We start from the raw sequence: 72,089 nt of genomic DNA, 5'->3' as shown, positions 1-72,089 counted from the left end.
GCTAGTCGATAGAAATTACAATTTCTTTGGCTTTTTCCCAGAGCTTATAAGTTTGACAGTAACACAGATAAATACAATGAAACATTATAAGACTTCTACGTAAATGTACACATACAGTGAAGCAGTGTCCCTACTTATTAAAAGAAAGCATTTAAATTACAAATATTTACATACAGTTAAAAAAAAGTTATATATCTAGCAGGTGCCATGCATCCTGCATTTTCGGTGTTACAAGTGTCAGTGCCTGTAAACCGTTGCCTCACCGATACTGCTTCATGACCAGGTGTGTTGTCGTGCTGATACAAAAATCCTTTCCGAACGGTTCCCGTGCTGTACGCTGTATACAGTATTGTTAAATGTGTTCATCTCTTCCCGCATTCAGGGTTTTCGTAAGCGAAATAATGAGACCACACCGTAACCATGAAAAACAACCCCATACCGTGACACCATGTCCTCCATGCTTCACTATTAGCGCTGCACATTCGACAAATCGAAACACTTCCACCAGATTGCCAGAGGCTGCAGCGTCATTCACTCGTTTCCAGTGACGTCGCTCTCTTCACCGCTTCAAGCGTCGCTTAGCATTGAGTACATACATGTTTGGCTTACGAGGAGCTGCTCGACCTCTGTTCCACGATCTTTGTAGCGCGTAGTGAAATTGATCTCTGTCAGTCGATAGAATATAAGGGCGATGAAAGGGCGTTGTAGGTCCGTTCACGCAATTACCCTATTTTACACGTAAAACATAATTTGGCCTATGCTGGTCATTTGCTATTACGTGGCGATGGAGTGGCGTTGTTCGTTCACTCATGCGTTATTATTAGTAATAAGATAAAAAAATTAATCTTGACAATATTCTTCATTAGTGCGTGTCAGCAATGAGATCTATATCAACTGATAGAAACATCTACTCGACCATCTGTGTACAAGTTAACCGAGATTGTTGCATTATGGCGTTTACATACTACAGTTTCGCTGTTCTATGTCCTATGTCATCTTTCATTAATAACGATGGGTATGTTATGCAGAATTCGATGTGAAAGAGCCGATATATTCTAATAGTGTAAGTCGGGGTAGTGTGTTCGAACTTATGTAAATTCATTGCATAGTTTGTTACATTTTAGTCAACCTGGTGCAGAAGCTTTATGTTTAAGATTTTCAAACTTTCTATGAGTTATTTGTTTTAAGTTATAACTGCGTTGGTGTTTAACTTCGACATTCATGGTCTGAGTTAGACATGCGCAATGTTCCCCGACATGCTGATCTACAGCGCGTCACCTAGTCCTACTTAGTTTCACGTGAGCTCTCGAGGCCCACCACTTCACGGCATCCATGGAGACGAGGCGCATGCCAGAGCTTAAGTCAAGTCTTGGTGTTGACTTAGTACTAAAGTACCGCATTTTTGAAATGTGTCTACGTCTATTCAGGCTGTTTTAGTTTTACTTCTAGACCATACCCTTTTAGACAAATTACAGATACAGGTATATCTTCTGAAGAAGTCTCACTTATTTGGGCTGAAACCTAGGTAACGGTTGGTTTCGTTACCGCAATCGAGGCTGATAGTTTCTTATATATGAGATTATCACGATTGCTGACTGTGCTGCATTGTTGAAAGTACAAAAGCTTTAGAATGGTTGAAATATCCCTGACGGATTTGTTATTCTGGTGACATCCAATGACTACTCCACGCTAGAACTCACTGAGCTCTCCCGACTAGCTCACTGCGGTGTTACCGCTTCTGTACTGGCAACACAATAATCCATGTCGTCTTTTATGCTGGTGGGTCCGCCTCTCGTTATATCTAATGGTCAATTCCGCATTACGTAGGAGTGTCTGGATACTTTTGACCAGATCGTGCATGAGGCTAATTTCCAGTCTCGTGGTAGGTGACGTGCGAACATCTCTGCCTTGCAGGGAGCTAGTCGTGTAGGGCTCACAAATAACAAACATGCGAAATTGATTTGAGAATGAGAAAGCAGCTGCTGAATATTTCCTCATATGCAGAATGTAAGTACACTGCCGGAAAAAAATGGTACACCATTTTATGGATACCCATTGTTGCAACAATGCATATGGAGTGTAGGAAAGGATTAAATTTACAGATCAACAGCACAAGTGGTTCTGAGGTACCATGTATTGACCCTCGCTGCAACATACACTACTGACCATTAAAATTGCTACACCAAGAAGAAATGACGATGATACACGGGTATTCATTGGACAAATATGTTATACTAGAACTGGCATGTGATCACATTTTCACGCAATTTGGGAGCATACATCCTGCGAAATCAGTACCCAGAACAACCGCCTCTGGCCGTAATAACGGCCTTGATACGCCTGGGCACTGAGTCAAACAGAGCTTGGATGGCGTGTACAGGTACAGCTGCCCATGCAGCTTCAACAAGATACCACAGTTCATGAAGAGGAGTGGCTGGCGTATTGTGACGAGCAAAGTTGCTCGGCCACCATTGACCAGACGTTTTCAATTGGTGAGAGATCTGGAGAATGTGCTGGCCAGGGCAGCAGTCGAACATTTTCTGTATCCAGAAAGGCCCGTACAGGACCTGCAACATGCGGTCGTGCATTATCCTGCTCAAATGTAGGGTTTCGAAGGGATCGAATGAAGGGTAGAGCCATGAGTCGTAACACATCTGAAATGTAACATACACTGTTCAAAGTGCTGTCAATGCGAACAAGAGGTGACCGAGACGTGTAACCAATGGTACCCCGTACCATCACGCCGGGTGATACGCCAGTATGACAATGACGAATACAAGCTTCCAATGTGCGTTCACCGCGATGTCGCCGAACATGGATGCGACCATCATGATGCTGTAAACAGTACCTGGATTCATCCGAAAAAATGACGTTTTGCCATTCGTGCAGCCAGGTTCGTCGTTGGGTACACCATCGCTGGCGCTCCTGTCTGTGATGCAGCGTCAAGGGTAACCGCAGCCATGGTCTCCGAGTGATAGTCCATGCTGATGCAAAAGTCGTCGAACTGTTCGTGCAGATGGTTCTTCTCTTGCAAACGTCCCCATCTGTGGACTCAGGGATCGAGACGTTGCTGGACGATCCGTTACAGCCATGCGGATAAGATGCCTGTCATCTCGACTGCTAGTGATACGAGGCCGTTGGGATCCAGCGCAGCGTTCCGTATTACCCTCCTGAACCCACTCATTCCATATTCTGCTAACAGTAATTGGATCTCGACCAACGCGAGCAGTAATGTCGCGATACGATAATCCGCAATCGCGATAGGCTACAGTCCGACCTTTATCAAAGTCGGAAACGAGATGTACGCATTTCTCCTCCTTACACGTGGCATCACAACAACGTTTCACCAGGCAACGCCGGTCAACTGCTGTTTGTGTATGAGAAATCGCTTGCAAACTTTCCTCATGTCAGCACGTTGTAGGTGTCGCCACCGGCACCAACCTTGTGTGAATGCTCTGAAAAGCTAATCATTTGAATATCACAGCATCTTCTTCCTGTCAGTTAAATTTCGCGTCTGTAGCACGTCATCTTCGTGGTGTAGCAATTTTAATGGCCGGTAGTGTACATGTTAGGGCGTCGTGCAGCCCCCACAGGGGGCAATGCAAGAGCTGACTCTAGCCAATACTGTCCTGACTCTTCTTTAAGGCAGGTTAAACTGTATTTCAGGAACTTCAGCTGTGACTTATCGGCTATACAATAGTGAGTACAGTGGGCAGTCACTGTTAAACTGTGGAATACTTCAAAGCAGCAAAATGACAATAATAACTCTCAGTAAAATTTTCCATAAGCAGCTTAAACAGTACTTCGACAACGACAGTAGTGACTTATAATGAGTAGTTGTCGTTAAATTACCAAAGGTAGACTCAGCGCTAAAGTGGCAATAATATACTCATGTTGAGAAAAAAACAGAACTTATCGAACGACTAGTATAGGACGTTGGTATTCACAGGACATGTACATTATTATTATCTGCAGAAATGATTAGTATTTGAACCATGTCGGCTCGCGGATTCAAGGTCAACATCGATGTCGCGGCGCAAGACCACCTGCAGGTAAAATCTGCCTGTGGCTCCCGCTGTCGCTATAAACCGAAGGTAATGGATCAGTGTGACCGGAGCAAGCGTGCAGCATACCTCGCTGATGTATATGACAACAGTACCGTCAGATCGGTGAGTGTGAAAGAGGGCGCGTTATTGGTATGACAGAATTTGGGAAATCTACGCTTGCGTGGGACGAAGTACTTCGGCAGTGCAACGGGAGTGTCTACACTGGTTCACAGAAGGCCGTAGAACACGAGGGGGTGGGTCAGAGTGCGCCACCCACACCATCCCCCCGAGAAGATCGACACATCTGCGTCCTCCTCGGCTCTGGCACAACGGTGTAACACACTGTCGGGGGCGACTATTCGTCGCCTTCATTACGGTATGCGTTACGTGCGTGTCCGCCACTTCTCTGCCTACCTGTGACGAATGTCCTTTCTTTCAGGAGTGCTAGTTCTGCATGGTTCGCAGGAGAGCTTCTGTAAAGTTTGGAAGGTAGGAGACGAGGTACTGGCAGAAGTAAAGCTGTGAGTACCGGCCGTGAGTCGTGCTTCGGTAGCTCAGATGGCAGAGCACTTGCCCGAGAAAGGCAAAGGTCTCGAGTTCGAGTCTCGGTCGGGCACACAGTTTTAATCTGCCAGGAAGTTTCATATCAGCGCACACTCCGCTGCAGAGTGAAAATCTCATTCTTGAAACATCCCCCAGGCTGTGGCTAAGCCATGTCTCCGCAATATCCTTTCTTTCAGGAGTGCTAGTTCTGCATGGTTCGCAGGAGAGCTTCTGTAAAGTATGGAAGGTAGGAGACGAGGTACTGGCAGAAGTAAAGCTGTGAGTACCGGCCGTGAGTCGTGCTTCGGTAGCTCAGATGGTAGAGCAATTGCCCGCGAAAGGCAAAGGTCCCGAGTTCGTCTCGGCCGGGCACACAGCTTTAATCTGCCAGGAAGTTTCATATCAGCGCACACTCCGCTGCAGAGTGAAAATCTCATTCTTGAAACATCCCCCAGGCTGTGGCTAAGCCATGTCTCCGCAATATCCTTTCTTTCAGGAGTGCTAGTTCTGCATGGTTCGCAGGAGAGCTTCTGTAAAGTATGGAAGGTAGGAGACGAGGTACTGGCAGAAGTAAAGCTGTGAGTACCGGCCGTGAGTCGTGCTTCGGTAGCTCAGATGGTAGAGCACTTGCCCGAGAAAGGCAAAGGTCCCGAGTTCGAGTCTCGGTCGGGCACACAGTTTTAATCTGCCAGGAAGTTTCAATGTGCAGAAACATGCTTGACGGCAGTGGTGTATGGAAGGACATCGCTGGAGACAGGAATGGCATTATATAGTGTTTTCGGACAAATCCAGATTCTGTTTTTTGAAAATAATGGTCGCATTTTGGTTCGCTGCAGACAGGGGGTGCGGCATCACAATGACTGTATTCGCATGAGTCTGATAGCGTCAACTGGGGACCTTATGGCGTAGCGTAATATTGCGTACCACCATAAACCACAGTTGGTGTGTATCCAGAGCATTGTGACCAGCGTGACCTCCGTGAATGACATTCTGCGACCCGTAGCCATACACTTTCTGCACAACACCTCAGACGTCATTTTTCAGCAAGATAATGCACACGAAGAAATGTTGCTGCACGAACACGTGCCTTCTTGATTTCACAGGATGCCAGCCACTTGGCCTGGCCCGTCAGATCGCTACACTTGCCGCCAAACGGAGACGTGCGGTATGCGGTGAAACGACGGGTGCAGCACTGTGACCCAATGCTAACCACCACAGATGAACTTTGAGAACAAGGCGAACGTAACATGAATGGCTATTCCACAGGACGCCACTCGCGCCTTATATCTGTCGATGCCATCACGCATGGAACAAGTTTTCAGGGCCCATGTTGGACCCTGTGCCTACTAGACAACAGGACACATGCTGAACTGAGGTGACTGAAATGCTAATCATTTTTGCGGAAGACGCCAATGTACATGTCCTGTGAGTATGAACGTCATGTCTCTAGTCTTTCAAGGTCTTCTGTATTTTCTGAACATGAGTGTAACAATTTTTCAAAGAATATTTGTTCAAGAGAGTTTTCATTAGATAGGACTTCAGCTGATTACAGGAGTAATTTATCACATTGTGCAGGGTGGTCCATTGATCGTGACCGGGCCAAATATCTCACGAAATAAGCGTCAAACGAAAAAACTACAAAGAACGAAACTTGTCTAGCTCGAAGGGGGAAATCAGATGGCGCTAAGGTTGGCCCGCTGGATGGTGCTACCATAGGTCAAACGGATATCAGCTGCGTTTTTTTAAAAATAGCAACCCCCATTTTTATTATATATTCGTGTAGTATGTAAAGAAATATGAATGTTTTACTTCGACCACTTCATTCGCTTTGTGATAGATGGCGCTGTAATAGTCACAAACATATGGCTCACAATTTTAGACTAACAGTTGGTAACAGGTAGGTTTTTTAAATAAAATACAGAACGCAGGTACGTTTGAACATTTTATTTAGGTTGTTCCATGTGATACATGTACCTTTGTGAACTTATCATTTCTGAGAAGGCATGCTGTTACAGTGTGATTACCTGTAAATACCACATTAATGCAATAAATGCTCAATATGATGTCCGTCAACCTCAGTGCATTTGACAATACGTGTAACGACATTCCTCTCGACAGCGAGTAGTTCGCTTTCCGTAATGTTCGCACGTGCATTGACAATGCAGGCGTTGTCGGTGGATCACGATAGCAAATATCCTTCAACTTTCCCCACAGAAAGAAATCCGGGGACGTCAGATCCGGTGAACGTGCTTCGACGACCAATCCACCTGTCATGAAATATGCTATTCAATACCGCTTCAACCGTACGCGAGCTATGTGCCGGACATCCATCATGTTGGAAGTACATCGCCATTCTGTCATGCAGTGAAACATCTTGTAGTAACATCGGTAGAACATAACGTAGAAAATCAGCATACATTGCACCATTTAGATTGCCATCCATAAGATGGGGGCCGTTTATCCTTCGTCCCATAATGCCGCACCATACATTAACCCGCCAAGGTCGCTGATGTTGCACTTGTCGCAACCATCGTGGATTTTCCGTTGTCCAATAGTGCATATTATGCCGGTTTACGTTACTGTTGTTGGTGAATGACGCTTCGTCGCTAAATGAAACGCGAGCAAAAAATCTGTTCGTCCCGTAATTTCTCTTGTGCCCAGTGGCAGAACCGCACACGACGCTCAAAGTCGTCGCCATGCAATTCCTGGTGCATAGAAATATGGTACGGGTGCAATCGATGTTGACGTAGCATTCTCAACACTGAGGTTTTTGAGATTCCCGATTCTCGCGCAATTTGCCTGCTACTGATGTGCGGATTATCGGCGACAGCAGCTAAAACAGCTACTTGGGCATCATTATTTGTTGCAAGTCGTGGTTGACGTTTCACATGTGCCTGAACACTTCCTATTTCAAAAATGGTTCAAATGGCTCTGAGTACTATGGGACTTAACATCTGTGGTCATCAGTCCCCTAGAACTTAGAACTACTTAAACCTAACTAACCAAAGACATCACACACATCCATGCCCGAGGCAGGATTCGAACCTGCGACCGTAGCAGTCGTGCGGTTCCGGACTGAGCGCCTAGAACCGCTAGACCACCGCGGCCGGCTACTTCCTATTTCCTTAAATAACGTAACTATCCGGCGAACGGTCTGGACACTTGGACGACGTCATCCAGGGTACCGATCAGGATAGATAGCACAAGGCAGTTGGGCATTTTGATCACAGTAGCCATACATCAACACGATATGGAACTTTTCTGTAATTGGTAAACGGTCCATTTTAACACGGGTAATGTATCACGAACCAAATACCATCCGCACTGGCGGAATGTTACGTGATACCACGTACTTAAATGTTTGTGACTATTACAGCGCCATGTATCACAAAGCGAAAAAAATGGTCCAACGAAAACATTCATATTTCTTTACGTACTACACGAATATGTAATAAAAATGGGGGTTCCTATTTAAAAAAACGCAGTTGACATCCGTTTGACCTATGGCAGCGCCATCCAGCTGGCCAACCACAGCGCCATCTGGTTTCCCCCTTCAAGCTAGACGAGTTTCGTTCTTTGTACTGTCGTTTGATGCTTATTTCGTGAGATATTTGGCCCGGTCACTATCAATGGACCACCCTGTATACTGCTGAGCAACTACAGCTAAACTGCTCAGTATGACACGGTACGAAAATGCCAATAACAGATTTTATAATAATTTTTAAAATTTCATTAAGCACTGATGATGTAATCCGTAGAAATGGCGTAGTTACATGCGGCTAAATGTTGACTAGATAGTGCTATATCTATCTAGAAACAAAACTAAGATGAGCCACTACATAAATACCGGCCATCCGTCCCTCACGGCTTTACACACTCTCACTAAATCTGGCCGAGGATGACTTTCGTGGCGGCCAACAGCCCCTCGCAAAACAAGTGCAATCCGAAGTTCGTTCAACACTGACCGCTACATGTGAGGTTGCACGCAGATCCCGTGTGAGCAACGAAGGTCGGTCAGCATGGATTAGCTTACGATCCTTCTTCGCTGAAGTACAGATGCCTTGCGTTTCTACAGCATGTACTCAAACATTCCATGTGTACAGCCGCCACGCGGCCGCAGTTTTCTCTTTCACGTCGTACCACCAGCCGTGGCATGGTTGCCTGCTTGCTTCACACGTATGCACCACACCGATACTTCTGTCTGTGAGCATTCCCCGTTAAACGGTAGACACACGTGACGCTATGGTACAGGGTGTTTCAAAAATGACCGGTATATTTGAAACGGCAATAAAAACTAAACGAGCAGCGATAGAAATACACCGTTTGTTGCAATATGCTTGCGACAACAGTACATTTTCAGGCAGACAAACTCTCGAAATTACAGTAGTTACAATTTTCAACAACAGATGGCGCTGCGGTCTGGGAAACTCTATAGTACGATATTTTCCACATATCCACCATGCGTAGCAATAATATGGCGTAGTCTCTGAATGAAATTACCCGAAACCTTTGACAACGTGTCTGGCGGAATGGCTTCACATGCAGATGAGATGTACTGCTTCAGCTGTTCAATTGTTTCTGGATTCTGGCGGTACACCTGGTCTTTCAAGTGTCCCCACAGAAAGAAGTCACAGGGGTTCATGTCTGGCGAATAGGGAGGCCAATCCACGCCGCCTCCTGTATGTTTCGGATAGCCCAAAGCAATCACACGATCATCGAAATATTCATTCAGGAAATTAAAGACGTCGGCCGTGCGATGTGGCCGGGCACCATCTTGCATAAACCACGAGGTGTTCGCAGTGTCGTCTAAGGCAGTTTGTACCGCCACAAATTCACGAAGAATGTCCAGATAGCGTGATGCAGTAATCGTTTCGGATCTGAAAAATGGGCCAATGATTCCTTTGAAAGAAATGGCGGCCCAGACCAGTACTTTTTGAGGATGCAGGGACGATGGGACTGCAACATGGGGCTTTTCGGTTCTCCATATGCGCCATTTCTGTTTATTGACGAAGCCGTCCAGGTAAAAATAAGCTTCGTCAGTAAACCAAATGCTGCCCACATGCATATCGCCGTCATCAATCCTGTGCACTATATCGTTAGCGAATGTCTCTCGTGCAGCAATGGTAGCGGCGCTGAGGGGTTGCCGCGTTTGAATTTTGTATGGATAGAGGTGTAAACTCTGGCGCATGAGACGATACGTGGACGTTGGCGTCATTTGGACCGCAGCTGCAACACGGCGAACGGAAACCCGAGGCCGCTGTTGGATCACCTGCTGCACTAGCTGCGCGTTGCCCTCTGTGGTTGCCGTACGCGGTCGTCCTACCTTTCCAGCACGTTCATCCATCACGTTCCCAGTCCGTTGAAATTTTTCAAACAGATCCTTTATTGTATCGCTTTTCGGTCCTTTGGTTACATTAAACCTCCGTTGAAAACTTCGTCTTGTTGCAACAACACTGTGTTCTAGGCGGTGGAATTCCAACACCAGAAAAATCCTCTGTTCTAAGGAATAAACCATGTTGTCTACAGCACACTTGCACGTTGTGAACAGCACACGCTTACAGCAGAAAGACGACGTACAGAATGGCGCACCCACAGACTGCGTTGTCTTCTATATCTTTCACATCACTTGCAGCGCCATCTGTTGTTGAAAATTGTAACTACTGTAATTTCGAAAGTTTGTCCGCCTGAAAATGTACTGTTGTCCCAAGCATATTGCAACAAACGGTGTATTTCTATCGCTGCTCGTTTAGTTTTTATTGCCGTTTCAAATATACCAGTCATTTTTGAAACACCCTGTAGCTACGCCACTAAGCTATCTACTGGCGGACGATGTTGAAACCATTGTCAGTCTGTCTACCATCTCCTAGGTGGCATATTCCGTCATCGGATCAAAATCGACGTCGTCTTTCCAGGTGTAGTAATTTTTTTCCGGCAGTGTAGAAATACTTCTAGTTACTTGGTGCATTTGCGTCTGCAGCATTTTCGTGTCAGTTTATTTGTTGTCTACCGTCTTTGTAGTCTTACAATTGTAATGGCCATGAAATGTAGCTGGAAGCAGCAGGAATGAGTTAACAGAGTTTATGCCTAAAAGGAAATGTAGATAAGACACCAATTGTGAGGTATATAGATGGTGTGGATGAAAGAAGTTTTCATTAACAATGAAGGCAGGGATAGATATCTGGGTGAGGGTATTAGTGACAAAGTTTTGTCAGTCTTTAGGCAGTGGATATTGGAGAAGTGGATGTTATATTGATGTTGTAGGGCGGGAGTTCAAAGGATTAAACACAAGTAGATAACCGTTTAAAGATTAGATGAGCCTGCTTATAGGGTGTAGGCTGCTATGACACAGGTGGGAGCAGACTGGGCAACTATGGATGCTTAAAGAAGGCTGTGGTCGCAATAAATGTGGGGTGTGCTTCAGAGGACTATGCTTACGGCTTATCTGTTCTGCTTTAGGAGTGAAGGGAGCTCCTAGGATGAATAGGGTTACCAGTCACTAGGGTGGGAACAGTCAGTTGGGGTCTTGGGAGGAGGCATGGCCTTCCATTTGTGAGAGAATGTAGGATAGGACTCGTGCAGGTGTTGTATGTGGGAGAGAATTTGAGGTTCTACATCGACATCTACATACTTTGCAAGCCACCATAAGGTATATTTCGGGGGGTGCGATGCAATACTAGAAATTTCAATTCCACCTGCAAATGGAGCGAGGGAGAACGACTGTCGGTATGCGTCTGTAAGAGCCCTAATTTCTCTTGTCTTCGAGGTTATTACCGAAATTTACAGTGGTGGCAGTTGACTCATTCTACAGTCAGCTGCAGATGTTCTCTAAATTTTGTCAGCTGTCTTCAGGGAAAATAACGTCGTCTTTCCTCCAGGGATCCCCTGTTTCAGTTCACGAAGCACCTCCGTAATACTAACTTTTTGATATAACCTACTGGTAACAAATGTAGCAGCACCTCACTTGATTGTTTCAGTGTCTTTCTTTAATCAGTTTCGGGCAGTCTCTGTGAAGGCGATGGGACCTAATGTATGTACAAGTGGGGGTCGGAGTATTTAAGTTCGTTGGTGTGCTGGTGGTGGTGGTCGTTGTAATGGAGACGACTGTCATTAGACACCTTCGGATTGGTATCTAGATGGTTCCACTGTGTACTCTTTGAAGTAAATCAAGGCTCCATTACGCATAAGGTGGTCAATAATGGCTGGTGAGACGGATTATATAGATGTAGTCCTGATTATTTTTGAGGCAGACCACAGTATGGTTTCCTTTGGTGGGGATGAAACTGATTTCCAGTTCACTTTCCTCCAGCATGCTTCCTGGTTCAACCTCTTTCACCATGGCTGTTGGCATTTGAGTGAATGTGATTGTTTTGGATGTAAATGGTTTTATCAGCTTCAATAAGGGGCGCCAGCAACTGCAAAAGCAATGGAAATAATCAAAAGAAGACAACAAACACCTGCGGCTGGCTTATTGCTGGAAGAAAAGGATTCGAGCCAGCCACTCTGCAACACACTAGAAACTCCATCCTCAAAGATTAGGCCAGAGTCTAGAAGCATCTGAAAGTTTTAATAGCTTGACCACACTCGTCTCCTCGTCAGATAAAATAGAGGGCAGATCCCCACCTAAATTCGATTCTGTCGACTTACCTCGAAGTAAAATTCCCTTAGTTAAAATATGGCATACACTGACTTGCACGAAACAGGCGTAACAGAGGACGAGGTCCTCTCGCTGGAGTAAACAGCCATGTGAGAGGAGGCAGAGTCCAAAGCGGAAGTGCGCCGGGGCCACCTTATCGCACCGGAACAACAGGCACAAGGATCGCCATGGCCGGATACTTGGCTTCACCAAACGCTGTGTCACCCACTGCTTCTCCCATAACTGCTGGGATCAGTGACCCACCAGCGGAATGACAGCATGCAAGGGAATGGCGCATTCTGTGATGATATGTTTCCTGCAGGCCTTCTTGGCAGCTTTGTCGGCCTGTTCATTGCCTCTAAATCCTCACATGCCCTGTACCGAGCAAGATGACACCTTCATACCCGCCGTTGCGGAAAGTACAGTTGGTCGCACGTGAACTGGACCAATTCCTGCACTGGGTACTCGTACTGCATGATTGTAGAGCACAAAGGAAATCGGAGCAGATGAGAAAGTGTGCGTCCTGAAGACACTTCATTTGCTCCATTGCCTTCAGGACTGGATGGAACTCTACCTAAAATACAGTATGGCTATGGAGGAGGGAAATCCTGAAGACGCGATCGGGGAAGACGACTGAATGTCCAAGGGAGTCCCCTTGTTGAAAACGATATGTGTACGAGGTGCATTCAAGTTCTAAGGCCTCCGATTTTTTTTTCTCCGGACTGGAAAGAGATAGAAACATGCACATTGTTTTAAAATGAGGCCGCGTTCATTGTCAATACGTCCCAGAGATGGCAGCACTGTACGGCAGATCGAATTTTACCGCCAGCGGCGAGAATGAGAACTGTTTTAAATACCTAAAATGGCGACGTTTTCCTTACTTGAACAGCGTGCAATCATTCGTTTTCCGAATTTGCGTGGCGTGAAACTAATTGAAATTTATCGACAGTTGAAGGAGACATGTGGTGATGGAGTTATGGATGTGTCGAAAGTGCGTTCGTGGGTGCGACAGTTTAATGAAGGCAGAACATCGTGTGACAACAAACCGAAACAACCTCGGGCTCGCACAAGCCGGTCTGACGACATGATCGAGAAAGTGTAGATTATTGTTTTGAGGGATCGCCTCCAGAGTTGGCATTTCTGTGGGTTCTGTGCACACAATCCTGCATGACGACCTGAAAATGTGAAAAGTGTCATCCAGGTGGGAGCCACAAATGCTGACGGACGACGACACGACTGCCCGTGTGGCACGTTGCCGAGCAATGTTGACGCGCAACGACAGCACGAATGGGACTTTCTTTTCGTCGGTTGTGACAATGGATGAGACGTGGATGCCATTTTTCAATCCAGAAACAAAGCGCCAGTCAGCTCAATGGAAGCACACAGATTCACCGCCACCAAAAAAATTTCGGGTAACCGCCAGTGCTGAAAAAATGATGGTGTCCATGTTCTGGGACAGCGAGGGCGTAATCCTTACCCATTGCGTTTCAAAGGGCACTACGGTAACAGGTGCATTCTACGAAAATGTTTTGAAGAACAAATTCCTTCCTGCACTGCAACAAAAACGTCTGGGAAGGGCTGCGCGTGTGCTGTTTCACCAAGACAACGCACCCGCACATCGAGCTAACGTTACGCAACAGTTTCTTCGTGATAACAACTTTGAAGTGATTCCTCATGCTCCCTACTCACCTGACCTGGCTCCTAGTGACTTTTGGCTTTTTCCAACAATGAAAGACACTCTCTGTGGCCGCACATTCACCAGCCGTGCTGCTATTGCCTCAGTGATTTTCCAGTGGTCAAAACAGACTCCTAAAGAAGCCTTCGCCGCTGCCATGCAATCATGGCGTCAGCGTTGTGAAAAATGTGTACGTCTGCAGGGCGATTACGTCGAGAAGTAACGCCAGTTTCATCGATTTCGGGTGAGTAGTTAATTAGAAAAAAAATCGGAGGCCTTAGGACTTGAATGCACCTCGTACACCACAGTAAAACCGTGATGTCTGTCTAAAAAGTTAGAAAACTGTGATTAAAACTTAAAATTGGGGGGCGCAGTCTTTCTTGTGCGGTAAGTTCCCCAGAAGTTTCCCGCTAACGACTGTTCCGCCTCAACAGCTACGCGCCTCATCTGAGTGCAGCACGCCTTGGGGTAGAGGGTCTTTTACACAGGTTTTTACCATCCTCACGATCCAGGTGGCCAGGCCAAGATCCCCGTTCCCTGCCGCGCACAAGATTGCACAGCCGCACTGTACGAGTATAATGATGGCCGAGTCATGCTCAGAGCTTACGGTGGCAGAGGACTGACGGCGCTTACCAGTCCTCAGCTCCGGAATCCCGGGGTCGCCAAGCCCGTGCCCAGAAAACTAATGCTGAGCCCCTTGAAGGCACAAGGCGTTTCTGAAATGATAATTAAATGGACACCCTAGCTGCAAACAGGCGTTGATGTACTTCATTGGGGACATGCTGAAAATGTGTGCCCCGACCGGGACTCGAACCCGGGATCTCCTGCTTACATGGCAGACGCTCTATCCATCTGATGGGCAAACATCTATTAGGCGCACTACGAATGTGGTGGTGTGGACATGTTGGGAATGTGGATCTCACGGGGAGCGTGCAAGGGATAAGTCCCTGCAGACGCACTATTATCTATGCCGTCGGTGGCTCAGATGGATAGAGCGTCTGCCATGTAAGCAGGAGATCCCGGGTTCGAGTCCCGGTCGGGGCACACATTTTCAGCATGTCCCGAATGAAGAACATCAACGCCTGTTTGCAGCTAGGGTGTCCATTTAATTATCATTTCATTTCTAGCAAAGCTGCATAGTCATTCACGGTAACTGTTCTTTCAGGAACAGATACTACCGTCATATATAGTTAATACAAGGCGTTTCAGCAGCACGTTGTCACTCTCAGATGGATTAGAATTACATGTATATTAATGCCAAGTGTGATTGGATTAATGTGAAGTATGATTAGGACATGGAATTCCATATAACACGGATAAATTTTAATACTGCAGTATTTGATTAGGAACTACATCACTCTTTTACTGTGGCATCTAATCAGGCAGTGGAACTCTACAAAGATCGATGTTATGACAAGATTTTACATAACCGACGGATGTTTCTTTGTCTTGGTTAAATGGTTCAAATGGCTCTGTGCACTATGGGAGTTAACATCTGAGGTCATCAGTCCCCTAGAACTTAGAACTACTTAAACTTACCTAACCTAAGGACATCACACACATCCACGCCCGAGGCAGGATTCGAACCTGCGACCGTAGCGGTCGCGCGTTTCCAGACTGAAGCGCCTAGAACCGCTCGGCCACACCGGCCGGCTCTTGGCCTTGTCGTGAGGCTTTAGGAAACGGGAAGTCTCAACCCAAGGCAACGCAGTTGTCATACAACTCGCATAGACGAAGTCGCTGAAGTTACTATTCCCGCTTCTGCTGCAATGAATCGACGCGTGAGCACACGACAGCTTTAACATGAGACTGTCATTCCTAAAAATCTTCTCTTCGTTGGTGTACAGAGACGGTAGCATAGTTTTTTGTGGATGTTATTATCAGATGATTTTGTATGGAACAACTATTTTCTAGGGATTTTTTGGGAATGGCGATCGGTGGGTTTGTATCTGCAGATTTCTTCATAAAATATACTCGAGTTGTGGTAAGGGAAGCTGCGTAAAGATAAGAGTAGGTTGACTTGTGGAGTAGTATTTCGGAGATTTCTTAATAGGATAAGATATTATTTTATAGTGAGCAGCGACAGACAGACATACATGGTGTTACCAGAAACTGTGATGGCTACAGAATCCTGCTGATGGTTGCGTCTGCGTCTGGAGCTGACGATGCAGGTGGTAGCGACAGTGATGTTGTTGGTAGTGATGTAGATGATGTAACTGTCCTGACAGTTATTGGCGGTGATGCAAGCGATGGTGCAGGAGATGGTGCTGGTGATGACGATTGCGTTAGTATTGCTGTTCATGAGGATGAACCTAAAAGTTGCAGTGTTGTGAAAACTCGGAGAATGCTGTGCAAGATGGGGAATGATTGGAAAATTAGTAGGATGAGCGTGTGATGGTAGGTGCTGATGTGATGTGTGTCCACTCTGGTGCAGACCTAGGCGAACCATTGTGCATCTATGCCACCCGCGATGCAGTACAGGGACTGAGATTCCCTCGTCTGTTTGCTGCATGGCGACGACTCCTGTTCTTGGAAGGCGGAAGTAGCTTCCTCGATGATAGCTGCCTGAGTGACGCCCCATAGTGATTAAGGTGGGGGCGGTAAAGGTGATAGGGGTTGGCAGTGGGTATGGAGGCAAGGCAGCTGTAGTAAGACGAGGAAAGTACTGATTTTTTTCCAAGTCGCTAAGACAAGATCAGTCCAACAGAGCGCCATATGCAATGCTGTGAGTCGGCAACAAAGAGACCGCACCATACACTTATATAAAATTAAGCGTTTGAAGATTTATCGAACCATGGCCAGATTATGTAACACTCTGAAAAAATTAAATATTGTGACTCTCAATGTGGTTCACTGATTAGTTACTTCAAAAATTCACTTCTTGTAAAATTCTAAGAGGCACGCAATATTAACTCTAGAAAGATCTACTCTTGGAATTAGCCTTAGTTTATCATAAAAATATATGGTAGAAGTTTCCCGGAATCCACCTCTTTTACTTTTCGAATCATTCCATCCTTTTTTGAAATGTGAGTTACAGAGCTCAACTCCTGGGTTAGGCTCAGTTTATCACAGAAATATATGTTAGAAGTTTTTGAATTATTAAGATAAATTTTGCAAATTTAGTTATATTAATTAATCTTTGTTGTTAATCTGCAAAACCAAGACAACAGCACTACATTCATCCAAGTTTCAACAGTATATTGTAAATTTTAAAATGTACAGAATTAAAACAAAGACAGTTCACAAGCGACCAGCCTCCGTTAGTTCCATTTGGAAAATACTACAGTTCAAACTTTGAAAACCAACGGGCTAAGGATTTTATAGAACATTAATAAAGTACACATTTACATATACGAAGGTGAGTCAATTATTATACACAAAGTAGTTATAAAATTTTATTTTATTCAAATAGGAAACTTACAAGAACATCATTTTTCGATATAGTCTCCTTGCGTTTCAATGCACTTAGTCCATCGTTGTACAAGCCCTCATAAAAGAAGGCTCTCGGTTGTGCTGCGAGCCAGGAATGCACCGCTTCTTACATTGCTTCGTCCGAGGCAAATCGACGGACCCTTAATGCTCGTTGTCTTGCGATTGCGTTCTCGCTTCCCGAGCACATGGTCCCTGGTTCGATTCCCGGCGGCGTCAGGGATTTTCACCTGCCTCGAGATGACTGGGTGTTGTTGTGCCGTCTTCATCATCATCATTCATCCCCATTATGATCGGAGGAAGGCAATGGCAAACCACTAGGACCTCCGCCTAGTACGGCGGTTGGGATCTCCCGCATCGTTCCCTTTCGCTCTGTCAAGCAGCATGGGACTTCATTTCCATTTTCCATATACAGTCAGAGACAAATACGCTGTTACATACATTACATATGAAATATAGCTTCTGTAACAAAGCCTACAGATTCAGAGTTAGAAGTACAGTCAAGTTATCAACGCCGAAAATTTTGGATGGTGCTGAAAGTATTTAATCTGCACTTCTGGTTGCTTTTAGCGTTCACCGGCATGGTAGAATCGCATATGTATAGTTGCAACAAAAATGCGAGCTGCTTAATCAAGATATATGTCGAACAAATAATCTTAACATGTGACGCCAGAGAATCAGTCTGTTTTTCGCAGCCGGCCAGGGTGGCCGAGCGGTTCTAGGCGCTCCAGTCTGGAACCACGCGACCGCTACGGTCACAGGTTCGAATCCTGCCTCGGACATGGATGTGTGTGATGTCCTTAGGTTAGTTAGGTTTAAGTAGTTCTAAGCTCTAGGCGACTGATGACCTTAGAAGTTAAGTCCCATAGTGCTCAGGGCCATTTGATTTTTTGTCTTTCGCAATCATTAATGCACAGCACCCGAATATTTTAATGTAAATATACGTCTGCAAGAGTAGATGTATTTGTAAAGAAAGCAGATATATATCAGCCAATTGACTGGTATGTCTGCACTTTGGCCTATCCTACCAATTTTACCAATTTCTGTATTTGACATCCTACCAATCTGCCAACTGTATAGTCAGTACTACCAATATCCAACTAATTTAAAATGTGACACAGCTAACAGTTTCAAGATTCTGTTTCGGTAATTTCAAGTGCTAGAACTTTATAAACTGCAAGTGTGTGTGTGTGTGTGTGTGTGTGTGTGTGTGTGTGTGTGTGTGTTCAAAATGGTTCAAATTGCTCTAAGCACTATGGTACTTAACAATAATAACGAACTCCCTTAAGTATAACGACACACACACACACATAATAAAAAATGAGTATTTACTGACAGGTATTTCCAACGTAGCTGAAATGGGTTCAAATGGCTCTGAGCACTATGGGACTTAACAGCTGAGGTCATCAATCCCCTAGAACTCAGAACTAATTAAACCTAACTAATCTAAGGACATCACACACGTCCATGCCCGAGGCAGGATTCGAACCTGCGACCGTAGCGGTCGCGCGTTTCCAGACTGAAGCGCCTAGAACCGCTCGGCCACTCCGGCCGGCCAACGTAGTTCACAACTGCTTCTTGCGTGGTGAGGGACTGGAAACACATTTTAAATACGGTATACAGTTCCACCAAATGAAGCACGTTGTATTGCATCTTCACAACATTCTACTCCATTGTCATTATTTGTTGAACCATTTTCCTTCTGTTTGCAGTCATATACTCCTCCATCATCATGCTTTTCTGTTCTTGGTGTGCAAGGCTGTGAATACATTTCTCTGACAGATTTTCACAACGAATACACTTTTTAAAGTCCTTTTTGCTCACCGCAAGTGTCTCGAAAATTAAGCACATGAGCCCTATATGTATGTACAGACAATGATGGAGTCACACAATCGAAGTCGAAAACTTAATGCTCGAGGGATGGAGGCAGAGCTTGCACGCCATTGGCTGAAACGTCAATGTGTGGATCCCCAAAGCAATTGGCAGACAGCTTGGTGATTTCGGCACACATACGTAATTCTATTAGCCAGGACGGGAGGATGAACGTGGGGATGGAGGGGGGGGGGGAGGGAATTATTTAATAGCTGAAATTTTGAAGACAGCGTCCCAGCCCATGGATTCGAAAGGGGAAACAGTATGGCCACATATCTAGGGAAGCACAGCCATGTGTCCTGACACAGTGTCGCGAAAGACTGCCGCCCCCGGAGCTGGCTTCGAAAATAACATTCAGCTACCTCTACAGGCTGCTACTGCAGGTTCGAATCCTGCCTCGGGCATGGATGTGTGTGATTTCCTTAGGTTAGTTAGGTTTAAGTTCTAGGCGCTTCAGTCTGGAACTGCGCGACCGCTACGGTCGCAGGTTCGAATCCTGCCTCGGGCACGGATGTGTGTGATGTCCTTAGGTTAGTTAGGTTAAGTAGTTCTAAGTTCTAGGGGACTAATGATCTCAGATGTTAAGTCCCATAGTGCTCAGAACCAAAATGAACCCAACCCTTTTTTGTTTCATTCTTTTAACATATCCATAGAGAGACAGCCTTCCTTTCTTCATTGTGGTTGAGATCATTGCAGATCTTCCGATTACTTACTTGTTTGATCTCAAATGAAAAGCAAACTAAATTGCTGCTACTTTCGGTGGCCTCAAGATCTTCCTCAGAAACTTCCTTTCTTTTCTGTCTACGTATTTCTGAGAGGCCCTTTCTGGTAATTGCCTCGGATGCATATAAACATTTAGTTTTAAATATGCTACTGCAAGGCCTAAATTTGGCGTGTAAGACGGAGATTTTGAATTTAAGAATTCTGGCATAATCTGAATGTTGTGTACATCTTCTAGATCTTTTTTTGAATAAAAAATTGAGAGAGAAACCTTTTAAAACCTAGGCCGCAATTTTCAGCACTCAATTAAAGCACAATAACTAGTTGTGGTTGTTTTCTACAACCATCTTCAGATCTGTAAAGTACTGGAGAAAAGCTAGCCTAAGAAAATTTTGTATAATAAATTAGGATATAAAACAACATACAACAGCTGAACAAATTATCCAAGGATAGCCAACTTCAACAGCTAAAGTGGACACGTAACAAATCCACTTAAGACTGTTGTATAAATAATATGTTACTGCGCTTGAGATGAAATATCGTTCAAATCGTAAAAAAGCGACGAACAGACATTGGAAAACATCATTAGCTGTAGTCATACAATGACGTGCATTCCTTTTGTGAGCCAACAAGACTGACAGGCTATAATATCTCAGAAAAAAGCTTGGTGTCTGAACTGCATACTAAGTTTTTAATATTTTGGACCAAAACGTGGCTGTTAGGAACGGAATAATTATTTTCTAAAACGAAGGATTTTTTCAAAGTTTCGTGTAGAAATCGGGCCAAATCGTGATATGCGCTATTCATGCTATTGAAGATTGGACATATTGGATGATTAGGTTTATGAATTTTGAACTGGGACCGAAGTTTAGGGGGCTGAGGGTTCATATTGATGAGTAGTTTCTTTTGGAAAGGTTTTATAACAAATTTTGCATTGTTAATGGCTGATCTTACTTCTTTCTGTAATTTAGGAGTCGGATCATCATGCAGCTCCGATATGTTGTTTTCACTGAAGAAATTTTCAGTTTTAGAAATATACTCAGAAATATAAGCAATGACTAGACAACAACCTTTATTGGATTTAGTTATTAAAGCATTTTCTGTTTTAAGTTTATTATTAATGGAAGTTACTAAAATTCTGTCGTTATGCGTAGCATTAGACAAAGTAGCTGCATTTTTCTCTAGCATGCGGGTTACATCATACGCAATTCTGGCTTGAGAAGCATTTTCTGTCTTATTATTATCGAGACCGATTTTTAAATCAACAAGCATATTTTCTCTTACATTTCTGTCTGACAGGTTAGGCCTGACATTGTATTTTAGTCCTTTTCTTAACAGGACTTTTTCTTTCTCAGTAAAGACGATGTTGGTTTTATTTAAAATTCTTTCGTGAAAGACGTGACTGCTTTTTTGAAATGTATTCTGAGGACATTTTTCATTAGAAAGCAGACAAACAAATTGCTGAGCTTCTTCTCGTGTTTCTGCATTATACCTATTTTACAAATCTCTAGATGTTCGTTAATTTGCGTCCACATGTCGTCAATATTAAAATTATAGTTAACACGATAAGTGTTTGTGATATTTAAGTACAAATGGTATGCTTCTTCGTTAAGACGGTCTTTTTTAGCGTACAGCTCTTTTATCCTTTTACAAATAATATTCTTAATGATAGGTCTAAAGGACTTTGGGATTTTTCTTACATACAGAAAAATTGATGTAGGCTTTTGTATAAGTCGGGACAAGACCCCTTTTTTCACACTGCTTCTTAAAATAGATAGCCATACTTGTATTTAAAATTTTCTTTTTTAATTCTTTATATTTAGAAGCAGCCTTAGATACCTGGGCAGGTAAGAAACGTAAAGCTTTGAACATAGCTGCTACGGTTCAGTGACCGTGTCAGAATTATATTGGAACAAATAAGCCCTCGGTCACAAATATTAAGTCAAAATTGACCTGGTTTCGACGGTACTGTGAGCGTCGTCTCCAGAATTTGGCCTGATTTCTACACGAAACTTTGAAAAAATCCTTCGTTTTAGAAAATAATTATTCCGTTCCTAACAGCCATGTTTTGGTCCAAAATATTAAAAACTTAGTATGCAGTTGAGACACCAAGCTTTTTTCCTTAGATATTAAAAACCTTTATACCACTGTCCCGGTACATGAGACGCTCATCATTGTGGAAGAAAACTTACGTCAATTTAAAAAAGATCTATCAGATGAACAGATTACCGACTTTATGAATCTCATTAATGTCGTTGTCAAGTACAACTACGTTGAATTCAACGGACAACTGTACCAGCAGTCTGATGGGCTCCCTATGGGCAACCCTTTAGCCGCCATCCTTGCCGACATCTTTATCAATTCCTTGGAAAAAAAGCTGTTTAACCATGTCTCAGCCGCTTCACTAGGTATCCTTTCTTACACAAGATACGTTGATGGTATTCTAGTCATCTATAACAGACCAGCCGATAGAATTGATCATATATTTAAACTTTTTAACGACCTCCATGAAAACATTTCTTTCACTATTGAACTCGAAAACGAAAACCGCCAATTACGTTATTTAGACTTGGCGCTTACAATAGAAGACAATTACATCACTTTCAATATTTTTCGAAAAGAATCGTATACTGACCAAATCGTGCCTGCTTCCTCTTTTCATCCACAGTCTCAAAAAATGGCCTTTTTTCACTCTGCCGTCCACCGAGCCACCTCCATACCACTTTCAACAGAAAAGTTTAATGAGGAGATTGTTGTTGTTGTTGTGGTCTTCAATCCTGAGACTTGTTTGATGCAGCTCTCCATGCTACTCTATCCTGTGCAAGCTTCTTCATCTCCCAGTACCTACTGCAACCTACATCCTACTGAATCTTTTTAGTGTATTCATCTCTTGGTCTCCCTCTACGATTTTTACCCTCCACGCTGCCCTCCAATACTAAATTGGTGATCCCTTGATGCCTCAGAACATGTCCTACCAACCGATCCCTTCTTCTGGTCAAGTTGTGCCACAAACTTCTCTTCTCCCCAATCCTATTCAATACTTCCTCATTAGTTATGTGATCTACCCATCTAATCTTCAGCATTCTTCTGTAGCACCATATTTCGAAAGCTTCTATTCTCTTCTTGTCCAAACTATTTATCGTCCATATTTCACTTCCATACATGGCTACACTCCTTACAAATACTTTCAGAAATGACTTCCTGACACTTAAATCTATACTCGATGTTAACAAATTTCTCTTCTTCAGAAATGCTTTCCTTGCCATTGCCAGTCTACATTTTATATCCTCTCTACTTCGACCATCATCAGTTATTTTGCTCCCCAAATAGCAAAACTCCTTTACTACTTTAAGTGTCTCATTTCCTAATCTAATTCCCTCAGCATCACTCGACTTAATTCGACTACATTCCATTATCCTCGTTTTGCTTTTGTTGATGTTCATCTTATATCCTCCTTTCAAGACACTATCCATTCCGTTCAACTGCTCTTCCAAGTCCTTTGCTGTATCTGACAGAATTACAATGTCATCAGCGAACCTCAAAATTTTTATTTCTTCTCCATGGATTTTAATACCTACTCCGAATTTTTCTTTTGTTTCCTTTACTGCTTGCTCAATATACAGATTGAATAACATCGGGGAGAGACAACAACCCTGTCTCACTCTCTTCCCAACCACTCCCTTTCATGTCTTTCGACTCTTATAACTGCCATCTGGTTTCCGTACAAATTGTAAATAGCCATTCGCTCCCTGTTGTCTACTCCGGGGGCCTTGTTTCGACTCAGGTCTTTCAGTGCTCTGTCAAACTCTTCACGCAGTATCGTATCTCCAATTTCATCTTCATCTACATCCTCTTCCATTTCCATAATATTGTCCTCAAGTACATCGCCCTTGCATAGACCCTCTATATACTCCTTCCACCTTTGTGCTTTCCCTTCTTTGCTTAGAACTGGGTTTCCATCTGAGCTCTTCATGTTCATACAAGTGGTTCTCTTTTCTCCAAAGGTCCTTTTAATTTTCCTGTCGGCAGTATCTATCTTACCCCTAGTGAGATAAGCGTCTACATCCTTACATTTGTCCTCTAACCATCCCTGCTTAGCCATTTTGCACTTCCTGTCGATCTCATTTTTGAGACGTTTGTATTCCTTTTTGCCTGCTTCATTTACTGCATTTTTATATTTTCTCCTTTCAGCAATTAAATTCAATATTTCTTCTGTTACCCACGGATTTCTACTAGCCCTCGTATTTTTACCTACTTGTTCCTCTGCTGCCTTCACTACTTCATCCCTCAGAGCTACCCATTCTTCTTCTACTGTATTTCTTTCCCCCACTGCTGTTAATTTTTCCCTTATGCTCTCCCTGAAACTCTGTACAACCTCTGGTTCTTTCAGTTTATCCAGGTCCCATCTCCTTAAATTCCCACCTTTTTGTAGTTTCTTCAGTTTTAATCTACAGGCCATAACCAATAGATTGGGTCAGAGTCCACATCTGCCCCTGGAAATGTCTTACAATTTAAAACCTGGTTCCCAAATCTCTGTGTTACCATTATATAATCTATCTGAAACCTGTCAGTATCTCCAGGCTTCTTCCATGTATACAGCCTTATTTTATGATTCTTGAACCAAGTGTTAGCTATGATTAAGTTGTGCTCTGTGCAGAATTCTACCAGGCGGCTTCCTCTTTCGTTTCTTAGCCCCAATCCATATTCACCTACTACGTTTCCTTCTCTCCCTTTTCCTACTACCGAATTCCAGTCACCTATGACTATTAAATTTTCGTCACCCTTCACTACCTGAATAATTTCTTTTATTTCATCATACATTTCTTCAATTTCTTCGTCATCTACAGAGCTAGTTGGCATATAAACTTGTACTACTGCAGTAGGTGTGGGCTTCGTATCTATCTTGGCCACAATAATGCGTTCTCTATGCTGTTTGTAGTAGCTTACTCGCATTCCTATTTTCCTGTTCATTATTAAACCTACTCCTGCATTACCCCTATTTGATTTAGTGTTTACAACCCTGTAGTCACCTGACCAGAAGTCTTGTTCCTCCTGCCATCGAACTTCACTAATTCCCACTATATCAATCTTTAACCTATCCATTTCCCTTTTTAAATTTTCTAACGTACCTGCCCGATTAAGGGATCTGACATTCCACGCTCCGATCCATAGAACGCCAGTTTTCTTTCTCCTGATAACGACGTCCTCCTGAGTAGTCCCCACCCGGAGATCCGAATGGGGGACTATTTTACTTCCGGAATATTTTACCCCAGAGGACGCCATCATCATTAACCATACAGTAAAGCTGCATGCCCTCGGGAAAAATTACGGCTGTAGTTTCCCCTTGCTTTCAATCGTTCGCAGTACCAGCACAGCAAGGCTGTTTTGGTTAGTGTTACAAGGCTAGATCAGTCAATCATCCAGACTGTTGCCCCTGCAACTACTGAAAAGGCTGCTGCCCCTCTTCAGGAACCAAGCGTTTGTCTGGCCTCTCAACAGATACCCCTCCGTTGTGGTTGCACCCACGGTACGGCCATCTGTATCGCTGAGGCACGCAAGCCTCCCCATCAACGGCAAGGTCCATGGTTCATGGGGGGAGAATGAGGAGATTAATTTACTTAAAACCATAGCAGTCAATAATGAATATACGCCTAACATAGCGGACGATATCCTAAAAAAGAAAACTGCAAGAACTACCACGCTCCACACCTCGTGCACTGCAATTAACCCAAAAAAACGGTTTTCTATTCCTTCCATAGGACCTCATTTCCTATCAAATTCAGTGCATGTTTCACAACAGATACAACTGCAATGTTGCCTTCTCTACTAATAATAATCTAAAGAGAAACTTCATTCATAATTTGAAATCCATTCGCTCCCCTACAGAAAATTCTGGCGTTTATAAGATCATCTGCGATACCTGCTCCTCCTATTATATAGGGCAGACTGGACGTGCTTTCACCATCAGATATAAAGAACATCTTTTGAGAAAAAACGGCACCAGTCCCCTAAAATCATCTCTTAATTACTGGACACGTGCCTAAAGCCATAGGCGATAACAATATTCTGCATACCGAAAAGAAGGGGCGTAGGTTAGATGTCTTGGAGGAATTAGACATTTTCAAACATCTCACTCGTCATGATGGCCTCATTCTCAACGAACAGCTGCAGCTGCTAAATAAAAACTTTTTTGACTGTATAAAACCATTGCTTGATCTTTGATTCAGAGTTCCTCATGCAGTTTACCGAAAGGTTGTTTTCCTATCACATCTTTGCCGTTTTCTTGTATGTCATAACTAACGTTACAAAATGTATCTCTAAAGCAGATAAATATGTAACTTTATCCTGTTATTATTTATGCTTACGTTATGCCTTAATCAGCTGCATCACAGTTTCATGTGTCTAATTTTGAATTTACAGTAGCCTAGTTGTTTCTGCGGCTACTAGATGGCGCTCGTAGCATCACCATGTTTACTTGTCCACACTTTCTAAAGTGGGCACCTCAGTCTCGTTGCAACCCTTGTTCGCAGTACGAGCAGCCCTTAGCGGTTCGCCATCTCACAACTGTTCATGACGTCGCCTTTCCGGCTCAGATCTTTTTTTAATATGTGACTTGCAAGTACTGCATCTTTTCCTGTCAGTACAAACTTTAATTTTATTAATGTACTATATACCTAATATGTTTTAGAACAGTTAGTCTAATTCTGAAGACGACGCTCATAGTAGCGTCGAAACCTGGTCAATTTTGACTTAATATTTGTGACCGAGGGCTTATTTGTTCCAATATAATCCCTATATTATCTTACGTAGCAGCACTTCCTACCCTTACTTAACTAAACTTACGCTAAATACATTTATACATCTGCATTTCCATGATGCTGATAGACTGGCCAAAGGTTGTAAGTAAGAAAACATAAACGAATCGAACGTGGACCAGCAGTTTTTCTTAAAGTCCTCTAAATATTCTCCTTTTCATTTCGATGCACTATATTATTTAGGAGAAATTATGCAGCACATACAGTAAGCACTACACCTTTTGTTGTCTTCTGTGGTGCGCCCCTGGCCTGCACCAGTGCTGCAGCTCAGGCCTCAGGCGCAGTTTCTCAAGTTCTCCTGCCAGTTAGCTAACCCAATTCTAGCAGCAGCAAACAGAATTCAACCTATCAATTTTCTATCAGCAAAGGTGTCTAGGTACCAAGGACCGGTCGGATGTAAACCCACCCCCTCTGCTATCCAGTTTGTTTGCCCACAACACGAATACGTGTCATTGCACGACTGCAGCTAATGATGATGGTTTTCAATGCATGTCCACCGCTTTATTACGATTTGAACGATATGTCGTCTTAAACGCAGTAATATATTACTTATACAACACTGATAAGTGGATTTGTTTCAGTTTCACTTTTACTATTGGAGTTGGCTGTCCTTGTATAATTTATTTAGCTGTTATACATTGTTTTATATCGTACTTTATTTTACAAAATTTTCTTAAGCTATTTTTCCAGCATTTGTTTACAGACCTGAAGACGGCTGTAGAAAACAACTGAAACTAGTCATCGTGCTTTAATTGTATACTAAAAATCGCGATCTAGCCATTAAAACTTTCCTTATTAAAATTTTTTAATTAATAAATCAAATCAAGACGAGTGTCTCCTTCCTGACAATGTGATGCTTCACTTCTGGATCTTTCTTCGACTGCTGCGTTCTCACTGATATTGGGGGTTAAAATCTGATTTCAAACTGTTGAGAAACAATGTACGAGTTAGAAGACCATATTGAAAAAATGGCATGGGTGGTGCGTCTAAGGTAGGGGGGAGGGGGGAGGGGGGGAAAGTGGGCGGAAAAATGGACCACGATGATGGAATAAGATAGCAAAGAAAATATTGTATAAAATGATCATAAATAGGAAAAGAATATTGTCTGGAGAGTGTAAAAATCATTGAGAAAGATAGAATGAAGTAGGGAAGAGGAAGGAACTCAAAAGAGGAACCGGTTGCTGACCAAATGCCAAAAGCATGCCGAACAGTAAGTGTATGCGACAATGGGCTGTCGACCCACGAACCATCCAGTTCAGTTATTTTTAATTATTTTACGTGCTTAATGACAATACGGTTTTTATTGTGTCCGCCTTCATCCATTGATCTCGGTCATTCTGTATGATTATATGTAATTACTTCACTATTTTATATTATATGTAGGTCTAATTACTTCACAATCGTTTGTACAAGCAGTCTCTCACTAGTTTATCTACCCAATGACCACGTAGTCTGGTATAAGCATTGGTATTTTGCCTTATACTTTACATAAGTGGAGTAAGTTTAACACAGATCATTTTAATACCGTAAACATAAGACAGAAACCACGCAATTCAGTTACTTTAATTTTTTAAATGTTCGGTGACAATAGGTCATTTGTAACCACCTTATTCGTGAGTTATCATTCTTTGAGATCACAGTTTTTGTGTCTGTTGTATTCTACTCAATTACTTTACAACTGTTTTGTTTAATCAGTCACTTATTGTCGTATCTGTCTAATGATAATGACGATCCAACTTAGTGTACTCACTGTCATCTGTTTCCTTGTTATTGTCTATATCGTTTTGTTGTTCTTTGTTCGTGTCTGTTTATCTATTGTGCAGAGCCTTTTACACTTTAATAGCACTTACGCATTTGAGTTGTGTTATTTATAACGGTTATGGTTGTACATTGAAGAGTGAAAGAAACTGGTACACATGCCTAATATTGTGTAGCGCTCCCGGGAGCACGAAGAAGTGCTGCAACACGACGTGGCACGGAATCGACTACTGTCTGAAGTAGTGCTGAAGGGAACTGACACCATGAATCCTGCAGGGCTGTCCATAAATTCCTAAGAGTACGAGGGGTAGAGATCTCTTCTGAACAGCACGTTCCAAGGCATCCCAGATATATTCGGTAATGTTCATGTCTCAGGAGTTTGGTGGCCAGCGCAAGTGTTTAAACTCAGAGGAGTATTCCTGGAACCACTCTTTAGCATTTCTGGACGTGTGGGGTGTCGCATTGTCCTGCTGGAATTGCCCAAGTCCGTCGGAATGCACAATGGTCATGAATGGATGCAGGTGATCAGACAGCATGCTTACGTACGTTGTCACCTGTCACAGTCGTATCTAGACGTATCAGGGGTCCCATATCACTCCAAATGCACACGCCCTACGCCAGGGCCGGCCAAACGCTGCACAGTGTGCAGACGTGCGGAAGTACTGCACATGTGCGCACGTGTGCGACAGCGAGCGACAGCGACATTTGTTATTAGACATGTGTCCTAAATGAACGGCGGCGGCTCCACTTCCCTGTGGTACAAGCAAGAGCGCATCATATCCAGTCTCGTTTACTCCTGGTGACCGTAAGCTAAACAGAGAAGTACTGAGAAATGGCAAGTACTGTGAAAAAGCAAAGGACGGGAGTTCTATGTTCTCAGTCGTTTAAAAATGACTGGGGACTGCAATTCTTTTTTGTAGCCGTTGGTGAAAACTCACAGTGTTTGCTGTGCCGCCGAATAATAGGCGTCCAGCATAAGTTTTCAATTGAAAGACAATACATATCACAAAGACGAGTGTAGTGTACTCAACAGTGAAGAACGGCAAGCAAACTTAAATGTCCTTCAGAAAATGGATGAGACACATCAGCTCGATTTTACTGTCGTCAGAGTAACTGATACTTCTTGAACTCTTAGTTTCTTGTGTTACATTTATGTATGTTTTACTATACGCTGTACAATGTACTGTTTTCAATTTTCCAGAATGACAACCACACTAAATCTTCACTGCGAGCAAGTTTTAAAATCGCATTAAGAATTGCACAATCTGGGAAACCCTTTTCCGAAGGGGAGTTTGTGAAAGGGTGTCTGATTGATGCTGCAGAACTTGTCTGTCCCTCGAACGTTATCAGGTTTCAAGAAATCAGTCTATCCAAACAAACAGTGACAATACGTATCAGTGCTATGGCCGGCGATCTGCACAGGCAGCTAATAAATAAGGCTAAATACTTTGTTGCTTTCTCTGTTGCGCTCGATGAAGCAACAGATCTTACAGATACAGCCCAGGTTGTGATATACATACGAGGTGTCGATAACGCACTTTGTGTAACAGAGGAGCGACATCTGTGGGTAGAAACATACACTACATGAACGCTGACGGCTGCGGCGTGCACGCTGTGACCCGGAAGTTGCACATGTGCAAGAGCACCGCACGCGTGCAGAATTTCTGGCCGGCCCTGCCCCACACCATTACACAGCCTCCACCAGCTTGAACAGTCTCCTGCTGACATGCAGAGTCCACGGTTCAAATGGCTCTGAGCACTATGCGACTTAACTTCTGAGGTCATCAGTCGCCTAGAACTTAGAACTAATTATACCTAACTAACCTAAGGACATCACACATATCCATACCCGAGGCAGGATTCGAACCTGCGACCGTAGCCGTCGCTCGGTTCCAGACTGTAGCGCCTAGAAGCGCACGGCCACTCCGGCCGGCAGAGTCCATGGATTAATGAGGTTGTCACCATACCTGTACACGTCTATTCACGCGACACAATTTGAAACGAGACTCGTCCGACCAGGCAACATGTTTCCAGTCATCAACAATCCAATGTCGGTGTTGACGGGCCCAGGCGAGGTATAAAGCTTTGTGTCGTGCAGTCATCAAGGGTACACGAATGGGCCTTCGGCTCTGAAAGCCCATATCGATGATATTTCGTTGAATGGTTCGCACGCTGACACTTGATGGCCCAGGATTGAAATCTGTAGCAATCTGAGGAAGGGTTGCACTTCTGTCACGCTGAACGATTTTCTTCAGTCGTCCTTGGTCCCGTTCTTGCAAGATATTTTTGCGGCCGCAGCGATGTCGCAGATTTGATGTTTTACCGGATTCCTGATATTCACAGTACACTCGTGAAATGGTCGTACGGGAAAATCCCCGCGTCGTCGCTACCTCGGAGATGCTGTGTCCCATCGCTCGTGCGCCGACTATAACATCACGTTCGAACTCACGTAAATCTTGATATCCTGCCAAGGTAGCAGCAGTAAGCGATCTAACAGCTGCGCCAGACACTTGTCTTATGTGGGCGTCGCCGACCACAGCGCGTGTTCTGCCTGTTTACATATCTCTGTACTTGAATACGCATGCCTGTACCAGTTACTTTGGCGATTCAGTGTAAAATTGATGTACGGAATTCGACAGAGCCAAGTACTGTGTTTACCTGTTGACCTCTCTCGTGCAGTGGCGTTGGCTGGACGGTCTAGCGTACACACAATGCCGTCACACGTGCACTTACTGTTTGACATGCCGCCGCGAGGCCGCCGGCAGAATGAAACTTCCTGGCAGATTAAAACTGTGTGCCGGACCGAGACTCGAACTCGGGACCTTTGCCTTTCGAGGGCAAGTGCTCTACCAACTGAGCTACCCAAGCACGACTCACGCCCCGTCCTCACAGCTTTACTTCTGCCAGTACCTCGTCACCTGCCTTCCAAACTTTACAGAAGCTTCATATCACCGCACATTCCGCTGCAGAGTGAAAATCTCATTCTGGAAACATCCCCCAGGGCTGTGGCTAAGCCATGTTTCCGCAATATCCTTTCTTTCAGGAGTGCTGGTTCTGCAAGGTTCGCAGGAGAGCTTTCGTAAGGTTTGGAAGGTAGGAGACGAGGTACTGGCAGAAGTAAAGCTGTGAGGACGGGGCGTGAGTCGTGCTTGGGTAGCTCAGTTGGTAGAGCACTGTCCCGCGAAAGGCAAAGGTCCTGAGTTCGAGTCTCGGTCCAGCACACAGTTTTAATCTGCCAGGAAGTTTCATATCAGCGCACAATCCGCTGTAGAGTGAAAATCTCATTCTGGAGTCGGCAGAATGTTTATACAGAGTGCCTCACAAATGTTATATAAACTTCGTGCAGTTGTAGAGGGCGTCCTGAGGAACAAATTGAGAATAGGAACCTGTGTCCAGAAACGTCATCCAACGACGCTACAGACCGTCGAAGTCACAGGTGCCAGCACCGACCACTAGGCCACTCCTTCGGTAACGAACGTGACTTTGTGTGCTGACGGACCGTAAGAGAAACGTCTCGCAGTGTTGTTTGTTGTTCAGTGATCGCGACTGATTGCCATTGTTGCCAGTTGGGATGATGAGGCCAGCTGCTGCGTAGAAAAGCCTTGTCTTCTATAAATTCGATGCTCTGTTGCGTCACTGGATGGCGGTTTCGGATATGGTTTTCCATCTGCAGTTTATTTTTCCGCTGCATACGGAATACATTGGACTTTAAGAGGATTTCAGGAGAAAAATAAAGTGCAGATAGAAACCCATGTCCTAAACCCTCATTCACGGAGGTAAACTAACATGGAATGGATAGGAGACAAGGCCTCCCTACGCAACAGTTAGCTTCATCTTCTCCAGTGGCTATCAGTCGTGATCACTGAACGACAAACAACAATGTCAGCGTGCGAAGTCGCGTTTGCTACCGAAGTGGTGGCCTAGTGGCGGGCGCTGGCATCTGCAGGGTGAAAATTATTTAAACCGACAAACTCTGGGAGGTTGTACGGGACATCAAAACAAATATTTTTCCCTAATGTCATTTTTTCGTATGAGGAGTATTTAAACCGGTAGAGGAAGATTTCTCTGGCGGTAAATTAATTAAACCAACACTTTTCCAATTTTTATGACCAAGAGACAACACATTAACACAACGCAATTTCAATTACAGTAGATTTTCAAAAATGCCTCCATTGACACGTAAACAGAGGTTATACCGTCGGCTCATGTTCTGTCTGACAAGGACAAAAACCCCAGGAGTATCCTGAATTGTTCCTGCTGCTGCTACTATCCGGGCAACCAGATCCTCTTCTGATGCAACAGAAGTTGCGTAAACAAGGTTGCGTATCTCTCCCTACACAAAAAAGTCCAGAGGGGACATATCTGGGGATCGAGCAGGCCATGGTACAGGACCACCTCTGCCAGTCCACGTTTCTGGGAACAGTCGGTCCAGGAATCGACGCACACGACGACTGAAATGAACCGGCGCCCCGTCGTGTTGGAACCACATCCGTTGTCTTGTAGGGAGCGGGACGTCTTCCAGCAATTCTGGCAATGCTCTGGCGAGAAAATTGTAATAGTGCCTGCCATTTAATGGACTAGGTAGCAGATATGGCCCAATTAAACAGTCCCCAACAACACCGACCCACACATTAACGAAGAACCGCACTTTATGAGCGCTAGTAACTGTGGCATGGGGGTTATCCTCAGTCCAAAGATGCGAATTGTGCATGTTGAAGACTCCGTTACGCCCGAACGTTGCTTCATCGGTAAACAACACAGAGGATGGAGGTGTAGGACGCAAATCACACTGTTCAAGGTACCACTGCGAAAACTGTGCTCTGGGTGGATAATCAACTGGTTCCAGGTTGTGGACACGCTGTAAGTGAAATGGACGTAACAATTGCTCTCGAAGGACTGTTCTTACATTCGTCTGATTCCTTCCCATGTTACGTGCAATTGCACAAGTGCTGATTGAAGGATCCCGCTCCACATGCTGCAAGACAGCTTCCTCATATTGCAGCGTGCTTACCGTGCGACGGCGTCCCTGTCCAGGTAATCTGCTAAATGACCCGGTCTCAGGCAGACGTTGGTACACAGCAGCAAAGGTCGTATGATGCGGAATACGGCGATTAGGATATTGCTGTTGATAAACCCCCTGTGCAGCTTGTCTGTTGTGGTGCGCTACGTAGTACGCACCAACCGTATCAGTGTACTCACTCTAGGCGTATCGCTCCATTAGTAAACAGAGACAATGCACTACTACACTGGTGGCCAGCAGTTGCCTACAGCTGAAGAGCGTAATACGGCCTCTAACAACTACGGCCTCCACCGGTTTAAATAATCCTCATAGGAATAAATGACATTAGGGAAAAATATTTGTTTTGACGTCCCCTACAACCTAACAGAGTTTGTCGGTTTAAATACTTTTCACCCTGTATAATTTCGACACTCTGCAGCGTCATCTGATAACGTTCAGGGACACGGGTTCCTATCCTCCATTTGCTCCTCAAGAAACCCTCTACAACCCCTCGAAGTTTATGGGACACCCTGCATGATGACCACGTCCAGATTTTGCCTCTAATGTTACGACAATTAGACCAGCAAGCCATGACACTGGCGCAACTCGATGAGGTTTTAGTATAAGACATTTGAGTGAGCTGCCTATATTTTTACTGAGATGCTATAGTTTTTAACCTAACTCTCTGTTTAACTGAAGGCCACGTGATGACCTTCCAACGAACAAAACCGGTCGTAGCACAGTAAATGTGCATCAATATAATTGTATTGGCTCTAATTAATGATTAATATTTAGGTGCCCGTCCCGACCATAAAAGAGACACCTACAATGCAACATTGGGAGTTGTTGGCGGGGCGCGCCCCGTCCCGCAGCTGGTCACGTGACTCTGTGAGCACGTGACGCGTCGCGGCGCCTCATCCCATTAGCGCCTCGTGACCGCCGGCGCAGGGCATAGTGCGTCGCAGTTCTGTGGCCGGGTCGACGGCTCCAAATATAGCACGTCTCCCGCCCCGCCCATACAGTTCTACTTCTCTCTAAACACACTCACCCCACAGCCGTCAGCTGCGCCGGTGCACAAGTGCCAGTTACGCGGAAGACAGGCTACCTGTTACAGCGCAGAATCTCAGCTAATGGACACGTTCGAGGTCGTACAGACGCCCCGAGCGAGGGCACGCAATTCCCCGCGGTCCTCGAGCTCAGTTCGCCAGCATTTGTCTCGTCTACCCGCTCAGTTGTGGACCAGTCTTTCTCAATTTTTTTCAACACAGTGCCCCGGCGCTCCTCGGAATGGTAGCGACAATAATCCGCTTCCCACCGGCCTATCCACTTCCACTCCAGTTCTACATTGCATACGAACTATACAGGGTTGTCCATTGATAGTGACCGGGCCAAATATCTCACGAAATAAGCATCAAACGAAAAAACTACAAAGAACGAAACTTGTCTAGCTTGAAGGGGGAAACCAGATGGCGCTGTGGTTGGCCAGCTAGATGACGCTGCCATAGGTCAAGCGGATATAAACTGCGTTTTTTTTTTAAATAGGAACCCCTATTTTTATTACATATTCGTGTAGTACATAAAGAAATATGAATGTTTTTGTTGGACCACTTTTTTTCGCTTTGTGATAGATGGCGCTGTAATAATCACAAACGTATAAGTACGTGGTATCAAGTAACATTCCTCCACTGCGGACGGTACTTGCTTCGTGATACATTACTCGTGTTAAAATGGACCGTTTACCAATTGCGGAAACGGTCGATATCGTGTTGATGTATGGCTATTGTGATCAAAATGCCCAACGGGCGTGTGCTATGTATGCTGCTCGCTATCCTGGACGACATCATCCAAGTGTCCGGACGGTTCGCCGGATAGTTACGTTATTTAAGGAAACAGGAAGTGTTCAGCCACATGTGAAACGTCAACCACGACCTGCAACAAATGGTGATGCTCAGGTAGGTGTTTTAGCTGCTGTCGCGGCTAATCCGCACATCAGTAGCAGACAAACTGTGCGAGAATCGGAAATCACAAAAACGTCGGTGTTGAGAATGCTACAACATCGATTGCACCCGTACCATATTTCTATGCACCAGGAATTGCATGGAGACGACTCTGAACATCGTGTACAGTTCTGCCACTGGACACAAGAGAAATTACGGGACGATGACAGATTTTTTGCACGCGTTCTATTTAGCGACGAAGCGTCATTCACCAACAGCGGTAACGTAAACCGGCATAATATGCACTATTGGGCAACGGAAAATCCACGATGGGTGCGACAAGTGCAACGTCAGCGACCTTGGCGGGTTAATGTATGGTGCGGCATTATGGGAGGAAGGATAATTGACCCCCATTTCATCGATGGTAGTCCAAATGGTGCAATGTACGCTGATTTCCTACGTAATGTTCTACCGATGTTACTACAAGATGTTTCACTGCCTGACAGAATGGCGATGTACTTCCAACATGATGGATGTTCGGCACATAGCTCGCGTGCGGTTAAAGCGGTATTAAATAGCATATTTCATGACAGGTGGATTGGTCGACGAAGCACCATACGATGGCCCGCACGTTCACCGGACCTGACGTCCCCGGATTTCTTTCTGTGGGGAAAGTTGAAGGATATTTGCAGTCGTGATCCACCGACAACGCCTGACAACATGCGTCAGCGCATTGTCAATGCATGTGCGAACATTACGGAAGGCGAACTACTCGCTGTCGTGAGGAATGTTACACGTATTGCCAAATGCATTGAGGTTGACGGACATCATATTGAGCATTTATTGCATTAATGTGGTATTTACAGGTAATCACCCTGTAACAGCATGCGTTCTTAGAAATGATAAGTTCACAAAGATACATGTATCACATTGGAACAATCGAAATAAGATGTTCAAATGTACCTAAGTTCTGTATTTTAATTTAAAAAACCTATCTGTTACCAACTGTTCGTCTAAAATTGTGAGCCATATGTTTGTGACTATTACAGCGCCATTATCACAAAGCGAGAAAAGTGGTCCAACTAAAACATTCAAATTTCTTTACGTACTAACGAATATGTAATAAAAAAGGGGTTCCTATTTTAAAAAACGCAGTTGATATCCGTTTGACTTATGGCAGCGCCACCTAGCGGGCCAACTACAGCGCCATCTGTTTTCCCCCTTCAAGCTAGACAAGTTTCGTTCTTTGTAGTTTTTTCATTTGACGCTTATTTCTTGAGATATTTGGCCCGGTCAATATAGCAACGCCACAACTGTAAATTTGCATTTACTTATGTCCAAAACTTATTTCTAATACTGTCAATCAAATTTTTCGTAATTTACTCTCTTAAAGCTTAATCAGTTTCAGGATGTTCATTATATTTCTTTAAATTTGATATTTACCATATCAAAACATACCTTGTCAGTTCTCCAAACCGTGTCATTACTCAAAGTAAATGTTTTCGTCCGGACACGTGCGTCCGACCTCAACATTGTGCTGACAGTTTATTTAACTATGGACAATACAAGCTGTTTTCGCCATAGTTTGTGGTATATCTAGGTTTATGCTCACCGAAACTACGGAACAGTACATAAACGATGTAGAAAATGGTGGAACTACTGGTACTATTGCTAGCATTGGTAGGGAAAGAAAATGGTTCAAATGGCTGAGACTTAAGATCTGAGGTCATCAGTCCCCTAGAAGTTAGAACTACTTAAACCTAACTAGCCTAAGGACATCACACACAACCATGCCCGAGGCAGGATTCGAACCTGCGACCGTAGCGGTCGAGCGGTTCCAGACTGGAGCGCCTAGAATCTCTCTGCCACACCGGACGGCGGTAGGGAAAGAAACATAAATGAATGTGTAAGAGAGAAACTAGGAGCCAACGACTTCTCGTTGTTTTCCGCTTCTTTCTGTTTGTTTTGCACATGATTAGAACAATACATCATTAAGTGTCAGTACAATGTGTATTTTAAATCCTTAATTGTGCTGTTTCTCTGCACTCACCAGGACGAATACTCTCGAAGAAAGTTAATTCTGTTATCAAGACAATGAATTTAATCACTGGGTATATACATGTCCGAAAGAACAGGTACCATCGGTGACCATGCAGCTCGTTAGAATGAAATTACAATGAAATGAACACCCTTAGCTGCTTACAGGCGTTGACATACGTCAACGGGGACAGATGAAAATGTGTGCCCCGACCGGGACTCGAACCCGGGATCTCCTGCTTACATGGCAGACGCTCTATCCATCTGAGCCACCGAGAACACAAAGGATAGCGCGACTGCAGGTATTTATCTCGGGCACGCCTCCCGCGACATGTCCGAAAGAACAAATACCATCTTAGTATATATATAGTTAAGGCTCACCGGCCACTTGACCATCTTCTTCTGTGGGAATGCAGAAACAGTGCCCGAACTCTTACGGGAATCGGCAACGCGCCGCAAGTAATGAGTATAATGGGCGGGGGCACTACGAATGTAGTCTGGGACAATACGTTGAGAATGTGGGTTTCGCGGGAGGCGTGCCAGATATAAATCCCTGCAGTCGCACTGTCCTCCGTCTCCTCGGTGGCTCAGATGGATAGAGCGTATGCCATGTAAGCAGGAGATCCCAGGTTCGAGGCCCGGTCGGGGCACACATTTTCATCTGTCCCCGTTGACGTATATCTACACCTGTAAGCAGCTAAGGGTGTTCATTAAATTGTAATCACTGGGTGTCCGGACACGTCTATCCATTCATCAGCGAGAGCTTTTGAATGTTTGATCTTACCTGTGACAGCAGGGTGAACACGTTGATATGCAGCGCTGAGGGACGTGGTACCCATAGAATGATGGTTAGGTGGTTCGTAGCCAGAAAGAATGAAATGGAAAGCTTCCCTCCAGTATTGGGTCTCTAACATCGACCGTAAGGTTCCTGAAGAATAAACAGCTCCAGCGATGACTTTGTCTCCGTCTGTCATGAATTGTTGTAGGAGTACTCGATGAAACTGGTGATGTGGCGTTCGAGAGGCTAAATTGCTGATCAGCTGACGTCGCAGACATAAGTAGACATCGACGTTTCATTAGTTGTTTCAGAAGTGGTCTTCGAAATTTTCCCTGATATTTCGAAAGAGTCGTTAGCCATATGTTTGAAACGTCCCCTTACAAAAATTATACATGACTGTGCTTAAACTGACACACAGTACTTTTAGCGCAACGCAATCTGACTTTCAATAATCTCTACAAAAGAATGGCCCTGACTAACATTAACCTATACCATTCACAAATGACTTACCTCACAAAAATCTTCGTTACTTTAACTACTGCAATAGAGCGAGCGCCACTACTGCCAGTTAAATAAAAGATTCAAACTACTGAAGGCACTAACTACTGATAGGCATAGTTAGCAAATGAAATATTTTGATAGAGAACAAACAATGTATTTACCTTAATAGTGTTCAAAAGTCATTATATATATATACACTCCTGGAAATTGAAATAAGAACACCGTGAATTCATTGTTCCAGGAAGGGGAAACTTTATTGACACATTCCTGGGGTCAGATACATCACATGATCACACTGACAGAACCACAGGCAAATACACTCCTGGAAATGGAAAAAAGAACACATTGACACCGGTGTGTCAGACCCACCATACTTGCTCCGGGCACTGCGAGAGGGCTGTACAAGCAATGATCACACGCACGGCACAGCGGACACACCAGCAACCGCGGTGTTGGCCGTCGAATGGCGCTAGCTGCGCAGCATTTGTGCACCGCCGCCGTCAGTGCCAGCCAGTTTGCCGTGGCATACGGAGCTCCATCGCAGTCTTTAACACTGGTAGCATTCCGCGACAGCGTGGACGTGAACCGTATGTGCAGTTGACGGACTTTGAGCGAGGGCGTATAGTGGGCATGCGGGAGGCCGGGTGGACGTACCGCCGAATTGCTCAACACGTGGGGCGTGAGGTCTCCACAGTACATCGATGTTGTCGCCAGTGGTTGGGGGAAGGTGCACGTGCCCGTCGACCTGGGACCGGACCGCAGCGACGCACGGATGCACGCCAAGACCGTAGGATCCTACGCAGTGCCGTAGGGGACCGCACCGCCACTTCCCAGCAAATTAGGACCACTGTTGCTCCTGTGGTATCGGTGAGGACCATTCGCAACCGTCTCCATGAAGCTGGGCTACGGTCCCGCACACCGTTAGGCCGTCTTCCGCTCACGCCCCAACATCGTGCAGCCCGCCTCCAGTGGTGTCGCGACAGGCGTGAATGGAGGGACGAATGGAGACGTGTCGTCTTCAGCGATGAGAGTCGCTTCTGCCTTGGTGCCAATGATGGTCGTATGCGTGTTTGGCGCCGTGCAGGTGAGCGCCACAATCAGGACTGCATACGACCGAGGCACACAGGGCCAACACCCGGCATCATGGTGTGGGGAGCGATCTCCTACACTGGCCGTACACCACTGGTGATCGTCGAGGGGACACTGAATAGTGCACGGTACATCCAAACCGTCACCGAACCCATCGTTCTACCATTCCTAGACCGGCAAGGGAACTTGTTGTTCCAACAGGACAATGCACGTCCGCATGTATCCCGTGCCACCCAACGTGCTCTAGAAGGTGTAAGTCAACTACCCTGGCCAGCAAGATCTCCGGATCTGTCCCCCATTGAGCATGTTTGGGACTGGATGAAGCGTCGTCTCACGCGGTCTGCACGTCCAGCACGAACGCTGGTCCAACTGAGGCGCCAGGTGGAAATTGCATGGCAAGCCGTTCCACAGGACTACATCCAGCATCTCTACGATCGTCTCCATGGGAGAATAGCAGCCTGCATTGCTGCGAAAGGTAGATATACACTGTACTAGTGCCGACATTGTGCATGCTCTGTTGCCTGTGTCTATGTGCCTGTTGGTTGGTTTGGGGGGGATTAAAGGGACCAGACTGCGACGGTCATCGGTCCCTTTTTCCAAAAAAAAAAGTAAAACCACCCAAAGAGAATAAAAAATGAACAACAGGAAAGACGTCAGACGACACAGGACAAGAAATACTCCTACAGAGATCAGACGAAACAAATTAAAATCACACAGAGTGTGACAGTGGTTGGCCGACCATAGAGATAAAAAGGAAAAGCCAACCACCGAGAACACATTAAAAAACTCAGCGTAAAATCGTAGGCCAATGGCCAGAATCAACACAAAAGAACAGAACAAACACTCAGAGTAAATAATAAAAACCCCCTGCCCGAATAAAACGGAAAACTAAGTCAGCCATACCAGGGTCATCACATAAGAGGGCAGGGAGCGTATCAGGCAGCGCAAATGTCTGCCTGACCACAGCTAAAAGGGGGCAGGCCAACAAAATGTGGGCCACTGTCAAAGCCGCCCCGCAGCGACATACAGGAGGGTCCTCCCGGCGCAGTAAATAACTGTGTGTCAGGTGGGAGTGGCCAATGCGGAGCCGACAAAGGACGACAGAGTCCCTGCGGTTGGCTCGCAGGGATGACCGCCACACAGTCGTCGTCTCCTTGATGGCACGGAGTTTATTGGGCATGATCCGATTGCGCCATTCAGCGTCCCAAAGCGCAAAAACTTTTCGGCGGAGGACTGCCCGCAAATCAGTCTCTGGGAGGCCAACGTCCAGAGACTGTTTACTCGTGGCCTCTTTCGCCAGGCGGTCAACATGTTCATTGCCCGGGATACCGACATGACCGGGGGTCCACACAAAGACCACAGAGCGGCCGCAACGCGCAAGAGTATGCAGGGACTCATGGATAGCCATCACCAGACGAGAACGAGGAAAACACTGGTCGAGAGCTCGTAAACCGCTCAGGGAATCGCTACAGATAACGAAGGACTCACCTGAGCAGGAGCGGATATACTCTAGGGCACGAAAGATGGCGACTAGCTCAGCAGTGTAAACACTGCAGCCAGCCGCCAAGGACCGTTGTTCAGAATGGTCCCCTAGAGTTAGCGCATACCCGACACGACCAGCAACCATCGAACCGTCGGTGTAAACAATTCCAGAGCCCTGATACGTGGCCAGGATGGAATAAAAGCGGCGGCGGAAGGCCTCTGGAGGGACCGAGTCCTTCGAGCCCTGTGCCAAGTCGAGCCGAAGGCAAGGGCGAGGAACACACCACAGGGGTGTACGCAGAGGCGCCCGGAAAGGAGGTGGAACTGGGAAAAACCCAAGCCCGCAGAGAAGCTCCTTGATGCGTACGGCGATCGGACAACCCGACCGGGGCCGACGGTCTGGCAGATGGACGACCGACTGCGGGAACAGGACACGATAATTTGGATGCCCGGGCAAGCTAAAAACATGGGCAGCATAAGCGGCCAGCAAACGTTGGCGTCGGAACCGCAGTGGAGGTACACCTGCCTCCACTAGGACGCTGTCCACAGGGCTGGTGCGGAAAGCACCAGTGGCAAGGCGTATCCCGCTGTGGAGAATTGGGTCCAGCACCCGCAACGCAGATGGGGATGCTGAGCCATAAGCTAGGCACCCATAATCCAGGCGAGACTGGATTAACGCCTGGTAGAGCCGCAACAGGGTAGATCGGTCGGCGCCCCAGCGGGTGTGGCTCAAACAAAGCAGGGCGTTGAGATGCCGCCAACACGCTTGTTTAAGCTGCCGGATATGAGGCAGCCAAGTCAACCGGGCATCAAAAAGGACACCCAAAAACCTGTGGGTCTCCACCACAGCAAGAAGTTCGTCGGCAAGATAAAGCCGCGGCTCAGGATGGACCGTTCGGCGCCGGCAGAAATGCGTAACGCGGGTCTTGGCAGCCGAAAACTGAAAACCACGCGCTACAGCCCAAGACTGCGCCTTGCGGATTGCGCCCTGTAGCTGACGTTCAGCTGCTGCAATGCTAATAGAACTATAGTAAAGACAGAAGTCGTCAGCATACAGGGAAGCGGAGACAGAATTTCCTACTGCCGCAGCGAGACCGTTTATTGCAATTAAAAACAGGCAGACACTGAGGACAGAGCCCTGGGGTACCCCGTTCTCCTGGACGAGGGAGGAACTATACGAGGCCGCGACTTGCACGCGGAAGGTACGATACGACAGAAAATTTCTGATAAAGATCGGCAGAGGGCCCCGAAGACCCCATCCATGAAGCGTAGAAAGGATGTGATGACGCCATGTCGTATCGTACGCCTTCCGCATGTCGAAAAAGACAGCGACCAGGTGCTGACGGCGGGCAAAGGCTGTACGGATGGCCGACTCAAGGCTCACCAGATTGTCGGTGGCGGAGCGGCCTTTATGGAACCCACCCTGAGACGGAGCCAGAAGGCCCCGAGACTCCAGCACCCAATTTAAGCGCCGGCTCACCATCCGTTCAAGCAACTTGCAAAGAACGTTGGTGAGACTAATGGGACGGTAGCTGTCCACCTCCAGAGGGTTCGTTCCAGGTTTCAAAATGGGGATGACAATACTTTCCCGCCATTGCGACGGAAACTCACCCTCGACCCAGAGACGGTTGTAAAGGTCGAGGAGGCGTCACTTGCAGTCCACTGAAAGGTGTTTCAGCATCTGACAGTGGATGCGATCTGGCCCGGGAGCGGTATCAGGGCAAGCGGCAAGGGCACTCTGAAATTCCCACTCACTGAATGGAGCGTTGTAGGGTTCAGAAGCGTTGGTGCGAAAAGAAAGGCTCCGACGTTCCATCCGCTCTTTAATGGAGCGGAAGGCCTGGGGGTAATTCGCAGAAGCGGAACTCATAGCAAAATGCTCTGCTAAGCGGTTTGCAATGACGTCGGAGTCAGTACAAACTGCTCCATTCAGTGAGAGCGCAGGGACGCTGGCAGGGGTCCGATAGCCGAAGACCCGTCGAATCTTGGCCCAGACCTGCGATGGAGTGACATGGAGTCCAATGGTGGACACATACCGCTCCCAGCACTCCTTCTTGCCTTGGCGGATAAGGAGGCGGGCCCGCGCACGCAGCCGTTTGAAGGCGATAAGGTGGTCCATAGAGGGATGTCGCTTGTGACGCTGGAGCGCCCGCCGGCGATCTTTAATCGCTTCAGCGATCTCAGGCGACCACCAAGGCACAGCCCTCCGCCGAGGGGACCCAGAAGAACGGGGAATGGCAGACTCTGCGGCAGTGACGATGCCGGCGGTGACCGATGTAACCACCGCATCAATGGCATCAGTTGAGAGAGGCTCAATAGCGGCAGTGGAGGAGAACAAGTCCCAGTCAGCCTTATTCATAGCCCATCTGCTAGGGCGCACAGAAGAGTGACGCTGTGGTAGTGACAGAAAAATCGGAAAGTGGTCACTACCACACAGGTCGTCATGCACACTCCAGTGGACAGATGGTAAGAGGCTAGGGCTACAGATTGAAAGGTCAATGGCGGAGTAGGTGCCATGCGCCACACTGAAGTGTGTGGAGGCACCATCATTCAAAATCGAGAGATCGAGCTGCGACAATACATGCTCAACGGTGGCGCCTCGACCTGTTGCCACTGACCCACCCCACAGAGGGTTATGGGCGTTAAAGTCGCCCAGTAATAAGAAAGGTGGCGGCAATTGGGCTATCAGCGCAGCCAGGACATGCTGCGCGACATCACCCTCCGGTGGAAGGTAAAGACTGCAGACGGTAAGAGCCTGCGGCGTCCACACCCTAACAGCGACAGCCTCTAAAGCTGTTTGTAGAGGGACAGACTCGCTGTGAAGAGAGTTAAGGACATAGATGCAGACGCCACCAGACACCCTTTCATAAGCTGCTCGGTTCTTATAATAACCCCGATAGCCACGGAGGGCAGGGGTGCGCATTGCTGGAAACCAAGTTTCCTGCAGAGCAATGCAGAGGAAAGGGTGAAGGCTGATAAGCTGGCGGAGCTCAGCTAGATGGTGGAAGAAACCGCTGCAGTTCCACTGGAGGATGGTTTTGTCCATGGCTGAGAAAGGCGTGCCGGGACTGGGACGGCAGATTACGCCGCTGGGTCACCTGCTGCCTCCGATTGAGCACCCGTGCTAGTGCTATTGCTATTCACGGCGTCTGAGGGACCGGCGAGATCGAGGTCCTCAGCGGACGCCAGAATCTCCACCTCGTCCCCAGACGCAGAGCTAGAAGGTTGCGATGGGGTGGCTACCACCGCGCATTCCTTGGGCTTAGAGCTGCTCTTCTTTGATTTCTCACGCTGCTCCTTGGGTTTAACTGGCTGGGAGGGCTTCACCGATTCAGTCTCCGGGACTGAGGAGGATCGGGAAGCCCTTCGACCTGCAGATTGTGGGCACTTACGCCACTGGCTATCGTCAGCCTTCCCGCCGGTGGAAACCTGGGAAGGGAGGGACCCAAGGGACCTCTTGCGAGCGTGAGAAGCCGAAGAAGTTGGACACTTCTCCGGCTTAGAAGCGGGGACCGACGTCCCCGATGGGGGGGATGGTGTTGCTCCTGAGGTAGGTGGCACAGGAGCAACCCGGTGGGTAGAGCCCCCCACTGGCAAGGGGGCAGGAGGAGTTGTACCACTCGTCGATCCAGCCGGAAGGCGCGAAACTGATGGGGCTAGCACAGGTGTTGTAGCAGCGGCGTAGGAAGTTGTCATTCGCACTGGATGTAATCGGTCGTACTTCCGTTTGGCCTCAGTATAAGTCAGTCTGTCCAGGGTCTTATATTCCATGATTTTGCGCTCTTTCTGGAATATTCTGCAGTCTGGCGAGCAAGGTGAATGGTGCTCCCCGCAGTTGACGCAGATGGGAGGCGGGGCACATGGAGTATCGGGATGAGACGGGCGTCCGCAATCTCGACATGTGAGGCTGGAAGTGCAGCGGGAAGACATATGGCCGAACTTCCAGCACTTGAAGCACCGCATCGGGGGAGGGATATAGGGCTTGACGTCACATCGGTAGACCATCACCTTGACCTTTTCCGGTAACGTATCACCCTCGAAGGCCAAGATGAAGGCACCGGTAGCAACCTGATTGTCCCTCGGACCCCGATGAACGCGCCGGACGAAATGAACACCTCTACGTTCTAAGTTGGCGCGCAGCTCGTCATCAGACTGCAAAAGGAGGTCCCTATGGAAAATAACACCCTGGACCATATTTAAACTCTTATGTGGAGTAATAGTAACGTTAACATCCCCCAACTTGTCACAAGCAAGTAACCTGCGTGACTGGGCGGAGGATGCTGTTTGTATCAGTACGGAGCCAGAGCGCATTTTAGACAAGCCCTCCACCTCCCCAAACTTGTCCTCTAAATGCTCGACGAAGAACTGAGGCTTTGTGGAGAGAAAAGACTCCCCATCAGCTCTCGTGCAAACTAAGAATCGGGGCGAATAACTGTTACCTCCATCCTGGGACTTACGCTCTTCCCACGGCGTGGCCAGGGAGGGGAACGTTTTCGGATCGTACTTCTGAGCATTAAATTGAGCCCGAGAACGCTTAGAGACTGCTGGCGGCTGGCCGCCAGCGAGAGATGATGTACCACGCTTCATTGCGGGTCATCCGCCCTGATGCCACCTACTCCGACCAAGGGCCCTCCCCACGGGCGCCACCCAGCCACAGCAAAGGCCACCTGGCAGGATGGCCGTTGCCGGGAGTCCTGATACCCCAGGAGGATAGGCATCTACTCCTTGGCATACGTGGGGAGTTAACGGCGCAGGCATCAGTAGAGCGATCCCTGTGTTGTCAGGGGGCTACAACCAAGAGGGTACATGGCGGCCCCACCACAACGGACTGGCTACCGTGCTGGATCTTAGGTGCAAAACTGTCCAAGGTCGTCGTCGCAGTTAAAAGAAACACTGCAGAGGGCAGCGTGGTAATCGCACCCAGGGACGTATCCCCGCCCTAAAGATCGAAAACGAGCGGGACACCATTGCAACGACGTGAAAGCCGGCTAAAGGTCTAATTGCACGACGGATACAGTGCACCATGTAAGGCGCCCTTCCCCAAGTGGCTCGCTCTTCGGAATAATTTAGAAAGATGGAGGTCAAACCCGAGAGGGGACCATCACATAAGGCCGAAACAAGTGAGACTCCTTTTAGTCGCCTCTTACGACAGGCAGGAATACCGCGGGCCTATTCTAACCCCCGAACCCACAGGGGGTTATGTGCCTGTGGTTCTGTCAGTGTGATCATGTGATGTATCTGACCCCAGGAATGTGTCAATAAAGTTTCCCCTTCCTGGGACAATGAAGTCACGGTGTTCTTATTTCAATTTCCAGGAGTGTAGACACAGGCAACAGAGCATGCACAATGTCGGCACTAGTACAGTGTATATCCACCTTTCGCAGCAATGCAGGCTGCTATTCTCCCATGGAGACGATCGTAGAGATGCTGGATGTAGTCCTGTGGAACGGCTTGCCATGCCATTTCCACCTGGCGCCTCAGTTGGACCAGCGTTCGTGCTGGACGTGCAGACCGCGTGAGACGACGCTTCATCCAGTCCCAAACATGCTCAATGGGGGACAGATCCGGAGATCTTGCTGGCCAGGGTAGTTGACTTACACCTTCTAGAGCACGTTGGGTGGCACGGGATACATGCGGACGTGCATTGTCCTGTTGGAACAGCAAGTTCCCTTGCCGCTCTAGGAATGGTAGAACGATGGGTTCGATGACGGTTTGGATGTACCGTGCACTATTCAGTGTCCCCTCGACGATCACCAGTGGTGTACGGCCAGTGTAGGAGATCGCTCCCCACACCATGATGCCGGGTGTTGGCCCTGTGTGCCTCGGTCGTATGCAGTCCTGATGGTGGCGCTCACCTGCACGGCGCCAAACACGCATACGACCATCATTGGCACCAAGGCAGAAGCGACTCTCATCGCTGAAGACGACACGTCTCCATTCGTCCCTCCATTCACGCCTGTCGCGACACCACTGGAGGCGGGCTGCACGATGTTGGGGCGTGAGCGGAAGACGGCCTAACGGTGTGCGGGACCGTAGCCCAGCTTCATGGAGACGGTTGCGAATGGTCCTCGCCGATACCCCAGGAGCAACAGTGTCCCTAATTTGCTGGGAAGTGGCGGTGCGGTCCCCTACGGCACTGCGTAGGATCCTACGGTCCTGGCGTGCATCCGTGCGTCGCTGCGGTCCGGTCCCAGGTCGTCGGGCACGTGCACCTTCCGCCGACCACTGGCGACAACATCGATGTACTGTGGAGACCTCACGCCCCACGTGTTGAGCAATTCGGCGGTACGTCCACCCGGCCTCCCGCATGCCCACTATACGCCCTCGCTCAAAGTCCGTCAACTGCACATACGGTTCACGTCCACGCTGTCGCGGCATGCTACCAGTGTTAAGGACTGCGATGGAGCTCCGTATGCCACGGCAAACTGGCTGACACTGACGGCGGCGGTGCACAAATGCTGCGCAGCTAGCGCCATTCGACGGCCAACACCGCGGTTCCTGGTGTGTCCGCTGTGCCGTGCGTGTGATCATTGCTTGTACAGCCCTTTCGCAGTGTCCGGAGCAAGTATGGTGGGTCTGACACACCGGTGTCAATATGTTCTTTTTTCCATTTCCAGGAGTATATATATATATATATATATAATCAGTTCATGATATCCAGTCTTACAAATTTACTGTCTCTGTCCAGACCATCCGCTATCAAAACTCCGCCATCTCACTCCCCACATCCGCCACTGCTGGCGGCTCACCTCCAACTGCGCAACGCTACGCGCTGTTAACAGCCAACTGCCCAACACTACAATAGCCAACAACAATGCAAACCAGCCACAGACTGCACACAGCACAGCCAGTGATTTTCATACAGAGCGCTACGTGGCGTTACAAACATAAAAACCTAAACAGCCTACTTAAATGTTTAATAGATTGTGCACAGAATCTACACTTCTGGAGGTTATCTCGTAGACGAGTAGCCACTGCATTATATAAATTACGTATGGCTCCACAGTACTAACACGTGGCTTCTCTCTTGTTTCGGTGGTCCTTGTATTGTACAGTTCCCATAGTTCCAAACTACGACGCATATGGAAGAACGATGGGCGCTTACTGATATTTCGTGTAGGTTATCCGACCCTTTATAATCATCACTCACCTCCTAGACCGTTCAACACACCGGGTTTAGAGGAGGTTCTACAACGCTTAACAGAATTAAAGGATCACTTTTTCCAAGCTCCAAATGGCATAAGTTCGAAATTTGGCTCAAAGGTACCTACCAACGTCCTTTGGAATGATGCGAAAGCGTGGCGCTCTGCGACTTCACCCCGGGCTCGATGACGCTCAGACTGGAAGGTGTTGACACATCCGAAGAAAGCACTGCAGATCAGAAGTTCATGTGAAGTGTAAAGTATATTAATTATATCACATGTACACCAAATTTCATCACAATTCCGCCCAAAGCTACCGTAGACGTGCCCTCACACTTACATTTTACCGCTTCCTTAGACGCCTCTGCTATTGAGATTAGAATCGCGTCGCCCAACTTTGAAATCGTGTTATTTTGTTATGAGTGGCCGAAGAAAATGTTTCAGGTATACTGCCGTTCAGAAACGACACGAAAAGGTCTCAGGGTGTGGTATAAAGGACGTCAGTGAAATCACCCTTTCCTTACGACGTTGATTTCCACAAATTTCATGATGATGATGATGATGATGATGATGATGTTTGGATTATAGGGCTCTCAATAACGCAGTTATTAGCGCGCATACTAATTCCCAATCTTTACTCTGTCCAGTCTCGCAACTTTCCTGAATGATGAGTACAACACGAACACCCAGTCCTCAACTCGAAATTAAAAGACCCCGATCCGTTCGGAAATTGAGTCTGGTACACTGTGATCCCATATTTCACGGTCCAAAATGACAGTTTGCAGTGTGATGAGCAAAAGGACGACGTTCTTGAGAATCTTTGGCACTGTTAACACCTCCTGAGTGATTCAAACCTTCTTGAGGAATGTCACGGGGCTGCAGCCTCAATGAAGTTCAAAATGGCTCTGGGCACTATGGGACTTAACATCTGAGGTCATCAGTCCCCTAGAGTTTAGAACTACTTAAACCTAACTAACCTAAGGATATCACACACACCCATGCTCGAGGTAGGATTCGAACCTGCGACCATAGGAATCGCGCGGTTCTGGACTGAAGCGCCTAGAACCGCTTGGCCACCGCGGCCGGCCTCACTGAAGTGGTCTAAGTCCAGTGCGACCACACATTTTGCTCTGGTGTACAGGGTAGAGCCACTAGGGACCGTTCAAAGCCATTCGACGAAATTTTAACGTGATCCGAAGCAGCGAACGGTCTTTATTCTTTTTCAGCATTCCCGCTTCAAGCCCGCCTGTTGCGTGATCGTGAAAGGGTGTGACATCGACATGAATGTGTTTAAAATGGTAAACGGTCCCTGTAAGATCACTCAGTTTGACAAAACCCTTGGTGGCACCCACCCAATGTATCAAGCATTTCAAAAATGTGCCTTTATAGAGAAAACCTGCTAAATACGCCTAGGCGCCTGCAGGCAGGCAACTGGCCTCGGAGGTTTGGAAAGTGATTGCCTAACTGCACGAGCCTTGGGCTACTTTACAGCTATATTTCTCAGCTTCTCAGTAACTGTCGGTGAGTGCCACCGATTGTTTTTGTGACTGGTGAGTCTTAGAGGGACCCTTTGCCGTTTTATTCTTGCATGTATTAATGTCACACCTCTCCATGATCACGCAACGCCACAGGAGAGCATGAAACAGGAGCAACGAAAAAATATTAAGGACTATCTGCTGCATTTGGAAGACGTACAAATTTCGTGAATGGTTTTGAACTGTCCCTAGTGGTTCCACCCTGTACAAGAAAGCAAAAACTGTGGTCACGTTGCACTCCAAAGAGGTGCGACCCCACGCAATGGGGATGCAGTCACAGAAGGTCCTTAGTCAAGAGTTGAAACGTCTGAGGGTTTCAGCAGTGTCAAAGGTTGTCAAGGACCTCTTCCTGCTGTTCATCGCACTGACGTCTCGGACTTCGAAATGTGTGGGAATCAACTTCCCAATGAAAGAGGTAGTGTCACTGACGCCCTTCATGCTACCCCCTGAGGGCTTCTCGTATCGATTTTGAGCGTCGGTGAGTCTGAAATGTTTTGCTGGCCCATATACAGTGTGTTTCAAAAATGACCGGTATATTTGAAACGGCAATAAAAACTAAACGAGCAGCGATAGAAATACACCGTTTGTTGCAATATGCTTGGGACAACAGTACATTTTCAGGCAGACAAACTTTCGAAATTACAGTAGTTACAATTGTCAATAACAGATGGCGCTGCGGTCTGGGAAACTCTATAGTACGATATTTTCCACATATCCACCATGCGTAGCAATAATATGGCGTAGTCTCTGAATTAAATTACCCGAAACCTTTGACAACGTGTCTGGCGGAATGGCTTCACATGCAGATGAGATGTACTGCTTCAGCTGTTCAATTGTTTCTGGATTCTGGCGGTACACCTGGTCTTTCAAGTGTCCCCACAGAAAGAAGTCACAGGGGTTCATGTCTGGCGAATAGGGAGGCCAATCCACGCCGCCTCCTGTATGTTTCGGATAGCCCAAAGCAATCACACGATCATCGAAATATTCATTCAGGAAATTAAAGACGTCGGCCGTGCGATGTGGCCGGGCACCATCTTGCATAAACCACGAGGTGTTTGCAGTGTCGTCTAAGACAGTTTGTACCTCCACAAATTCACGAAGAATGTCCAGATAGCGTGATGCAGTAATCGTTTCGGATCTGAAAAATGGGCCAATGATTCCTTTGGAAGAAATGGCGGCCCAGACCAGTACTTTTTGAGGATGCAGGGACGATGGGACTGCAACATGGGGCTTTTCGGTTCCCCATATGCGCCAGTTCTGTTTATTGATGAAGCCGTCCAGGTAAAAATAAGCTTCGTCAGTAAACCAAATGCTGCCCACATGCATATCGCCGTCATCAATCCTGTGCACTATATCGTTAGCGAATGTCTCTCGTGCAGCAATGGTAGTGGCGCTGAGGGGTTGCCGCGTTTGAATTTTGTATGGATAGAGGTATAAACTCTGACGCATGAGACGATACGTGGACGTTGGCGTCATTTGGACCGCAGCTGCAACACGGCGAACGGAAACCCGAGGCCGCTGTTGGATCACCTGCTGCACTAGCTGCGCGTTGCCCTCTGTGGTTGCCGTATGCGGTCGCCCTACCTTTCCAGCACGTTCATCCGTCACGTTCCCAGTCCGTTGAAATTTTTCAAACAGATCCTTTATTGTATCACTTTTCGGTCCTTTGGTTACATTAAACCTCCGTTGAAAACTTCGTCTTGTTGTAACAACACTGTGTTCTAGGCGGTGGAATTCCAACACCAGAAAAATCCTCTGTTCTAAGGAATAAACCATGTTGTCTACAGCACACTTGCACGTTGTGAACAGCACACGCTTACAGCAGAAAGACGACGTACAGAATGGCGCACCCACAGACTGCGTTGTCTTCTATATCTTTCACATCACTTGCAGCGCCATCTGTTGTTGAAAATTGTAACTACTGTAATTTCGAAAGTTTGTCCGCCTGAAAATGTACTGTTGTCCCAAGCATATTGCAACAAACGGTGTATTTCTATCGCTGCTCGTTTAGTTTTTATTGCCGTTTCAAATATACCGGTCATTTTTGAAACACCCTGTATAAGAAAACCGCGCGATTTCAACGCTGGGCGTCGCAGTTCTGACTTCCATCGCAGAGGCGTCTAAAGAAGGGGTGACATGTGGATAAGAGTAGCTGTGAGGACCTTCGCATCTTGCGACATGTCCACGGTGGCGTTGAGCAGAATTGTGGCGAAATTTGCTGCCAATGTGACATAATTAACCCACTTTACACATCACACGAATTTCTGAGCTCTGGTCTGTTTTCGCATGTGTCGACACCTTTCTGTTTGAAGCGACGTCGAGCACGAGGATGACGTGGCACAGCGTCATGCTTTTGTGCGATTACAGAGGAGGGTTGTAGGCACCTGGGGGCCAAATTTCAAGTTCTGCGTCAGAATGGGGGACAATCACGGCGTTTCAAAAAAGTTATCCTTTAATTTTTTGTGCGGTGTAGTAAGACATTGATCGCATACATAAACAAAGCGTCCGACATGAGGTAACGCCCAATAGGTACGCAAAACATCTAACGTTCAGTAATGGAGGTAGAATCTAAACTGGTCAAATCTACTGGGAAAGCTAGAGTGGTCTACGCTTAATTAGTCTACAGTAGCCTACGGTAGTTTTACAACTCCAGTTATATAACATTTTGCTATTTTTCCCATTCTAACAACCCTACCACAACAAAGGTCAAAAATTAATTATGATTGTAGTGTTGCTCACGCTGCTAACTATTGCATTTTCGGTCAACAACAAAGTTATATTATATGGCAGGTATCATTAGAGCACAGTTAATATAGTCATTTCTTGAAATAATGGATAAACTAGGCACTCACCTTTTCGTATTTCCCACGCTGGTCTCGTTGTGAACTCATGGCTCAATCGTCGAAAATCTAGGTAGTGATGATTCCAAGCTCGGATGCAAAGAGGCCTAGGTGTTATTCTGCGATATTCAAAAGTTTTATAGACGAGCTTCACAAACCATTCTTGGAGATTAAACCTTCGCAAGTTATGACAATGGTGATGTAAAAAAGTAAACAGCGCTCCGAATTAAAGTTACACTTCTTTTTTATTACTTTTGTTGCAATATCACTTCACAATATAAAACATACTTGAAAATATCTTCCTCACTGTTAAAGTTCACATTTCATAAACAGACTACAATTTGCGTCTTTTCAACATGACGACCAAGAGTTGACTCTCTAATAACCGCTTACGCGCCCAAAAATCAGAGTTACAAGTACGTCAAAGATTATAGTGACAAAAGAAAGAATACACGTAAGAATAACATCATTGCAATATATACATATCGATGTATCGAAGTGCCTTACATTAATGAAATGTAATCTGAATGTTTTCACAGAAATATGTTAGGCTAACTATTTTACAGAAACACAGTAGAGTATTGCTGGTATCGAGAGGTTGAGGTGAGGTGCCGTAATGGTTACGTAATTCAAGCACCATTACACCATCTAGGACAATTACAGACTACGTCAAATAACTATTAGGCATTTTTGAAGCTTCTTTTGTAGCCCAAAAACGTCGCGTTCTTTCTCTGGCCGTCTGCTCTCTCTCCTCTGTCCAGCTGCTGTCCACCCTCTGCTCATCTGAAGGCCCTTAAAGTTGATGATTAGTGACATTTACTTTATTAGAGATGTCTTCCTCTTTCATTCCAGTTTTGTTGAAGTCCTTCCTTACTTGCTTCAACCGCTTGTCAGAGGCTCAACGTACGTTGTTAAGTACATTAATAATGTGCTTTGATTGTCGTGTTGCGTCCATGCTGAACGTACGTCCGTAGTCGTCGTTTCCTTGTTGACTCCACCGGCCGTCCATTATCCCTGTATAACTCTTCTCTCGCAGAATAAGCTGCTCGTCTATTATTTATTTATTTATTTAAATGTCAAGTTCCGTAGGACCAAAGTGAGGAGCAAATCTCCAAGGTCATGGAACGTGTCAGTACATGAACTTACAACATAAAAAGTAATAACAGATAAGAATAAATGTTCATGAACCTGAAAGAAAATCAGTCCATAAGTTTAAGCAAACGCTATCAGCTATACAATGAGAATCATCTTAATTTTTCAAGGAACTCATCGACAGAATAGAAGGAGTTGACCCATGAGGAAACTTCAGTTTCGATTTGAAAGCGCGTGGATTACTGCTAAGATTTTTGAATTCGAGTGGCAGCTTATTGAAAATGGATGCAGCAGTATACTGCACACCTTTTTGCACAAGAGTTAAGGAAATCCGATCCAAATGGAGGTTTGATTTCTGCCGAGTATTAACCGAGTGAAAGCTGCTTATTCTTGGAAATAAACTAATATTGGTAACAAGAAACGACAATAAGGAATATACATATTGAGAGGCCAATGTCAAAATACCCAGCCTCGTGAAAAGAGGTCGACAAGAGGTTCGTGAACTCACACCACTTATTGCCCGAACTGCCCGTTTCTGAGCCAAAAATATCCTTCTAGAATGGGGAGAGTTACCCTAAAACATAATACCATACGACATAAGTGAATGAAAATAAGCAAAGTAGACTAATTTACGTGTCGAAATATCACTCACTTCCGATACCGTTCGAATAGTGAAAATGGCAGTATTAAGTTTTTGAACAAGATCCTGAACGTGGGCTTTCCACGACAGCTTACTATCTATCTGAACACCTAGGAATTTGAACTGTTCAGTTTCACTAATCGTATGCCCGTTCTGTGAGATTAAAACGTCAGGTTTTGTTGAACTTTGTGTTAGGAACTGTAAAAACTGAGTCTTACTGTGATTTAACGTTAGTTTATTTTCTACAAGCCATGAACTGAGGTCACGTTCTGCTCTACTTGAAACCGAGTCAATGTTGCACGCAACATCCTTTACTACCAAGCTAGTGTCATCAGCAAACAGAAATATTTTAGAGTTACCCATACTACTAGAGGGCATTTCATTTATATAAATAAGGAACAGGAGCGGCCCCAACACTGATCCCTGGGGCACCCTCCACTTGACAGTACCCCACTCAGATCCCACATCACAGCCGTTATCAACATTGTGAATAATGACCTTTTGCTGCCTGTTGCTAAAGTAAGAGGTGAACCAATTGTGAGCTACTCCCCTTATTCCGTAATGGTCAAACTTCTGGAGCAATATTGTGTGATCAACACAGTCAAATGCCTTTGTTAAATCAAAAAATACGCCAAGCGTTCGAAACTTTTTGTTTAGCCCATCCAGTACCTCACAGAGAAAAGAGAATATAGCATTTTCAGTTGTCAAACGACTTCTAAAGCTGAACTGTACATTTTATAGCAAATCATGCAATATAAAATGATCAATTAACCTTACATACATAGCCTTTTCGATAACTTTTGCAAACACTGATGGCATAGAAATAGGTCTAAAATTATCTACATCATCCCTTTCTCCCTTTTTATAAAGCGGCTTTACTACTGAGTACTTTAATCGCTCAGGAAACTGGCCATTCCTAAAGGAAACATTACAAATATGGCTAAATACAGGGCTAACATGTGCAGCACAGTACTTTAATATTCTACTAGACACTCCATCATAACCATGAGAGTCCTTAGTCTTCAGTGATTTGATTATTGTCTCAATCTCCCTCTTGTCTGTATCACAGAGGAGTATTTCAGACGTCAATCTCGGAAAGGCATTTGCTAAGAAATTTATATGATTTCCTGTAGATACTAAATTTTTATTTAATTCACCAGCAATGCTCAGAAAATGGTTGTTAAATACTGTACATATATTTGATTTATCAGTAACAGAAATATTATTACTGCAAACTGACTTTATATCATCAACCTTGTGCTGCTGACCAGACATTTCCTTCACAACTGACCATATGGCTTTAATTTTATCCTGTGAATTAGCTATTCTATTTGCATACCACATACTTTTTGCCTTGCTAATAACATTTTTAAGCACCTTACAATACTGTTTGTAATGGGCTACTGTAGCTTGATTGTGACTACTAACATTTTGATATAATTCCCGCTTTGTTCTACATGATATCCTTATCCCACTAGTCAGCCAACCGGGCTGTCCATTACTGCTAGTACCCCGTTTAGAATGTTCTAATGGAAAGAAACTCTCAAAGAGCATGAGAAATGTGTTATGGAAAGCATTGTATTTATCATCTATATTATCGGCACTATAAACATCTTGCCACTCCTGTTCCTTGACAAGTTTTGAAAAACTCTCTACTGCTGTTGGATTAACTTTTCTACGTAGTTTGTAATTAAATGCGACATTGGTTAGAGTACAAAAACCTTTTAGTGTTAAAATTTGTGCATCATGGTCTGAGAGGCCATTCACCCTATTACTAACAGAATGCCCATCTAGTAATGAAGAATGAATAAAAATATTGTCTATGACTGTGCTACTGTTCCCCTGCACCCTAGTTGGAAAAAACAGAGTTTGCATCAGATCATATGAATTTAGGAGATCTACCAAAATCCTTTTTCTTGCACAATCATGTACAAAGTTAATATTGAAGTCACCACATAGAACTACTTTCTGGTACTTCCTACAAAGTGAATCAAGAACCCTCTCTAGCTTGAGCAAAAATGCTCTGAAGTCAGGGTTAGGGGACCTATAAACAACAGCAATTAGAAGTTTAGTTTCACTAAATTCAACTAATGCTGCACAGTTTTCAAATTTCTGTTCAGTGCAGTGTCGTGATACGTCTATGGTCTCAAATGAAATACTGTTTTTTACATACAGAGCCACTCCCCCACCCCACAAGGAACTCCTTGAGAAACAGCCAGCTAATCTGTAGCCTGGTAAAGGAAGCCTCTGAATTATCAAGTTATTTAAGTTAAGATATACCAATAATTTCAGAGTTAGCATCTATTGGCAGTTCACTAACTTTATCTCTAATACCTCTTATATTTTGATGAAATATGCTAATTCCTTCTCTACTTGGAAACATTACATCCTCTGGAGGTGAGCCCTTAGTTAAAGGCAGTTCCTTTAAGCAGGTATACCTATCAGCTGACTTCAGTCTATAAAAGGTGCAGCTCTAACACCAACTACTATAGGAATTTTTCCATGAGTGATACCACTACCACCACCACCACCACCCACTACACTGTCACCTATAAGCTTAGCCAGCCTCCCCTTCCCATAGCTATTGAGGTGCAGGCCATGCCTAGTGAAACTCCTTCTACTGATAGACCCAACTGGCACCACTGAGATGTGATCCATGCCCTCCGCCATCAGTGCCCTCCCCAGCCCCACATTAATGCGCCTAACAGCCGCATTAAGGTGAGGCCGATCATAACACAAACAGTTGCATGAAATGCACATTAGCACCACCAGTTTGAGTAGCTATCTTAACCAAGTCACCACTGACATCATATTCCCCGTCCCTATCGAGACTGTTCCCTGCTCCACCCACTATCACTACCTGATCCTCTTTCGTAAAATTCTTACGTAACTCCCCTATGCTTTCAGTCACCTGAGCCAAACCTGCACTAGGCTTCACAATGCTGGTGACCTGGTACTCACTCCCGAACACTCCCTGCAACTTCTGGCCCACACCTCTACCGTGGGAACTACCTAGCAGCAGAACCTTCATTCTGCTAGACTTTGCAACTAACCTAGGCCTCCTAATTGCTGAGGACTGCTGCAAGTTACCCACATCTACGGCTACACGAGGCTCCTCTCCACTCAACTCTGACAGTTGGTCGTATCTATTGCATGTATGCAAAGTAAAACTGTCTGAGTACCTCCTCTTCCTAGCTACCTTCTTGCCAACTGCCAGTTCCCATTCCCCACCACCCTTCACCCTCCTCAACCTATCTAGTTCCTATTTTGCGCATTGTAACTGCACCTGAAGGGCACAGATCTTACGCTCCTGCTCCTCTATTAATTTGTTTCTACTACAGATTCTACATTCCGAGGAGAGGATCTCCCTAAAATGACCACTGGCTTCCCCACTGCATCCCCCCAATTAAAATACTTTGAACAAATCCCACACCGTAATCCACTACTCACAAACCTACGACAGAGCCCACACTTTTCACTCGTGGTAAATTTTACAGTTACTGAAAAATAACTATACGTCTACGTTACCAAAGTTCAGTTACACCAGTAGAACTATTTAAGAACTAACAATAATGGTCTCGAAATTCTCTGCCTACTAAGAAAGCAGCTACTTGTATTAATACTACTACAACACAGCCGATACCAATACCAGCAAAACTTCACAAAATTATGAGCTACAACCAAAAAATTAAAACTACCACTGTAACTCTAAGCGAAGTTAAAACACTATATGAAAATTTTACTGAAATATTTCACTAGAAAGAATAACAAACGTCAGTTGAAAAGTAAAACACGAAAATTACTAACGACTTCAACACACTGAAAACACTATAAAACACAGCGAGCGAACGATTACAAAAGTTTATTAAGTCGTTATTTCGCCACAAACGGCACGTAACACCGCTGAAATCTATTAAATTTAATAACTGTATTACAGAGCACAAATGAGTTTGTCAGTACTTAGCTTATAACCGCTACAGCTACAGTGCACGCCGCAAAATGTAAACACACTACTGAGGCGCGAGGCTTAGACGAACGACGAAAGCAGACTCACAAATAACAGACCACTCGAGTCAATAACACAGGAAGAAAGACTGAGATTAATGAAAATCCACTAATAAGTTACTTTTACGGCAAATATTAAAACAAATAAACTTTAAAATAAGTAAATGAAGTCTAAAATTTATAAAATATTAACGAGCTATTTCAACAGCAGTGCAGCACACGTGACGTCACACCAAAGATTATATTCCGAAGGATTTTGCACTCAAACTTCTGGGCTCATCATTTCAGCAATTCCTGTCATTCGAAGACATTCACTTGCGTACAAAGGGTTTGAGCTTGATCACTAGGCTATAGAGCTTGAGTTCGTCTTTTCTGAGATTACCTGCGCCTTGTACACAACATGCGTCCTACGAAAAGCAATGGTCATCTCCTCTCTCCTACTGCCGTTTGCTTTTCTTTCGCTAGTTTTAATCTGCATTATTTCCTTAAAAGCATCTGAAACTGCCCACTTCTTGTGTTTTACCGTACTTTGTTCTTAGCAATAAGTTGGTTATATACTTTGTGTTCTTGGCATAAATTTGACGGTGAGTTTTTTCTACACGTTTCTTCATCGAGTTTATCAGTTCGACAGCTGCCTCTGCGTTTCTTGACAAAACCGCCAGATCATTGGCAAATGCAAGACAGTTGATTCTAACACCGTTCTTTGAACCTCTAATGTGAACTTTGTGCACTAAATGGTTAGTTCCTTATTCTTAGCTGAACTACTCTAACACGCACGTGAAGAGAACTGGGGCGAGCCCATCACCCAGAAGTATCACTTGTAATTAAAAACTCTTTGGAGGGTTGTCCCTTGAACCTTACTTTTGGATGTGTCTGTGTTAGAGTTTACTTGATAATTTCTGCTGTTTTTGGGTCCATGTCAAATTCTATTACTATGTCAAACAGACTTCCCTTTTGAGCGAATCACAGACTTTCTTAAAGTCAACTAAGAGATGTAATTTTCTAGTACTTCTTTTAGCCTGGAGAATTCTCGGCGCATGTCCTCCCACTCTGGAATCCAGTTAGATATTTGCCAATTTGATGATTTAATTGCTCATATCAGCCGGTGTTGCTTTTGAGAGCACCTTGTAAGTCTGAGGTATGACAGTTAGGCATCGCGTTTTGTATAGAGCTTTAATCAGTGCAGTTTTCTATTCATCAGGCATTACTCCTGTTTCCTAGATATTTTCCATCTCCTGACTGGACGCTTTTTCCTCCATTTTTCAACTTTGCTCTGTGGTTGAGTCTTCTGAGGTGGCATTGTATTTCTTCAGTTTCGTGACTGTCCTCCTAAGTTCATCAGGAATAAAGGAAACTGAATCGTTGGTTATTTGCTCTGGGACTATTCTCGGCCATTTTTCACTGGGTCCTTCGCAGCTAAGCAGCTTCTCGAAGCATCTGGCTGAAATTTTACAGTTTCCTTTATTAATCACTGTTAGTTTCCTACCGTCCTTCTTAAAGTTGAAAAATGTTGGCTCATAGCGATTTATACGTTGCATGAAGCTCCTGTGAAAGTTCCTGCTATTGTTGTTATTTTTAATTCTGACTCAATGCTCTCGATATCTTCTGTGTATTTACTGTTAATAACGAGATTTTACAGAAAGGAAATTTTTTGAATAACTAGCCTCCTGCGTACTGCTTCTCAAACCTTTTTTAAAGCTTAGGGAAGTGAAATAGGCTTACCGACGTAATCTGAATGCCATTTTGTAAGGCGATCACATAATATGGCGGAATACATGGGTTCATTTGGAAATATTGTTCCAGAAATTAGGCACAATTGTAATTTTTTACTTGTGGCAGAGGTGCTAAATTTATATACAGTGAACATTAATAAAACCGATAGATCGAAAAGACGGATTCCTGATTGGAAATGCAGGAAAGACGGTCGTATGTCTGGAATAGATGGTGAGCATGCAATGACTACAAATCGTCCCGGAACACAGTACAGAGCTGCATCGCTTCAACGTCACAACAGATCTTCAAAGTGGCACAGATCTTCACACGTCGCATCATCTACTGCCGCACTATTTCGCACTTTCCGGCCTTTCTCCGAATAGCGTCGCAAGGGTCGTGAACACGCTGTTGAAGGGTCTGCACACCAGGAAGTGATTCAGCATGCACAACGTTTTTCAGATGCCACCAGAAGTAAAAATTCAGGGCGTTTAAGTCCGGTGATCTAGCAGGGATACGGAAGTACTAAGGAATGACGAGATACGTTTGAAGTTCTCTAACGCTATAGATACAGCAATAAGGAATAGCGCAGTAGGCAGTACAGTTGAAGAGGAATGGACATCTCTAAAAAGGGCCTTCACAGAAGTTGGGAAGGAAAACATAGGTACAAAGAAGGTAGCTGCGAAGAAACCATGGGTGACAGAAGAAATACTTCAGTTGATTGATGAAAGGAGGAAGTACAAACATGTTCCGGGAAAATCAGGAATACAGAAATACAAGTCGCTGAGGAATTAAATAAATAGGAAGTGCAGGGAAGCTAAGACGAAATGGCTGCAGGAAAAATGTGGAGACATCGAAAAAGATATGATTGTCGGAAGGACAGACTCAGCATACAGGAAAGTCAAAACAACCTGTGGTGACATTAAAAAAAGCAGCGGTGGTAACATTAAGAGTGGAACGGGAATTCCACTGTTAAATGCAGAGGAGAGAGCAGATAGGTGGAAAGAATACATTGAAAGCCTCTATGAGGGTGAAGATTTGTCTGATGTGATAGAAGAAGAAACATGAGTCGATTTAGAAGAGATAGGGGATACAGTATTAGAATCGGAATTTAAAAGAGCTTTGGAGGACTTACGGTCAAATAAGGCAGAAGGGATGGATAACATTCCATCAGAATTTCTAAAATCATTGGGGGGAAGTGGCAACAAAACGACTATTCACGTTGGTGTGTAGAATATATGAGTCTGGCGATATACCATCTGACTTTCGGAAAAGCATCATCCACACAATTCCGAAGACGGAAAGAGCTGACAACTGCGAGAATTATCGCACAATCAGCTTAACAGCTCATGCATCGAAGCTGCTTACAAGAATAATATACAGAAGAATGGAAAAGAAAATTGAGAATGCGCTAGGTGACGATCAGTTTGGCTTTAGGAAAAGTAAAGGGACGAGAGAGGAAATTCTGACGTTACGGCTAATAATGGAAGCAAGGCTAAAGAAAAATCAAGACACTTTCATAGGATTTGTCGACCTGGAAAAAGCGTCCGACAATATGAAATGGTGCAAGCTGTTCGAGATTCTGAAAAAAGTAGGGGTAAGCTATAGGGAGAGACGGGTCATATACAATATGTACTACAACCAAGAGGGAATAATAAGAGTGGACGATCAAGAACGAAGTGCTCGTATTAAGAAGGGTGTAAGACAAGGCTGTAGCCTTTCGCCCCTACTCTTCAATCTGTACATCGAGGAAGCAGTGATGGAAATAAAAGAAAGGTTCAGGAGTGGAATTAAAATACAAGGTGAAAGGATATCAATGATACGATTCGCTGATGACATTGCTATCCTGAGTGAAAGTGAAGAAGAATTAAATGATCTGCTGAACGGAATGAACAGTCTAATGAGTACACACTATGGTTTGAGAGTAAATCGGAGAAAGACGAAGGTAATGAGAAGTAGTAGAAATGAGAGCAGCGAGAAACTTAACATCAGGATTGATGGTCACGAAGTCAATGAAGTTAAGGAATTCTGCTACCTAGGCAGTAAAATAACCAATGACGGACGGAGCAAGGAGGACATCAAAAGTAGACTCGCTATGGCAAAAAAGGCAATTCTGGCCAAGAGAAGTCTACTAATATCAAATACCGGCCTTAATTTGAGGAAGAAATTTCTGACGATGTACGTCTGGAGTACAGCATTGTATGGTAGTGAAACATGGACTGTGGGAAAACCGGAACAGAAGAGAATCGAAGCATTTGAGATGTGGTGCTATAGACGAATATTGAAAATTAGGTGGACTGATAAGGTAAGGCACGAGGAGGTTCTACGCAGAATCGGAGAGGAAAGGAATATGTGGAAAACACTGATTAGGAGAAGGGACAGGATGATAGGACATCTGCTACGACATGAGGGAATGACTTCCATGGTACTAGAGGGAGCTGTAGAGGGCAAAAACTGTAGAGGAAGACAGAGATTGGAATACGTCTAGCAAATAATTGAGGACGTAGGTTGCAAGTGCTACTCTGAGATGAGGAGATTAGCACAGGAAAGGAATTCGTGGCGGGCTGCATCAAACCAGTCAGTAGACTGACGACCAAAATAATAATAATGATCTAGCAGGCCATGCTACAAAGCTTCCGTTGTTGACGTGTCAGCGAACTGTAATGCGGAAATGTGGCGGTACTCCGTCATGCAGAAACCACATAACCTGTCGTATTTCCAAAGGCACATTCTCAAGCAGCCTAGATAGAGTATTGCGGAGGAGGTCCACGTACGTTCCCCTGTCGAGCCACCGTGGAATAATAACCGGTCCAAGTACGTGGTCGCCAAGAATCTCTGTCCACACACTGATGCTGAACCGATGCTGATAAGCCGCTCAACCATTCGCCGATAATTGTCTGCAGCCCACAGAGAACGATTATTCAGACTGATGATGCCAGTTCTGTTAAAGGTTGCTTTGTCGGTAAAGAGGATTGATGACAGAAATCCCATAATTGTGATGGTCTGGTGCAAAAACAATCGACAAAATCCTCCCCGTAAAGGGAAATCCGCTGCTGATAATACTTACACTCGTTTCAGGTGATAGCGATAGTATTGGTTGTCATGCAGGACGCACATAATCGTACTTCGGCTTACACGATGTTGGCGGGACACTTGCCTGGAGCTCTTACTAGGGTTCGCTCAATATCCTGTGGAACCCGGTCCTCCAAATCTGGTGTACGCACAGTCCTCCGCCAATCTGCACGTTCGTCTGTCTGAAAGGACCCACGATCACACTAACGCCCAAAAACGGCTTGAAATGTCTTTTAATGTGGTTGAGGTCTGTGAGGGTACTTGTTTTGGTGGAGCAATGCTGCCTCTCGACCTTTTCCATCTGTTTAGCCGCACACAAACACAATCTCGGTTTGTTTCCGACATGAATATCGGACCATTCTGCTGCTTACAGTCCGCTGCATCAATCACACATCCTGCAACACACAAGGAACACCTGGCATTTGGTCAAAAGAACTTTCATTCGTCAGCACCATCTACCCTGGAAATTATGAATTTTCAGACACATGTTCGTAGGATCCTTTCTCCCCCATTTCCAGTTAGGAATCCGTCCCCCTGCAGTTTGTCGGTTTTATTAATGATCATCCTGCATTTCAAATATTCATTAGAGTGTTAGCAGCACTTCTCTTTCTCGACTAGCTTGAAAAAAAAAAAAAAAAAACGTTGCATTGCTAAACTGTGCTGTTCATGTCGCTCACTACGCGCCATAGATTTCATTGTCCTTCACCGAATAGAGGCACAATGTACCCCAAAGTATTAAAAATGTACAAATACCTCGAGTAGCCCGATTTGAAAGTGTTGTGTTAACATTATGACGGGAATAATATTAGTTGCTAATGACTCAGCATGTGCATCAGGAGGGCGAGGTAGAAAATGACTTTCCGGGAGGTGCAGAGATCAACCTTCTATGGGATATATGTATTACACTTCACAAAATGGAAATCGTCGACATTCAAGAAATATTCAAAACAAACCATTAACTTGCACCACGAACACACTGATCACAAAAGTTCGCACCATCAAGATCGAAGGCGAATGCCTTGGGAGTTACAAACTGTGCAGGACGTTCAGTTAAGTATCCACTCTCAGAGAATGCATGCAGAATCATATTTGTGTAATGGTATGATGAGAACCGATGGAATGTCATAACATGCAACCGAATGCGAAACTATCTGGGGTGGAGCCTGTGGTGAAAACGGCAGTCCTTAATGCATAGCTGCAGGTAGTGCGACAGTATGTTTTATAGGTACGGGAAAAACAAACTTCAAGAGGCTGAGTTCGTCCAGTGCTTCCAGGTGTTACGCATTGCCATGTCACACACTTTGAGAGGTTCCATGCCCTCTTTTGCTTGTCGCCTCTCATTTCATCATTTTTATTAATGTTCTATGTCATTGCACAGTAGTAACAGACCGAATAAGGTTATTGTAATGAGAGTATTTGTACTGATAGCTCAAAAATACTTTTCACTCGATTCCTAAACATGTTGTTTTACTTCCCTGGGTGGCTTGTGCGAGGCGAGCATCGAAGGACGCGGCACACTGCGTTTCCGGTTGGGGGCTGCACTTCCCTGAATTCTGAGGGGTTCATACAATAGGCTTCAGCGCCTGGCGGAACGACTGACGTCGGTCGAGTTCCGCCTGTTGTATGCAGGGCGAAACGACCTGTGAGACGTCTGAGTGTCGTCGCAGTTTATGCGTTTCCGGAACGAAGATTCCCAGCACCTACTGACTGCATTATCCTCTTGATTCGGAGAAAACTTGTGGACTGTGCCCTGCTGAGTGCGACTGTCTGGCACCGGATGGCCGGTGGTCTAGGCATGTTGTTTTCGTAGCCGGTCAAACGGCAAGTTCAGTGCCCTCAGCTGAATAGCAGAGGCATGATTGGTCAACTTAAACTGAGACTAGTTAGGTTCGTATGAGCAGTTGCCAGCGGGCTTGTGCGCGTGCGCAGAGCTGAATTCGCGTATGAGCAGTGCCTTCCTCCCGCTTCTGGGTACTTGGAGCGTGGCTGTTTGGTGTATGGGCAGTAGCAGCAAGTAGCCAGAAGCTCCCGGAAAAATTTACCTTGCGCGCCCAAGCTGCCAGATTCGCGCATGCGCAGAGCAAGCTGAGTTATAGTGGGGGGGCCTTCCCCACGTGACCCGTGGTCGCGTATATGTTTCGTGTCTTCGTTTACAGCTCCCACGTCAAATGAAAACAAAACAGATTTCTGTGGCCGGGAGCCATCAAGTGAATTAATATACAATCTCACAACCATGAAAGACCAAAATAAGTTAGTAGTTTCAGTTTTATGATTTTATATTATTTCCACGTTATTAGCGATCAACCATTAATGTCTTAATGAAGCTATTTCTGTCCGTTTTATAGAGAAATTTGCTTCAGTTAATTTTTTTTCCCGCTGAGGCAGTTAGTTTATTTGAAACGAAGTGTTTCATTCCGCGCTATTGGCTACTTTCAACCTCGTTCAGTTTAAAGTGCAACTTTTCGTTTTCTGGAACGAATGACGTTATACCATAATAAAGAACCAAACATGAGAATACAGTACTGGACCTCCAAGAAAATTGGTATCACGAGAACCACATGAAAAGCTGAATATCAGGTACTTCAGAGTCCATCTGGACATAGAAATGTGCAATCAGAGCGGAATGAAGCATTTTAGTATGGTTTATGAAATTCCGATGCTGCTGGAGTAGTCTCTGATGTCCTGTTCCTTTTATGACACTGTAAGATCTCTTAATGCTATATACGTACGAATATATGTAAACATTGACTTGAGAAGCTAAGTAGGCAAATTTCGTCAGTAGTTTTGAACTAAATATTTTGTTTCAAATATAATGACAGCTGTAGCAGAATTTTATAGATCTGCCTTCTGTGAAAGTGTTTTTCGATCACAAGGCACTTGTCTAGTACTTCCTCTGGGCCTGAAGTTATTTCTTAATTTGTGTTTACGCCTTAAATTTATAGAATGCCATTCTATGCTCAATTTTAGACTGGCAGCATACCATGTTTTATCGTTTTAACTCCCCACATGGCTTCATATTTATTGCTAGAGTAGAATATAAACTGTCAGTTGTACAGTTTCTTTGCCTCACAGACAACCATGTTAATTTTTTCACATTTTGAAATAGTCATGAAATTTATTGTCCTTTATTCCGGTGTAAGCTACACAAGAAACTGTCTCTTTTTTTGTTGCAAGTAATTTGTATTCCATCCTAGTAGCTTTTTGCAGTGCTGTGTAGATGTAAACGTGTTGGAAATGCTACATAACAATATTGCAGAGTACGAATTTACAAAAAAAAAAAAGTCAAAATCACCCGTTGGCAAAATTTTATGGTACTTCGAGCTGTGGAGTCTAATTTCGAAATGATATTTTGCCAAGAACTCCTTCCTTATTTGCATCCTTTATCTGTGTGGTATATGATAAAACAATTGCTCCAAGTACAACTCAATATGTCCTCTCAACAACATGCCGCACGGGCGGCACGGCTACACATGGTCACGTCCGCCGTTCGTGGTCTCGCGGTAGCGTTCTCGCTTCCCGAGCACGGGGTTCCGGGTTCGATTCCCGGCGGGGTCAGGGATTTTCACCTGCCTCGAGATGACTGGGTGTTTGTGTTGTCCTCATCATTTCATCATCATCCAAGAAAGTGGCGAAATTGGACTGAGCAAAGGTTGGGAAATTGTACGGGCGCTGATAACCACGCAGTTGAGCGCCCCACAAACCAAACATCATCATACACATGGTCACGTGATGCCCCACCAGAAATACGACGAAAAGCGTATGAGCAAAGCAAGCACCAAGCACGGGCTGCCTACGTCATCGTAGCTGCGCATGCGCATTACAGCCTGTTGTCTGGCGCTTTCTGGCAACTGCTCAAACGAACATGTTGACATCATAAAGCCCTGCTCGAAATTGAAGAGAACAGTCGCTATTGCCGCGAATGATGTTCTGAGAGAGTGTGGGGGAATTTTGGAATCAGCACTGAATGCTGATTCGTGGTTTCCGAGGAGAGTAGGGAGTTGAGCAATGCTGGCTTCGCTGCTTGCATCGCATCACAGAAGGGAATTCGGGATCTGATCTTCCTCGGAGTCGGACGGTCTTGCGACTTGGTCGCTCGTTTTCGGAAGAACTTAGAATTCTCGGACAGCCTTCGAGGCCAGGGGTTGACACAGAGTTGGTGCACGGCAGAAGTCGGCGCCTGCATCATCAGGACTCTGCCTACCGACGACGTGCTGCAGATTTCAGTACTGGTACAGTATTTTGCGGCTCCGGCATTGTAGGACCTCATCAATTTTATACTGAATCCCTCAGCAGGACGCGCGCTCGCTTTGCTACAAGTCCACCTTGCCTGTTTCTCCATGTGATCCCATTTGACCTCTCACTACTAATCGCGATACTGCAATACAGTCGGGGGAGTAATATTTGATTCATTATGACCTGCAGTCATTATCGTCAATCTATTGCACCACAGAGAGTAGGAGCACCTTGTTCTTGAGCCAACTCTTATTCTCACAATATTTCAGTATACCCTATCCTTTAATCCACTGTGTGTATCGACAATCGTGTGCATTTATGTTCTAATATATAATAAATCTCATTGTCATACTTAATCCGCATATCATTTCGTAGATATAGGCAGAATCCCATTTCCTGTTGTTTATTATGATAAAATTCTCTTTTTTTGAGTAGATTACGATTTTTATTAAATTATTGTGAGTGTGCACTCCTTATTTTACCAACTAGCAGGGTCCTCCATAATTTCCTTCCGTTACCGTTGCGCGCATAATTAATTAGCTGGTAGATAAGGAGGGGGTCGAGTGCATGTCTCGTTCTCAAGCAAAAAATTCGTCTGAATTAAAGAGGTACAAACTCTTCTCCACCCCGGCACCTCGCAATTTTTCAGGAGAGATAATTTGCTCTAAAGGAGTATGATTTTTATACGCAGACAAGAAACCAATCAAAAGCAAGTGATTTTGACCAGCTATTGGTCAACAGCAGTGCTCATTCCATAATTGTAGTTCTGTTACGCCCTTTTCCCCGCTCTTGCTTGTTATGGCGTAAATATTCCCTAATGCCTTTGCGAGATCAAGCACACGAGAAAGGTTCGTGGGGAACAGAGAACCTCCAACTTCACGCAGCATAGTAAATAACTTTCCTGCCAATTTACCATTCAGATTAGCAGTAGGCGTAATTCTATATGAATGCGTTAAGGCATTGATGTTTGGTGATCTTGATGTAACTCTCTCGGTACCTCTAATTTCCAGGGTTCCTTTCATATTTATTTCCTCTTCAGATCCCGATTCCTCGGATTTGAAAAAAAAAATCCTTACTGAACGATGGGATAAGTTTGTTTGTCTCACCTGAAAATTTTCGGTCCGATTCCGCACTTTGCTGGGCATCGTTGACACTTTGTTTGAAATTCCGTTATCTTATGTGTTCGATTTTTGTAGCACTGTTGGAAGTTATGCAGTCACCCACTGCTTCCCTTGAAATCACTGTAATTTATGTAGCGCGCAGTTTGATGTGCTTAACGTAGTAGGTCACTGTCTGGCACATCCTGTAAACTGAATCGAGCATCCTTGAAACGCACAAACACCATCTGTTCATAACTGTTTTTTTACTACGCTGTGGATGACTTTCCACATTTAATACCGGCTCTGTGGACAACGCTTGTCCAAAGACGGGCTTTGCGGCTCCCCGTTCGACAAGGATGATGAACTACATAGCTCGACACATGTTTCAGTAACTCTTTCTATATCTACATGAATACTATGAAAATCACATTTAAGTGCCTGGCAGAGGGTTCATCTAACCACCTTGTTAAGCACGTATCGTCATCATTGTACTCCTCATGTACGTTATCCGCACAGTCCAGCGTACACTGATAACCCAATATATCATGACCATTGCCCATAGATATGTTAGATGCTGCCTAGTGGGATTGTTGGCGCGTGACGCTGTAATGAAAGTATTCAAGCGGAGCACACACGAACGGGGAACATGCTAGCGAAGATATGGGCTGCAAAAGGGGAAATCTATTGAGAAAAGAAACTTTGACAAAGGGCAGATTTTTATTACGCCAAGTCTGCAAACGAGTATCTCGAAAACGGTGAAACTGGTCGAATGTTCACTTGTTACTGGTGTGAGCATCTACGGAAAGATCGAAGGACAGTGAAACTACCACAACGAGCTAAGAGATTGGACATCCACGACTCTTCACAGAACGTGTGATTCGGAGGCTTACCTGCTCTGTTAAGTAGGACAGATGATAATCTGAGGCACCTCTGCCCAAAGAGCACAATACTGACGCACGCGCAAGTGCTTCGGAGCACACCGTCCATCGTTCAGTGCCCTCAGCTGAATAGCAGAGGCATGATTGGTCAACTTAAACTGAGACTAGTTGACATCATAAAGCCCTGCTCGAAATTGGAGGGAACAGTCGCTATTGGCGCGAATGATGTTCCACAATCCACTGACGCATCTCACAGAAACGCTAATGTTTTACCCCCCACTTTTGTTGAACATGGAGCGCTGCAGATGGCTACCCTTACGTTTTCACATGTTTGTCCGACGACATCATCAGCTACGACGGAGTGAGCATAGGACTATCGGGATTCGACCGTCGATCAGTGGAAACGTGTCGGCTCTTCGAGTGAGTGATATGTTTGCTACTCTAGGTCGATGGTCGTCTCCGTAAACGCAGTCATCGAGGTGAACAGCGGCTCGAAACGTGCAGCGCCCAACGGACACAGGCTGGCGGAAGCAGTATTATGCTATGGAAGACATTCTCCTGCTCTTGCATGGGACCTGTGGTAGTAATCGAAGGCACGCTGACAGTTGCGAACCTCCCGCATCCCTTCAAGCTTCAGGTCTTCCCTGACAGCAACGTCATCTTCCGGCGGAATAATTTTCCGTGTCTCTGAGCCAGAACCGTGCTACAGCCAATTGTCATTCAGTCAAGACGATGTACTCAGTATGAAGTGTTGGCAGAAGAGCCAACACTGTGTTTCTAGAGGAGGCCGAAATGCACGCGTTTAATTACGCGCTGACTGGCGTGAGGTCTGGAACAGTTAAGGGAATTAATAGTAGCAAATAAAGAACGTAGTTGATATAATACTTAACTTTAATCTACAGTTGGAGTACATGGTTCATGCTTCATTAGATACATGGCAAAGGATAAATGGCGCCTTGCTAGGTCGTAGCAAATGACGTAGCTGAAGGCTATGCTAACTATCGTCTCGGCAAATGAGAGCGTAGTTGTCAGTGATCCATCTCTGGCTAAGTCGGCTGTACAACTGGGGCGAGTGCTAGGACGACTCTCTAGACCTGCCGTGTGGCGGCGCTCGGTCTGCAATTACTGACAATGGCGACCCGCGGGTCCGTCGTATACTAGCGGACCGCGGCCGATTTAAAAGCTACCACCTAGCAAGTGTGGTGTCTGGCGGTGATACCACACAGTAATGAAAGAAAGCAGTAGCCTCCGCCAGAAATATCTACTCTTAGACAGTGTGTCTAATAGTGTATTTTAATGCGACAGTATGCCATCTTAGGCAATTTACAACACTTAAAACACTTGATAATGGCACTGTGAAGCCGAAATCACGATTGTGTAAGTGTAAATGTAACACTGAAAATAAACCACAGTCTAATGGCGGTACTGGCTTTAAAGCGTGCTACAGCGGTTTGAGTTGCACTATAGTTAACTCATGTTGATCCCTCGTCGACCAAATTCGCCTGATGTAAATACACTCCTGGAAATTGAAATAAGAACACCGTGAATTCATTGTCCCAGGAAGGGGAAACTTTATTGACACATTCCTGGGGTCAGATACATCACATGATCACACTGACAGAACCACAGGCACATAGACACAGGCAACAGAGCATGCACAATGTCGGCACTAGTACAGTGTATATCCACCTTTCGCAGCAATGCAGGCTGCTATTCTCCCATGGAGACGATCGTAGAGATGCTGGATGTAGTCCTGTGGAACGGCTTGCCATGCCATTTCCACCTGGCGCCTCAGTTGGACCAGTGTTCGTGCTGGACGTGCAGACCGCGTGAGACGACGCTTCATCCAGTCCCAAACATGCTCAATGGGGGACAGATCCGGAGATCTTGCTGGCCAGGGTAGTTGACTTACACCTTCTAGAGCACGTTGGGTGGCACGGGATACATGCGGACGTGCATTGTCCTGTTGGAACAGCAAGTTCCCTTGCCGGTCTAGGAATGGTAGAACGATGGGTTCGATGACGGTTTGGATGTACCGTGCACTATTCAGTGTCCCCTCGACGATCACCAGTGGTGTACGGGCAGTGTAGGAGATCGTTCCCCACACCATGATGCCGGGTGTTGGCCCTGTGTGCCTCGGTCGTATGCAGTCCTGATTGTGGCGCTCACCTGCACGGCGCCAAACACGCATACGACCATCATTGGCACCAAGGCAGAAGCGACTCTCATCGCTGAAGACGACACGTCTCCATTCGTCCCTCCATTCACGCCTGTCGCGACACCACTGGAGGCGGGCTGCACGATGTTGGGGCGTGAGCGGAAGACGGCCTAACGGTGTGCGGGACCGTTGCCCAGCTTCATGGAGACGGTTGCGAATGGTCCTCGCCGATACCCCAGGAGCAACAGTGTCCCTAATTTGCTGGGAAGTGGCGGTGCGGTCCCCTACGGCACTGCGTAGGATCCTACGGTCTTGGCGTGCATCCGTGCGTCGCTGCGGTCCGGTCCCAGGTCGACGGGCACGTGCACCT

General features: G+C 45.5%; 3 non-coding genes across 3 annotated transcripts; 1 reads left to right on the top strand and 2 right to left on the bottom strand.

The window, feature by feature from the left end:
• Positions 1-14,866: 14,866 nt before the first annotated feature.
• Positions 14,867-14,941, top strand: Trnat-ugu (transfer RNA threonine (anticodon UGU)). The gene has a single exon. It is a non-coding gene; the product is annotated as a tRNA-Thr (tRNA).
• A 16,344-nt stretch (positions 14,942-31,285) lies between these two features.
• On the bottom strand, positions 31,286-31,360 carry Trnas-cga (transfer RNA serine (anticodon CGA)). The gene has a single exon. It is a non-coding gene; the product is annotated as a tRNA-Ser (tRNA).
• Positions 31,361-37,669: 6,309 nt separating this feature from the next.
• Trnat-ugu (transfer RNA threonine (anticodon UGU)) lies at positions 37,670-37,744 on the bottom strand. The gene has a single exon. It is a non-coding gene; the product is annotated as a tRNA-Thr (tRNA).
• Positions 37,745-72,089: the final 34,345 nt, after the last annotated feature.

The sequence above is a fragment of the Schistocerca cancellata genome, chromosome 5 (assembly GCF_023864275.1).
Source record: "Schistocerca cancellata isolate TAMUIC-IGC-003103 chromosome 5, iqSchCanc2.1, whole genome shotgun sequence".
Classification (NCBI taxonomy): Eukaryota; Metazoa; Arthropoda; class Insecta; order Orthoptera; family Acrididae; genus Schistocerca; species Schistocerca cancellata.
Note: the sequence above shows the minus strand (reverse complement) of the source record. Positions and strands in the feature narration are given on the sequence as shown.